The 69,055-nt window shown below is 41.1% G+C and overlaps 4 protein-coding genes across 12 annotated transcripts in view; 3 read left to right on the top strand and 1 right to left on the bottom strand.

Annotated features, from left to right (window-relative positions):
* Positions 1–13,997, top strand: part of DNA2 (DNA replication helicase/nuclease 2) — an 18,834-nt gene extending 4,837 nt beyond the window's left edge. The window contains exons 6-21 of the mRNA XM_041427241.1: positions 539–758; positions 1,870–1,987; positions 2,266–2,431; positions 3,642–3,836; positions 4,021–4,251; positions 5,216–5,332; positions 5,436–5,545; positions 6,598–6,707; positions 7,661–7,885; positions 8,978–9,171; positions 9,275–9,364; positions 9,472–9,664; positions 12,199–12,288; positions 12,891–13,073; positions 13,193–13,339; positions 13,941–13,997. Coding sequence (XP_041283175.1) covers positions 539–758; positions 1,870–1,987; positions 2,266–2,431; positions 3,642–3,836; positions 4,021–4,251; positions 5,216–5,332; positions 5,436–5,545; positions 6,598–6,707; positions 7,661–7,885; positions 8,978–9,171; positions 9,275–9,364; positions 9,472–9,664; positions 12,199–12,288; positions 12,891–13,073; positions 13,193–13,339; positions 13,941–13,997 — 2,446 coding nt within the window. The remainder of the gene's footprint in view (positions 1–538; positions 759–1,869; positions 1,988–2,265; positions 2,432–3,641; positions 3,837–4,020; positions 4,252–5,215; positions 5,333–5,435; positions 5,546–6,597; positions 6,708–7,660; positions 7,886–8,977; positions 9,172–9,274; positions 9,365–9,471; positions 9,665–12,198; positions 12,289–12,890; positions 13,074–13,192; positions 13,340–13,940) is intronic.
* Positions 13,998–17,034: 3,037 nt separating this feature from the next.
* RUFY2 (RUN and FYVE domain containing 2) lies at positions 17,035–42,119 on the top strand. Of its 3 annotated transcripts, none has more exons than XM_041427271.1 (18): positions 17,035–17,093; positions 19,476–19,649; positions 20,129–20,246; positions 21,409–21,510; positions 22,617–22,740; positions 24,267–24,328; positions 24,860–24,925; positions 26,638–26,707; positions 27,896–27,997; positions 28,724–28,840; positions 29,377–29,544; positions 30,711–30,808; positions 34,648–34,767; positions 36,529–36,658; positions 37,242–37,336; positions 38,679–38,727; positions 39,656–39,733; positions 40,537–42,119. In XM_041427271.1, the coding sequence occupies exons 1-18, from the start codon at positions 17,090–17,092 to the stop codon at positions 40,678–40,680; spliced, it is 1,821 nt and encodes a 606-aa protein (XP_041283205.1). In that variant the 5' UTR covers positions 17,035–17,089; the 3' UTR covers positions 40,681–42,119. The 3 variants fall into 3 exon arrangements, with proteins under 3 accessions (XP_041283205.1, XP_041283207.1, XP_041283206.1); XM_041427272.1 differs by lacking the exon at positions 17,035–17,093 and adding an exon at positions 18,703–19,377; XM_041427273.1 differs by lacking the exons at positions 36,529–36,658; positions 37,242–37,336; positions 38,679–38,727; positions 39,656–39,733; positions 40,537–42,119 and having other exon boundaries at positions 34,605–34,761.
* A 2,514-nt stretch (positions 42,120–44,633) lies between these two features.
* Positions 44,634–50,544, bottom strand: HNRNPH3 (heterogeneous nuclear ribonucleoprotein H3). 7 transcript variants are annotated; one of them, XM_041427195.1, is made up of 10 exons: positions 50,332–50,544; positions 49,292–49,427; positions 48,618–48,756; positions 47,884–48,071; positions 47,405–47,491; positions 46,985–47,112; positions 45,680–45,815; positions 45,387–45,467; positions 45,216–45,302; positions 44,634–44,934 (listed from the first exon to the last, which is right to left on the bottom strand). In XM_041427195.1, exons 2-10 carry the CDS (start codon positions 49,407–49,409, stop codon positions 44,858–44,860), a joined length of 1,041 nt encoding a protein of 346 aa, XP_041283129.1. In that variant the 5' UTR covers positions 49,410–49,427; positions 50,332–50,544; the 3' UTR covers positions 44,634–44,857. The 7 variants fall into 7 exon arrangements, with proteins under 7 accessions (XP_041283129.1, XP_041283135.1, XP_041283133.1 ...); XM_041427201.1 differs by having other exon boundaries at positions 47,929–48,071; XM_041427199.1 differs by having other exon boundaries at positions 50,350–50,544.
* Positions 50,545–51,161: 617 nt separating this feature from the next.
* On the top strand, positions 51,162–63,818 carry PBLD (phenazine biosynthesis like protein domain containing). The gene is made up of 9 exons (XM_041427204.1): positions 51,162–51,367; positions 53,257–53,356; positions 55,054–55,152; positions 55,689–55,798; positions 55,946–55,975; positions 56,569–56,657; positions 57,853–58,025; positions 58,840–58,902; positions 63,187–63,818. The coding sequence occupies exons 1-9, from the start codon at positions 51,284–51,286 to the stop codon at positions 63,297–63,299; spliced, it is 861 nt and encodes a 286-aa protein (XP_041283138.1). The 5' UTR covers positions 51,162–51,283; the 3' UTR covers positions 63,300–63,818.
* The last annotated feature ends 5,237 nt before the right edge of the window (positions 63,819–69,055 follow it).

The raw sequence follows: 69,055 nt of genomic DNA, 5'->3' as shown, positions 1-69,055 counted from the left end.
AGCTGCTGACTAAAGTAGGAGTTACTGTAGTTCTGAGCAAGACTACATATCAGAATGTGAAACTATTAATCAAATGGAGTTCTTGACTAATAAAAGATTTCTTTGGTGAAGTGGTGATTTTACTCAAAAGCTGCTGAACTCTTCTTGTCTGTGGCTTCTTGCTCTTAATTTTAACCAGAGAATGTTAAAGTTTTAGTGAAATGGCAGGTCCAAGTAAAACCTGTAGGCTACTGTCAAATGTATGACAGTGTGGTTATTCAGATAAGACCAAAAACTAGTAAAAATAGTTTAAAGTCTTGTTTTAACTTTGAAATTTAGGTGAATACCAAAACTAACTGATGTTACTTTCCGATGTGTTTCTTCCTCTGTTAATGGGAAGATTACTTTGAGTGAGACTTGAGGCATTTTATTTCTAAAGTTAGTGCCTAAAGGGCACTGGTAATGCAGAAATATTATATATTGAGTTGCAACACATTTTAATGTTTAAATATTAATAATTAAGGGAAATTGTTAACTTTTGGCTTAATTTTCTTCCTAGGTCAAATGATGGAAAAACAGAAGATGTATCTTCTAAGATAGAGGTTGTAGATGTCCTGGACATTGAAGAGAATATCTGGTCTCCCAGGTTTGGGTTGAAGGGAAAGATTGATGTTACAGCCAGGGTGAAAATCCATTGCCAGTCAGGAGTACAGTCTCGGATAATGCCTTTAGAGCTCAAGTCTGGCAAGGAATCAAACTCCATAGAGCACAGAAGTCAGGTACAAGCACCAAATGTCTAATTCCACTCTCAGTGGCTGTGTGTGCTTTTTTGTTAGGTGACCTATTTTGTCTTACGAGTATGAAACACTTTGTATGTGGTATAATCTAAATTCATGGGTGGCTCATCCTGGCATGCCCAAAGCTGCTGGTATAAAATTAAAGTGAACTTAGTAGTAAGAAGTATATACATTTACCACCTTCAAGCACGCTTATGGGTTTTGTCCTGAAATGTCTGTTCTTTAGTCTCTTCTTACTACATTCAAATATTAGGTTGAAGCAGACTGTTTCAGTAACTAGGGTTATACATATTTCTATATAGCTGGCCTGACTTAGAGAGGTAGTAGCCTTGAGAAAAGGTTTTAAAGATGCCTTTTAATTTAAATCCTTGGTCAAGTTCTTACTACTTACAGCTTCTAGATGACTTGTGATAATAATGGCTGTTTAGCCATATAAATTGTGGAAAAACTAAATACAGTTAAGAATGTGTTTTGGTTTTAATGCTGTGCTGGTTTTGACTGGGGTTAGCAATGGTTTTCCTCACAGTAGATAAATGTGGACTGTGTTTTGGGTTTGTGCTGAGCACAGGCTGATAACACAGGCATGTTTTGCTGTTGTTGCTGAGCAGGGCTCACTCAGAGCCAAGGCCTTTCCTGCTCCCCCCAGGGCCAGGCTGGGAGGAGCCTGAGGCTGATGGGAAGTGAGGGCACAGCCAGGACAGGGGACCCCAGGGATCAAAGGGATGTCCCACACCAGGTAGCTGATCATCATACTCACTAAGGTCGGGGAAAGAAGGAGGAAGAGTGGGGGGCACTCCAAGGTTTGGAGTGATGGATATTTGCCTTCCCAAAGCACCATTCCGTGTGATGGGGCCCTGCTCTCCTGGGTTGAACATTTGCCCAGCCATGGAAAGCCATGAATGAATTCTTGTTTTGCTTTGCTTGCGTGTGTTGCTTTTCTTTTCCATCTTAAACTGTCTTTATCTCAACCATCAGCAAGGGTGGGGAGGTGAGTGAGCAGCTGTGGTTGCTGCTTGGGCTTAAACCACAACAACTGTACAGGAATAAGATGTATTTCAGTGTGTATATATGTATTTATGTATAATGTTTGCAGGTTATTCTCTACACTTTGCTGAATTTAGAGCGGAGAATGGATCCTGAAGCTGGATTTCTTCTTTATCTAAAAACTGGTACAATGTATCCTGTTTCTGGAGCTCGCATGGACCGAAGAGGTAAAGGTCTTCCCCTTCTCTGGAAACCATAATTCTCTTAAATATTACTGAAATCTTTCTTTATAACTGTAAAGTTTACTCTTATGAAAATAGCTGTTCTTGGGGATACTTCACTTGTTACTAAGCTTATGTTAAAAATTCAGTTGTTTTATTAACACGGTGCGAGGACTTGGTGAATAATCAGTGCTTAGTTGACTAAAAAGTTGATTGCTAATTACTTTTGAAGTATAAATTGTTACAAGCAAAATCATCAGCTTAGTTTATCCTTTTCTTGACAGAATTAATGAAGTTAAGAAATCATGTGGCCTTCTACTTGACACACAGTACCTATAAATCCGATGTGGGAAGGCAGAATTCACAGCTTGCTGCTTTGCCTCCTGTGATTGATGACAGTCAAACATGTAAATATTGCTCCCAAATGCACAACTGCTTTCTATACAGCAGGTAAAAAAAAAAAAAAAAAGTCTGACTAATGTTTTTAAATGAGATTAAATAATTATATCTTTTGATATAATAATTTCATTTTTGTGGTTGACAGTTTTGTATATATTGAAGACTTTTCCACCCCAAAAGAATCTTTCACAGATTTCTCTACAACTTGTATGATTCAGCTCGTGATCTCACAGAGACTTAATATGTTTGCTCAGTTACACTTTTTGCAAGACAAAATCTGAGATGAGTCTCAACAAAATACTTGATAACAATAACAGATCTGTTTTAAAAGCTGTATTACCTGCAGCTCTCTGAAAAAGGCCATCTCTGGGCCTGAGTTCTGGCTGGAGAACCACTTTTTCAGGTTCACTCTGCAGAAGATTGTTTCCCTGTAGGGTATGACACAAGAAATACATTGATACTACTCTGCTGAAGTGTTACTGCATCTCCTGGTCAACAGAAGTAGTGAGCAAATATTCCATAAAATTTCACACAAAGTTATTGAACTGTTTTAACAACTGTTATGAGTTTTAGTCTCTATGCTGCACAAAAAACAACCAAAATTGTATGTGGAAGAGATCAAATGAGGTTTGTTAGAAAAGGAGAACCTTTGGGGTGGTCTTGTGGAATTAGAATGCCTGATTGTTTTTAAAATTATAGGGGTCAAAGTGTATGTTGAGGGAGCTTTGTAGGGATACCTGACATGTTTCTGTGAAATCCTGCTTCTAATACTCACTTGTTGCAGCAGCAGGATATAGCTGGATAGCTATTTACTTCTGCATAAGCTTTTCTCTCTCTGGATGTATACATTATTTGGTATAATGTCTATTGATATTTAGTTTTGAAATAAGTTGGCTTGAAGTTTGCTTGTGTATTAACTATTAAATCCCCATTGCTTAGCTAGATATCAAAATAACACTCCTATGTTACAATAAAATGAGTAAAAGGTAGACTCTGTAAATATATGTGTTACTATCTTTGAAATGCCTTTATTTGGTCTTTGATTAACTTAGTGCCTTTCAAAATCATAGAGATGATGTGAAGTTACTCATACAAGATTATGCATCTGAGCAAAGGATACAGGTTCTACTTTATTCAAGTAATGATAAATTAATCTGTCTGGTATGTTACAGTAGGTATTTGGATTGTTGTTATGAACATATGGACTTGCAGGTGAAAAAGGATGCAGGCTGAGCCTTTCTGTGGCTGCTTCTGTCCCTAGAGCTGTGGAGCAGAAGATGGCCAGTGTGGCCTTTCCTCCTGCTTTGGTGCCTGTCGTTGACAGAGAGACACAGCACCTGAAACCCTCCCACTTGGAGTATTTCAGCCTCTGGTATCTGATGTTAACCTTGGAGCTACAAAGTGGAGAGCATAAAAAGGGAAATAAAAATATATGGATGACACCTTCTTTGGAAAGGTAAGGTTTCATTTCTAAACTCATGCCAATGATGATTCCTTTTATCCTTTTGTTTGATTTCTATTTTGGTTTTGATGGTTGGTTGTGGGTGGTTTGGTTTTTTAACTTGTGGGGTTTTATTCTTAATAGTTCTCTTAAAGAGAGGATGTTAATATTAAAATATTTCTCTTTTTAATACCTTCAGAGAGAAGGCTGGAGATTGTGTTGGAAACATGGTCAGAATTGATGAAGTCCATGAAGTTTCTGAGGGACAGTTTCTACATTTTTTTCAGCGTAGAAATGGTGCCTTATCTGGGACAAACCTGTTGGTTGGTGATCGAGTGGTTGTGAGTGGAGAGGAAAAGGGTTTACTTGGTTTGGCTGCTGGCTATGTTAGAGAAGTCAGTGGAACAAAAGTCTCCTGTTTGTTGGGCAGGTAATAGGATAAAAAGAAAAGTATCTGTTTGCAAACTCTCTGGCACTGGCTTGAGGAAGGGTGCTGCTAGGTGTCCAAAAAGCTGTGACATGTCCTGACCCTTCCTACTGGTGATGCCTCAGGTTTTAGCTTTTCTATTTTTCATATTCTGTGCTGCTTTAGTGTGTGGGTCTGGGCTTCATATTAGGGGATGGTGAGCTCTCTGCACAGAGCAGGGAGACAAAACAATTCCTGCTCTAGCTGGGCACCAAGGACAGCCACCCAAATTTCAGGCCTGAGAGCACAAACAACATGGACTGAAGAGAGAAAAACAAGCAGGATGGGACTGCATGGGCTGGAGCTGTAATTGGACAATGAACTCCAATATACAAATGGCCCAGAACTCATAAAAGTGAGAGACTGTGACTGGGTGTCCATTTTGTGACCATTTTGGTTCATCTTGGGTGTAGCCCTGGCTGGGCTCTTGTGCTGCCCAAGGTGGATCCACTGAGGCCTCCTAATAAATCCCTACTTTATTCTTTAGCTCCATCTAGCCTCTGTTCTAGGCCAGCCTTCCCAAGGCATCACTGCCTTTGGAGTAGTACCCTTCAGGAATTCTCCTGTTTTGGCTGAAACTGTCAGTACCTGATCAGTATATATGCCTGTCTGTTTAACCAGGTTGTTTGAATAAAAGCACATTTTAACTCTTTACTTACATCTCTAGCATGAATCTATATAGACACAGTGATTACTGTGTTAATAGTAACTTTCATTGTTCAGTCTTTATTGTCTTTAAATTGGGCCTATGTTTTGTTATCCCTCATTGGGATCATGCTTTCTTTAGATCAGTTAACAGTGTATTTCAATTAGTGTTGCTTCACTCTGGGATCTCTGGAATATATCATTTAACATGTAGTAATAAGTCTCTAATCAACATACAACTGGTAAACAAAATTATTTTATCCATGTTCTTGTCATCCTTCAGGAATTTGTCAAACCTCCCCAAGAACACTGTATTTAGGTTGGATCATGATGAAGGAGATGTTGGTACAGGAGTCCCTTTTAAAAATCTTTCTAAATTGATGAAAGATTGCCCAGTCAGGTATGAAAAATCAACTTAATTCCACGCTTTCAATATTTTCAGATGAAGTTTCTCAACTGGCAACTCTTATTTGAATTCAGTTTTGTCTTGTTTTTATCCACAGTGAAAGGCTCCGCAACTTGATAATTGACTTCCAGAAACCACGTTTCATTCAGCATTTGAGCTCTGTCCTTCCTCCTGAAGCAAAGGAAACTGTTGCAAATATTTTAAAGGGTACAAAGTGACTTTCCCCAAAATACTCTGTTTACTAGTATGGCTCTCTAGCCAAAGTATTTATCATGCTATTAATATAAGGAGTTTTTCCTACTTTGGGATCCTGTGATAGTTCTCAGCTTAAAAATTAAAGCCAAGTTCTTGCCTTGCATATCTTCCAGCTAGCTGAAGACTCATTTAATCACAGGAAGGCTTGATCAGCCCCTTGCTCACAACTTTATTTTACTTTTGCTAGGGGCTGCAGTGTGCAGTGCAGACAGAGGGCCATGTGATTCCCTCTGTAACCTTTCCAGAAGGAATGGACAGAGACAGCTCTGGAGGAAGCTGACTTGAGGGAGAGGAAGGAGATGGGCTTTGGTGGGAACATTCACTTGTATAATCAATCACTCTTGCTGACTTGTTGACAAGTGTCAACATAGTGTCATGCTTTGTGGCATTTATTTATAAACAAGACTTGTTTGGGTATGAGGCAGCATCTTGTATTTGGTACAAATATTTCCTTGTGCTCTGACAGAGTTGCCTGTGAAAACATAAATTTAACTGAGTTGTCTTAAAGCAAACTGAATTTTTTATAAAAACTCAGTTTGAAATCTTTTGCTTGAGATTTACTTAGTCCAAATAGCTGAAATGTGCTGCTTGTTTGCATCAGGCTGGGGCAAACCAGCTCTGCTGTAATGTTTGTTCTAAACAACATGCTGCTGTTTATGTGCAACTCATCAGCCCTTGCTGTGAGCTGTGGGTTTGGGTGTGAAATGTCCAGACACAATACATGAAGGGGGTCAATTAAGATACTAGAAAAAAAAGTCACAAAAGGTCTAAAAATAAAAATGTCTTCAGTGACTTATTTCTAGGACCATAGTGCAGACCTTTTACTACTTATCTTGTGTATTATGTTTATTGTCATATCTTCATTAGAACCTACAGACTTTGCTCAGTTCTTGCCTCTATTAAGGGCTTTAGTGAAGGAGGAAATTACAGTTTTGCTGTGACTTTAGTAATTATTACAATTATGATGAAGTGTAGTAATTTAATTTTGCTTTTTCTTCTGAAAGGTCTAAATAAGCCCCAAAAACAGGCAATGAAGCAAGTGCTGCTTTCAAAAGACTACACACTTATTGTGGGTATGCCTGGAACAGGAAAAACGACTACAATATGTGCTCTAGTAAGATCATGTACCTTGGAGGTTTTAATTTTTTTGGTGAGGTTTAGAGGATAGAATTAAACCAATTGTGTAGTGTCATGACTTAGTGTAACAATATCTGTATAATTTCAAGGAAGAAAACACACTTCTTTTTGCTTAACCTATATTTGGTAGAACTAAAATTGGATTTTGTGGAGTAGGATGGTCAATTGCTTGTGTAGGAATGTATGTGGGAGGGAGGAGATTGAAGTGTGATATTTAATCATTTCTGTGATGCTTTAGTGTTAAAATTCTTTGGCTCCAAATATCAGCAAGTCTTCAGATCCTGAGTTATAGCTCAAAAGAGGGACTCTTGAGCAGCCAGTAACCTGTCCACTGTAAATTGTATGAACCTGTGGGCTGAATCCATGTGCAGTCTGCATCCATCTCCTCTAGCTGGTGCTTCTCTTTTCCCCAGGAAAGGACTGTAGGAGCACACTGCATTCAGGCTGTGGGCTGAGCGAGGCTTTCATGAAAGAGCAGTGTTACCCTGCTTCCATTTGTCATCAGCTCGTGCAAAGAGGAGGCTGGAGAGCAGACAGCTGCTGCTATCTTCAGATCAGCCCATTGCCCTGAATCTCCAGTGGCTGAACTGCCTGGAGAGCAGTCCTATGGGAACAGGCTGCCTGGCTTCTTCTTACAGTGGGGATCTTCGAGTGCAGTTCCTTGGGAGTGCACATCCAGGTTCTTGGCTCTGTGTGAGCAGTGTTGTGAGCCTGCTGGCCATGGGAACCCTCAGGACTGTTGCCCACATTGTCAGTGGCCAGTCTGGCCAGAGGGACTGATACAGACCAAGTCATGCTTATTCCTGACTCCCTCCAAAACCTCCTGTGCTTTTCACCTTAGCAAACCTGGGGTTGTTGATTCTTGCAGATGAATCCTTTTTAGCTTCTCCTTAACAGCTTCTCCTTTTCCTTTCCTTTGCCACTCATTAGGTGAGAATTCTTTCTGCCTGTGGCTTTAGTGTCCTTTTGACCAGTTTTACACACACGGCTGTGGACAATGTCCTGCTGAAGTTGGCCAAATTCAAAGTTGGCTTCTTGCGCTTGGGGCAAGCTCAGAAGGTTCATCCAGATATTCAGAAATATACAGAAGAAGAAATCTGCAGGTCCAGATCAATTAAGTCTGTAACAGATTTGGAAGAGGTCTATAATAGTCAGGTGAGAAATTTTTTTTTTGCTAGCTCTTCAAATTATTAAAGATAATTACATTAGTATTTTGTTTGGATGCTGCAGAGAAGGAACCCATCCCAAGGGTGTGTACTGCTGTAAGAAATCTGAGCTGAAAGAGATACTCAACCTCTGCATTGTTTCAATTTCTTTATAGCCAGTAATGACCTACATAAAGTCTGCAAGCTGAGAAGCTTTGTTTATGGCCACTCAAAGTAACTCATCATTGTAAGTAATAAGCCCCAAAGACTCCAGTGCTTTTATCTGAGGCCTTGTGAATGGGCTGCTGCAGCCTCCTTTAGCATTATTTACATTCTGCTGCTGTTTGTCCCTTCTCTCTCCCACTGGTGCTCCTTGTGCCATTAGTGCAATCAGCAGATGGGGAAGAGGAAGTGGAATGCTGTGGAGCTGACCTGGCCAAACCCTTATTTTTGATTGAAAGATTAGTGCTGTCTTTGTGAATGTTAATGCAAACCATAATGGGAGCTGGGTCATGTGAGTCAGTGGCAGCTTTAAATTAAATTCACTGAAAGAATAAGGTTTGATGGTAGTTGGAGTAAATGCCAACTTCACAAAAGCTGCCATTTACTTTTTATTGATAAGTATTGCTGGGGAATGCCTGAAGTCATAAGGGGAATGACTTGGCATTTCTTATTTTGGTCATTTTGGATTGCAGTGGAAGCACAGCAGCGGGAAGAACTGTGCTGCTGTTGTTTTATCTTTTCTTCAGTATTGAGAAAAACCACCAAACCACCTGATTTTTCACTGCAGTCATTTCAGCACACTCCATGAATTGTCCATGAATAGAACCTGGCATCACTCTGAACACATGACAGGAACAAGTTTTTTGCTACAGTCTGCTCTAAAGCTGGTTTTGTTTGTCACTTGCAATTGATACAAGAATATGTCAGGCCAATATATATTTAAGTGATGCTGGTCTGATTTCAAGGATAAATAATTTGATTTCTGTAATTTTACAGTGTAATTCAGTTTAATGGGAAATATTTTTTCTTACAATATGGAGAATATAGTGCTAAAGGATATAAAATGTACCTTATCCTTGAAGTGTGTCTCAATTTTCAGCCAGTGGTAGCAACGTCTTGCATGGGAGTAAATCACCCCATCTTTGCTCAGAAGCAATTTGACTTCTGTATTGTTGATGAAGCTTCCCAAATCAGCCAGCTTGTCTGCCTGGGCCCACTGTTCTGCTCCAAAAGGTTTGTGCTGGTGGGGGATCATCAACAGCTGCCTCCACTTGTGCTGAATGCAGAAGCAAGGTAAGATAAAATGCTGCTGGACAATTACTAATCACAGATTCTGGGAAGGGTCTTGCAGTGTTCTGATTGACACATTTTGATTTTTGTCTTTGTCTTGTAACAGAGATCTTGGCATGAGTGAAAGCTTATTTAAAAGGCTGGAACAAAACCAAAATGCTGTTGTCCAATTAACTGTGCAATACAGAATGAATAGGTACTTTCAATGTTTATTTATTTTAAAAAATTATTTGTCATGTGTTCTTGATGTGGGATTGAAATGATGAGATTTTTATGCCTTTTCTTGTTTTCTTAAATCTTTAGTAAGATTATGTCATTGAGTAACATGCTGGTATATGAAGGCAAACTGGAATGTGGCTCAGAGAAGGTGTCAAATGCCACTGTTAACTTGCCCAACCTAAAGAAATTGAAACTGGACCTTGGGGATGCTTCAAAAACGTGGCTGAAAGAAGTCCTTGATCCAGACACACCTGTGTGTTTTCTGAACACAGAAAAGGTAAAATTCATTATGTTCTTTCAACATGTAAAACTTCATTCAGGGTAGGGTAAAACAGGCAACTTCAGAAAGTGTTTTTCCAGCATCATGTGAAATGTGCAGCACACAAAAGCATCCTTGGTATTGTTGGCAGAGCTGAGCAGGGTGGTACAACTGCTGCTGGAAACATCACATCTGAGAAAGCTGAAAACTTAAATTTAAATACTATTTCAGATAATATTGAATGGACTTTAAACTTTGCTTTTCCTGTAAAGTGTAGCTCAAAGTGTGTAGCTGTACTGGATGTCCTTGCAACCAAGGAATGGCCTTGTTTCCATTGGCTGAGGGTCACTGGTGGCAAAGCTGTGTGCCAGTGGCAGCAATAACTGCAATTCTCCATGGAATTTTGCAGACATTCTATACATTGAAGTGCAAAGGATGAATAAGTTGTTTTAGGTGTGTCCTTTCATGGAGACCCAGAATTCTGCAAAGAAACTGACTTGCAGGAAAAATGAGGAAGAGTTTAAATGCATGAGGAAAAAGATGAATAAATTAATACCTGTTTGTGGTCTCTAATAATTGTCACTGTAATTGGTGATTGGATTATGATTTGAGGTTTTTCTTCCTCCTTAACAGGTTTTGTGTTGATTCCTATTAATGCTGTATTGTGCCAATAATTATATCAACTGATGACCCTGGTTAGAACTCACCAGTGTTTGTGCTCTTTTGACATTGTACAGGATTCATGGTTATTTTCCAACAGTTCTGATAGAATCTTTTTAATGACCTGAAAACAAGCAGTGTTTACTTTGATGCCTTAGAGAAATTTCTAAAAATGTCTAAACTAAACAGAGACATTTTCCAGGAATGCCTCGACAGCTGCAGTTCCTTTCCCAGGAAAGCAGACAGTTGGTCCCAGGGAAGAGGCCTGTTAATAGGAATATGGCTGAACCACTGTTTATCTAGTAATCATAGCAAAATTACCAATGAAAAAAGTAGAGTTTCTGTTCCATTTTTTCTCTCTTAGAAAGCCCATCTCAAGTGTAAGACAGCTGTCCTCTTCACAGAGCCAGGAGGAAAGTTTTTATTTCCAAAATATCCTAGATTTGTTGAGACATGAGGCTATAATGTCATTTTGCCTTTGGACTTCCTGTCAGAACTCCATGTGTGGTGGCAATCATGAAGGGAGAAAGTAAAAAAAGCCCCACTGAACATGACAACAAACAAAACCAGCTTTTATTTCCTTTCACTTCATAGTAGGTTTTCCCCCCCCCTGTATTGTTTATAGTGTAACCAAGAAATGCTTATGAAGAAGTAGACTTGGGGGGGGAGGGATACAAACAGAGGGAGAAGGAAAAGGAAAAAATACCATAACACCACCAGGAATCTTACATTTATTGTGCTGGCTTTAAAAAAAAAAACAAGAAAAAGCCTCTATTGTTTTCTGCTTAACAATGCAACAAGTTTGTGACAGCAATGGGAAATCTATTTGTTTCTTTTCTGTCAGCCCCTGTGTCAGTCTGCACTTCTCTGACAGCTTGGGGCTGGTGGTTTGAAAAATGACATCCTTGATTTAGGGCAAGTCTCCTGAGAATTTCTAGGCCCAAGTTGTTTTTGTTGGTGGTTCTGCTGGTGTCCTGTGGGAACAGGAGAAATATAAATGTAAGCATGTGTCACCATAAGCATGACACAGCTTTTAGAACTTCTTTCCTGAAATTATTTTTGTGCAGTTTTTAGCTACACTAAGGCCAGTGTGGTCAGAAATTAACTGTGCAGTAAAACAGTGCTCTTCTGCTTTAAGAGAACTTGAGCACATGGAATTAGGAGGCTTCCAAACACACTTTCATTGCTATTGGTGCTACTTCAACTTTAGAGAAGGCAGGAGTCAAGCAAAGAGAAAAAAATTACAAAACTGTGACACTACAATGACAAGAGTTTACATCCTGAGCTTGTTGGCCTCATTTATGTATGATGTAGAGAATGGCAGGTAATAGTTAAGAAATGGTAAATCCAGTGAATACTTTATTTAAAGGTTGGGAGTTTATATCACAATTTAATACCACCATTTTGGATAGTTCGTGCTATAGCTTTAGTTGTAGGCTTTCAAACATTAAACAGATTATCCCTTCTGTCATGGAATGAAGAAAGCTCACTGAAAATAATGTTGTATGGAGAGTGTTAAAGCAGAAGTCCCAATAAATTATAATTTGCTCTCTTACCTTATCAGCAGGAAAATGTCCATTTTTGGGTTTTTTGATTTATGATGTATAATGCTGAACTGTAAACTCAGATGATTAAGTTTGGCAGTTTCTTAAGGTGACAAGCTAGTGCTAGAGACTTATTTTGGGGATTGTTCCAATTTGTTTTGCAAATGCAGTATTCTCAAGTTAACTCACAGTACAGGCTCTTCTGTTTAGTAAAACTTAGCATTTAACTTTATTTCTTTAATTAATACCATCAGTATAAATCTACATATGACTCAGTGAGTTAGGGACAGAACATAGTACCCTGTTACAGACAGCAAAAGTAATTGTTTTCTGTTTGTATTTTTAAAGGTCCCAGCACCAGAACATGCAGAAAAAGGTGGCATAAGCAATGTGACAGAAGCTAAAATAGTGCTTTTCCTCACATCCTTATTTATTAAGGTATCTTTTACTTTATTACATGGTTTGGAGGGATGCCTTTAATATTTTCACATTGCTTTAGTAGTCGTGACTGTATGTGTTGGTAGCTCTCTTGGGGATAATCTTAAGGATAAATTTAAGGATAAATTGAAGATTGGCTTCATGTCAGCGTAGTGGGGAGCCTGAGGTCTGCATTCTCTTCCCTGTCCTTGCCTGCTTGGATCTGAGATGCAAAAAACAAAAGCTGGATGCCAAATTCTTTTAAGAGATGAGGGCTTTCTTGGGAGGGGGGGCAGAGGATTTGCCTTTGTTCCTTATTTCATCCAGAAACACAGACCAGGAGCTCTAAGTGTTCATCTTGCAGTTTAAAGAAGAAAGAAAAATGAGGATTTCAAGGATATCTGTCTTTGTGCCAAGTTAAGACAAAGCTTGGGAGCTTGCAGGAACTGATGTTTTCTATCTCCTTTAGTTAATACTAGTTACACCTACAGTTCCATTAGTTTAGATACAATATCTTGCAGCACTGTTTATAAAACAAATTAATTAGAAGAATCTTTCTGACCATACTGAGTTTTCCCAAGCCAACTGCAGTGACAGATTTTTTCTCTGGTTTCTTCATTCAGGCTGGCTGTAAGCCCTCAGACATTGGCATTATATCACCCTACAGACATCAGTTAAAAACAATCACTGACTTGATGGCAAAATGGAGGGAGAACAGAGTGGAAGTTAACACAGTTGACAAATACCAAGGAAGAGACAAAAGTATCATAATTGTGTCTTTTGTTAGGAGCAGTATTGATGAAAATGTAAGTTGGTCATTTGAACTTTGTTCCAATCAATTCCAGTAGTTTAGATGCATTTTGAGGATGAGTGGTTTATGTCCATTAAGTAGGACAAATAAAAGCAAGTGACATTTGCTTCCCAGCTTGGCACCCTGCTGCAGGACTGGCGCCGCCTGAACGTTGCCATCACCAGAGCCAAGCACAAGCTGGTCATGGTGGGCTGTGTTCCATCCCTGTGCTGCTATCCTCCCCTGGAGAAGCTCCTCTGCCATTTGCAGTCCCAGGCAATGATATCCTTTTTCTCCGTGCTGGTTTGGGAAAGGGGAAAGGTAGGATTGACTCACTGAGATTTGAGGTAAGAATGGGAAGATTTTAATTGTTTAGGTTATACTTTTAACAGTGATTGGCAGCATAGCACAAAATGTGCTGATTGGATTTGCCAGAAGTGTACTTGAGATCAAGCAAGTGGATGGGTTTAGAACCTTCTCTGTCTTCAACAGCAGAAAAAGTCAGTGCTGACTTGCAAGTCAATTTGGACAATTTTTTGATTTCGATGCCTGAATTTTTAATTTTTAATGCTTTTGCATTTTTTCTTGTGATCATTTCAAGTTTCTTGGCATCTTAACATCAGTATGATTGCTTTCTTCCACTGAACACATCTGCTTCATAAATAATCTTGGTGGAAAGGAAAATAGTGTAACTTTCAGATGACTTGGTAATTTTTTTCTTTCTCTCTGGCATTGTACTGAATAAGCTTTAGCTATTGCTGTTTCCATCTCCTATTTAAACAGGAAAGAACCTTGTTAGCTGCTTTCTTTGCAAACACCAATGCATATTCTAACAGATTTTGTGAAAGCCAAGTGTTGTTAAAATGCTTTCTTAACTTGCTACATCTTGAATCTTCCAGCCGGGGCTCATGAAAGTATCCACAAGTGTAACATCTTGTGAGTGTGAAGATGGAAAGTTTTGCAGACCTTTGTATCTTCTCTTCTGCTGTTGTTTAATGAAAATAGCTGGTAATTGGGGTATCTGTGCTGATGTGCACTGTTCAGTCTGCAGGCAGCCAAAACAGGAAGCATTCAATTATTTGGAAGTTTCCTTTCAGTGGAATAACAGACATTTCTTAAAAAAGCTGATGGTTACAGTACTAAAGCACCCAGCTTACTTGTGACAAACCAGAAATATGAAGCACTCTGTTCCTTCCACTGCTGGATATTGCTATATTCTCTTTTACCTTGATGAACAGTTACCTGCAGAAGTGAGTGGGGAAACACGAAGAGGAAGGGAGCGTAAACTAGTACTGTATTGAGCCACAGTTTTCTGGGCTCAGTTTGGTTTTAAAAACTTGAAAATGTAGTTTACATACAATAACTTCACTTGTTAGAATTCCTAATTAAGGTGCTGTGCTGTTTGAAAAAAAAAAAATAGAAAAAACCTCTTCCTCTTCTTCAAAACCTCACAAGTCTACTCCTGCTTTTAAAAGTGCTGAAGTCTTTTATATTTATATACATAATGTAATTAATCTCTCATGTAAAGATCCCGTGATGACATTTCTAATCTCTTGATTTTGCATACCTCAGGGAGAAATGTGATGCTGGTTTCACTTAATCCCCTGTTATTAACTTATGTGTTCAGCAGATCAATCTGAAGTGAAAAGCTTCGTAGTAGAACTCTTGTTTGCAGTTTATCTGATCTGTAGTGTTCAAATCAGAAAGGAAACAAAACTAGATATGCAGCTTGCTGACTAAGAAGCTTCCATGCTCAGGTTCTATTTTTTAAAGAGGATGGCATATAAACAACAGAAAAAACCTTTTACTTGAAGGATCTCTGTTAGTTTCTTTATGCTACCTCATATTCTAGACCAAAGAGGCTGAGAAGTTTCTTTCCAAGGCTGCTGGTGGAAACATCAATTTTTTTGATTCTTCAGAATCATTAGCATTTGTTTTCTCTTGGATCAATGTCAGTTAGCTGTGTGCATACAGTTGCAGACAAACTTGTTAAATGTGGGCATTTTCACTCTTTTAAACTGCTCCCTAACTTTTTGTGATGTTTGAACTAATAAAAGTTTGCTGTTGTTTTCCTTAAAGTTGTTTATACTTTGTTAATACTTTGCTCTATACAAGGCAAATATTTAGAACAGTACAGCAATAATTTGAAAAGTTGACAGGATCTCCTCCTTTTTCAGGTGAAAATACATGCTTCATCAACTGTGCCTGTGCTCTGGGTGTTTCAAAAGGTGAAAAAAATAGGGTAGAATATGTTCTTTATTCTCAGGATCTCTTTTGGTCACGATGACCCTGAGATGTATTAAAAGTCTCTTTTCCCCAACCCAGCTGTCGAAGAAGGAGTCAGAAGTCCTCGGCTGTCGTTCTCAAGGTTGTTTATTATTTCTTATCTTAAACATTTTTTGCCTGGCCTGCCGAGGTCTGTTCAGCAGGTCAGTCTGAGGCACACTGCCCTCCCATGGGGCCAGTGTTGTCTTTTATACTCTAAACTTCACCCCTGGCTGGGGCTTGGATCATCCAGGACTGTCAGAGACATCCTGGGCTCTGACACTTTATTATAATAGTGACATCAGAGTACTTTTTTAGAAGAGATTTTCTTTCTGTGGTTAGAGTCTGTGTGTAGAAAGCTCTTAAGGTTTCGCTAATCTGTTTTCTTACACTGAGTAATGCTTAATCAGGAAACGGTTTGCGTGCTATTAAAAACTTAAATAAAGGGTGTTGCCATCCCATCATGAAGTTGCATGAAAAACAAACAGGAGAACATTTCCTTATCCACTTAGAAAATGCATTCTTCCTTGTCATGTGGTAAAAATTAGACTGAGCAGCAAATCCTGAGGCTACAGATGAAACCATGTTTTGCTCTGGTAGTCTCAAACAAAATTGAGATGTTGATTCTCTAAAACACTCTGTGTTTCAGTGAATATACAGAGAAGTGAGTATCTTCTTGCAGTGAAGGATCACTTTTTCTGTGTGCTGCCTTTGAAACAGCTTCCTCATGCAGAAGCAGCCACGGGTGCTGCTGGAAAACATGCAGATGCGTGCTTGCTGTGTTGTGTGTTGCTGGGATTCCCAAAAATAAAAAAAAAAGGAAGCTGTTTCATGCCAGACTAGCAGGATCAGAGTGTGACTGTTTCAGAGTTGTTTAATGTTTAAATGTATAGGTTCCTTTTTCCTGGTAAGGGGTGGGAATGGTGGCTATAAGAAGTGTCCCTGTCACCATGGGCTGTGTTCTGTCCCTGTGTTGCCCTTGTGCCTTGCAGGCCCAGGCAGTGACACCCTCTGTGCTGTTTTGTGCAGTCTCTGAAGCTGGGCAAGGTAAAGAACACCTTTTTATTTTACAGGTTGCTGGTTAGCCTTGCCCAAGAAGGTGAGAGGAAAGAATAATTATTAAACAAAGCATATTGTAGTGCTTAGGGTGCAGTAAGCATCAGCTGAGATCCCATCTGGATGTGACAAACGTGCTTGGTGATAAACAGCTCTGTGAGTTTTGGCTCTTTTCTAGCCAGATTCACATTCATGGGCTTTTTAAAATTAAACCCCAAAAATTTACATTTTTTTAAACGTAAAAGTTAATTTTTTAAATTAAATACTGGTTTTGGTTCCCCAGCACGTTACCTTTGAAGGTACTAAACTCAGATTTTTCTAGAATAACATTATTTATTCTGATACATGCTATCCAATGCTACAGCATTATTATTTGCAATAAATGCTAGGGATTGAAGCTTCATGTCACAACAGAAGGGTAGAGCAGCCTCGAGTTCGTGCTGCCTGATTGTGCCCAAGGCTGCGCTGGCCCTCTTGCCCATCCCTGTGGCTGATGCTGCTTTCCGGGCGGGCAGCTGGGGCCGGGGGGGCTATCGCGATAGGGAGGAGGAGCTGTCGCGATAGGGGCGGGGCCGGAGCCCGGGGCGGGGCTGTCGCGATAGGGGCGGGTCCTCCCGCCGCCGGGGGCGCCGCGCGGCGCGGGCTGAGGGCGGGAGGAGCGGCGGGCCCTGAGGGAGCGGCCGCGGCTTCGGCGGCTCCTCCTCTCCAGCCATGGGTGAGCGGGGCTGCGGGGCCGGGCTGGGCGGGGGCCGCGGGGCTGCGGGCGGGGAGCGTCCCCGGGGCAGCGGGCGGTGTGGGGCCGCAGTGCGGGCGGTGCCCCGGGTGCGGGAGGGCTGCGGCCGGGGAGAGGCCGGCGCTGGCGCAGGGACGGCGCCCGCAGCCCCCGGGCCCAGCGGCTGTGCTCGGGGTCCGGCCGCGGAGCCGTGCCGCCTCAGGGGCCGAGGCTCGCCGCTCGGAGCCGGTGATGCCGGCGATGCTGTTCGCCGGTGTTAGCTGCGAGCAGCCCTGTGGGGGGCTGCTGCTTCTTCGGGGAGGAGAGCCCTGCAGAGCTTGTTCTGTGATACCCCTCGTTCTGCTCTCTGTGATACCCCATACCCGAACGGCAGCTGGGATTTAGGATTTCACGCGCGATGTTAAATTCTAAGTCTTGATTTTAAATGTAAAAAAAAAAAAAAAAATTTGTTCGCCATTTATATTTTTAAGAAGCGGGTGAAGAAAAACATGCAGGTAGATCACACTTTAAAACAGACCTAAGATGCATTTCGCTTCAGAAAGAACAGACGAGGGCTGGTAATTAAAAGGACAGCAGACATACAAGTCTGTCGGAGGAGGATGAGCTCCAGAAGTCAGAATGAGGTCACCTGACAAAGGAATTTTCATGATGCCTTTGGGGAAATAGACGGGATATGTAGCAAGGGAGAGCTACCCACCTGCAGTCTGCATTGAGCAAGGCGTTTCCTCCTCTAACACTTGTGTTTCATACTGTCAGTAGCAAAGCTAATGGAGAAGCAGGATGTGTGCTCTGCCTGCAGAAAGGCTGCTGCTGTTGCCAGCCTCCACCTGTCCCGGCGATGCTGTGCTGGTGCTGCTCCTGGTAGAGCTGGTCAGTCCCCAGCAGCTGAGCAGGAAGGAGCAGACAAAGCAGCGAGCTGTGGTGCAGTTTTGCCAGATCCCTATCTCTCATTATCTTACTGTTTCTAATGTCTCCTGGGGTTTTCTGTTGAAGTTCTGGGCACCTATAAAAGCCGATTTTAAGGCTGTTTCATGTACATAATCTCAGTCATTATTTTTCCTGGAAAGCAGAGATAGCTTATGTTTCAGGGTAGCTGGGTATTTGGCAGGCAACTAGGGAAACAGAATATTAGAAAGTAGTTTTCTGGGTTTCTAATATCCAATCCCTAAATACCTGAAGTCTGCAGGAAGTGAGATAAGTCATTTCATTGCTGTTGAGGAACTGAGAAAATGCCCATCTGTTAGGATGATTTGGGTTCTTTGTGTTTTCTGATGTGCAGACAGATACAGTCTGTGTCGGATACCAATACTCAGATTTGCAAAGGAGCAGGCTCACTTTTTTTAACTCAGTTGCAAGTTTTTCTAGATATTTTGACATCTGTGTCTCAATGTCTTTAAAAAAGTTTGGTTTTTTGCTTCACTTGTTGGATTTAATTAAGCAGTAAATCATCAACTCTTTTGTTTTTTTCCAGGTTACTTTGATGATAATGAATAAACAGAGGCTTGTTTTGTCTCTGAGAAAATAGGCTCTGGTCTGAATGTTTGAATTGCTTCATTATAAATGAAAATAAGCTTAAGAATTTCCTGAGCACTCTGTTCTCAGTAGCAGAATTTCTAAGAAGAGGAACCTTGTCCGTTCTATGAGACTAAGATGATTGTAAAAAGCTATGGATGTTTTACTGATGAGATTTAATCCTCAAATGTATTTTTGCAGTATATTCTTTGTAATGTTTACCAAAAGCTTCAAGTTAAAGCAAAACCTTTAATTCTTAAGATTTTCTGTTTAGAAAATACTTTGTGGCTAAGTGAGAAACTGAATTTTCAGTCTGTAGTATTTTCCAGAAAATGCTCCTGGTTTAGTGGCAGAGACTCTGAACAGCCTGAGAAGGAAGGCATGTGTTTGTGTCACTGAGCAATTAAAGCTACAGTGGAAAGTGATTATATATAAAAAGTATGATGTCTGCTTCTGTAGGTAGGCTGTAACACACCAAATAAATCCATAAATTAGTAGGAAGGCTGCTTTGAAACCATGGCAGGGGCAGTGGTTGCAGCCCTGCAGCAGAGGTGCTGTGTTAACTGCAGTGCCTTGGCTGCTTCTGAGACCTGCTGGGACAATATGGTGCCTGAGAACTGACATTGCCAGCCTGGGGTTTGTTCACCTGTTGGAACACTGAGAACGTGCTCTGGATTGGATGCTTCTCTGGCATGGTGGTTTACAGCACCTACTGAGTTTGTTCTGCTGGGTTTATTAGGTTTATTAGGTTAAGGTAAGTTTTCCTTTTAACAAGATGGACATGAAGCGCTTTATTTCTTTGTGTCACTCTTAAAACTTGAACCATAACATTTTTTTTCTCTGTTGTCTTAGCTGTAAAGGATCCTACAGCTGTAGAAAGAGCAAATTTATTAAACATGGCTAAACTGAGTATCAAAGGACTCATTGAATCTGCCTTGAGCTTTGGGCGCACTCTGGATTCTGACTACCCACCTTTGCAGCAGTTCTTTGTTGTCATGGAGCACTGCCTGAAGCATGGCCTGAAAGGTGTGGAAATTGGTCTAGCTGCATATTTCTCATCCCAAACATGCCATTTTTCTTCCTTTCTTTCTGGAAGTAGATAAAAAAATGTGTAACATTGCATAAGGAATTGAAAAAAATATGTAAATGGGCACCTTTTATAATGAATAGTGTAATTATTAATTCTTCACGACATGTATTTCCACATTTACCAACTTGTCCTTTTGTACAGCATTTGTTGTAAGAGGTCCAGGGTTTACCAACTGCATGTATGTAGTGTATATTTTTAGCTGGACATCCTTTCTATGTTATTTTTCCTAGCATATCAATTTTATATTGACAGTAAAGGAAGTTGGCTTTGGATACTGGTGAGCTGGCCAGAGTCTCAGTTAAGAGTTATCTGGAACTCTGGACTCAACAGTTAACCCTTTCACACTCCAGATATGATGAAGGAAGCTACTGCAGTGATTTAAATTAATTCATTTACTTGCTTTTTCTTTTCATAGTAAGAAAATCCTTTCTCAGTTACAATAAAACCATCTGGGGTCCTCTGGAACTTGTGGAAAAATTATATCCAGAAGCTGAGGAAATAGCAGCAAGTGTCAGAGATTTGCCTGGCCTTAAGTAAGTGGTATTGTTAAAGTGCAGCAGGAAAATAAAAGACCTGATTGAGAATCTGCAGGTGTCTCATGATTTCATTTGACATTAATCAAGCCTTTGAACAGCTAACACCTGATGTTGGGGGAGTGCACAGGTGAACGGGAGGTGGATAACAATGCAAAAAGGAGCAGGTTGTGTCAGTCACTCTGCAGTCTAGAACTGCAGCAAACATTGGTGAGTGCAGTCAGCAAAGGCTGTATCAAACCACAAGGTGACATGCCAAAGAGGAAAGAATTAGGCAGGTTTTGAGATTCTTGCCTGCACAGTCCTGCTCAGTTGTAAATTTATTCTCTTCCCATTCCAGTGCACTCTGCTCTTGTATTTAGCTTTATACTTGGCCATCCATGAAATTCCAGAAGGGCTTGGTTGCACTGACTGCTGTATGGCAGCACAAGGGTTCTAATTTATGGCTTTAGACCTTATCTAAAGCACATAGGCATGTAAATTATTATTTACTCTTGTGGCAGTCCCGAGGAAGTAACACACTTTGCCAGGTGTGTTACTCTCTTCCTATCCTAGCACAACTTGTGAGGGGGTTTTCTTTTTCATTGATGTGCTTGCCATTTGTAAGTATGCAAGCTCTAGAAGAGGAAGGTGTAATTTGCTGGATATTAGTGTTTGCCAGTTACATAGGTAATTTTTCATCTTTTTTAGCATTGTCTTCCTAAGATAGCACTGAAGTTGTACACAACTAAAGGCAGAGACAGAGTAGTGTTGGGAAGGGAAGCTGCCGTGGTGGCTTGTGATGGGAATTTGGTTCATTTTCTTGCAATTCCCCTCAACTCCTGACAACCAAATTGCAGAAAGGAGTCTCTACTGTTGCAAGCATTTTACTTCAGCACAAAACAAGGCTTTCAAGATTATCAGGCTCTAGTGCAGTCTATACTCTTGTTTATCCTGGGTCTGCTCCCGAGCTCAGCCAAGTAGTTGAAAATCTTTCTGTTATCCTGAAGCTTGGAGTCAGAGCTTAAACATTATGGCTTTCCACATGGTGATGCTCAACTAATAAAGTACCCCTTCAGAAACACCAGTTGCTCCACCAGTAGACTGATAAGGTGTTAAAGAGCGTGATGTAATCAGTATGTTGTTAATTTGGGGCTGTTTGTCCTCATGACCTTTGTTTCAGGACGCCACTGGGCCGTGCCCGGGCCTGGCTGCGGTTGGCATTGATGCAGAAGAAAATGGCCGATTATCTTCGCTGTTTAATCATTCAGAGAGACCTCCTCAGGTAAACAATTCACTGGATTTTGTTTGCAACCTAACCTTTCAGAGGGTTAGTCTCCTAAAAAATAATCCTGCATTCCCCCACTGTGCTCTGGGGAGGAGGTGACTTAATTCCTACCATGTGTGTGGTTTCCACTGAGCTGCCATTGGAAGGAGGGCTCTTGCTTTGAGCTTTGCTTTCACAGTTCTAACACTGGCATTGTTGTCTTCTGGTATAACTTCTTCTGTCTGATGGAGTCATTAAAGCACAATGGAGAAGGATGCTTCTTCCTTTCAGTTCTATAAACTATACATATTTTTAAGACTGACTTTGTGCCTAGATAACACTGGTATGTCAGGATGTCGTTGGTGTTCAGCAGCTATGGACTTTTCCAGTGAAAAGACAGTTTGTTACATAGAATCTAAAATTTTATTTAAAAAGTACAAGAAGACAAAGTGCTTGTATTCTCTTGTTCAGTGAAGTATTTATATTTGTAGTGGTTTTGGTGCAAAACTATGACAATATTTTAAGAACCTTTTTAGCTTTTCAGCCCTTTAAGTTACTCTTTTATCAATTTAATCTCTTCCTTGGGTCCTTGAATTTCAAGCATGTATGCACTAAATTCCAGGTTGGGTTTTTTTTGGTTTTTTCTTTTTTTTTCCACAGAAGGTAATTCTTTTGCCATTCTTCCTTTGCATTGCTTGCAGTGCTTCTTAACAACTTAAGAGTTGTCTGACTCAGTGTGGCCAAACATCCATTTGTTGCAATATCCTCTTCAACACTGGCTAATAGAAGGTGTAGGGAAGAGCCTTTTCTGGCTTTTTTTGTTTGTTTGTTTTGTTTTGCTTTGTTTGAAAGTCAAAGTATGTCTTGTTACCCTCCCCACAGTGTCCCAGCCATCAGGAGCCTAAGGCAGCATCCTTGTTTTTAATAACCTCTGAGACTAACCATGCACTTTGAATTTTTAAATATTTATGGGGTGAAAGTATGGGCAGGGCCAGTTCTTCTTTACAGATGCTGTAGTAAGGCTACAATAAGACAAAATTTAGATGTGTATGTCACTTCTGATTAATTTATTGGATGTATATAGAATGAATGTACCAGTGAGATGCAATTTCTCCTTCACACAGTGAGTTTTATGAGTATCACGCACTCATGATGGAGGAGGAAGGAGCAGTGATTGTTGGGCTGTTAGTTGGGCTGAATGTGATCGATGCCAACCTGTGTGTGAAGGGAGAAGACCTGGATTCACAAGTAAGTCCATCCAGGTAAAGGAATGTACATGCAATCCATGAGAGTTTTCTGTACTTTTGTTTGTGGATTTTGTTACTTTGGAGTGGTGGCTTGTTGGAAATCCTACCTGAGACTGTTCAGGGTGTGATGATCCAGCTCCTGGGTCTGTGGGGCTGTTGCCTTAACCTCACTATCAGCAGGGTCAGACTTTTGAATGGAGATAATGGTCAGAGTGCAAGGGTGAAATTTTGTGCTTTGTCCTCAAATGGAGTTCTTTTCATCTGACTTGTGTGACCCATCCTTTTCTTCTGTGAGACAAATATAGTTCCTTGATCAGTTTACCCTGCTTTTGTTTGTTTATTGCTGTTCTGGAACATCATAGGAGTGATACAGAGACCTGAAATAAACACTCCCTTATGACCTCTTAAGAGGGTGACTACTTTGATTCTGCAAAGCAAGACCTGGAATTCTTCCTGCTTTGAATGGGCTTTGACTTTTAACCCTGATCTTTTCCAATAAAATATTAACAGATTCTGTTTAATGGAAGATGCACAGGTATTTGGAAATAAATGTAGACTGTGTTCAGCCATGATTGGTTTTTTTCAGCTTCTTTGTGGAAAGAAATCATAGTAGCTTAAGTGGTTGTTACTATATTAATATATTTGATGAAAAAATAGCTCCTCTGGGAAAGAGAATTTACAGCTAACTGTGTGCTTTTGAATCCTGTGGTTAACTTGTTGTTTGTTCTAGTTACTGTGTAATATTAGTTTCAGGCACTAATCTTGTGTAAAAGAAGATATAACATTGACAGGCCTGTCAGTGAAAAACTTATCAACTTGCTCGTAGTGTTGAGAATTAAATATGTGTATTATAGGCCACAAAATCTGTTGCTAGCTACAGCTCTGTTATCACTGGGTGGCCTTGCTGCATGAGAGAGAACTCAATTTGAGAAGGTGGTAGTGGCTGTGCAGATGAGATTCTGATTGCAGTGTGTCCCAGTTTGGCATTTGTACCGTGTCCAGAATAATTCTGTTTATGAAGAGTAGTATAAAGAAGGCACCTTTTCAGAGAAGCCAGAAGCAGCAAGTTTTATTAAGCAGAAAGGCAAACTTCTGAACCTTTAGGGAAGCCACAGCCAGGAGCATGGTTTTGGTATGTTGACAAAATGCTACTCAGTGATGAAATAGCAATAGTGAATTGAAATAAAGTAACTTTTATAGATAGAGCATTTTACCTTGTTTATTAGAGATGGTATTTTGCTTTAATCAGAAAAACATGTTTTTAGAAAGTTTTTTGAGAAGAGAATTTTAAAAAAAGACATGGAAAGAACAAACAGGGTCCTGAGAGGAGAGCACTGTATAAACCAAGTAAATATTAAACTTAGTAAAATCTTGTTTAAAGTGTTCAGATTTTTCAGCTGCTGGCTGAAACTGGATGAACCTTAAAAATGCTGTAACTGAGGTTTTATCAATTGCATAAATACAAGGCTGTAAATATCAGCAGCACTTATTTGTATGAGATGAAATTGTACCTTTGCTCTCCCCTAGGTTGGGGTGATCGATTTCTCTGTGTATTTGAAGAGTGATGATGACATTGGGGGTAAAGAAAGGTATGTCCTCACAAAATACCTCCACTATTCTCTGTTAACAGATGATTTCTTGGCTGGGACCTAAGTGAGGGTCTCTAAAAATGAAATGTTCTCATCCTGAGAAGAATGCCCCAGTGTGTTGTTCTGTGTTATTAGTTAGCTGTGGGAATATTTGCAGTCTGAAGCAAACCTCAGCAGCATCACCTCCTGCCTCCAAGTAGGGGAGGCTTGTGAAAAGGAGCCTGCACACCTTTAAGACCTTGGGATTTAGTCAGAGTTTCAAAGAGCCAGTTATGGCAGAGTAAATAAACATCCTTATCCTTCTCAGACTGTTATGTTTCACGTAGAGAAATTGTTTGAAGTAAAAGCGTTGAATTTTTGTGTCTCACTGATAGAACATGTGTGTTTTTACCTTCATGAGTATGAGATGAAGTTGCTTCCTTTCTTTTTAAAAACACAGTTGAGATGGACATTTGCATATGGTAAACATGTATATTTTCAGTTCATGGTTTAGTACATAATTTTCTTAATTTTATTTTGTGCTTGCTTTAGAGATGTACAGATTGCTGCAATATTGGACCAAAAGAATTATGTTGAGGAACTAAACAGGCAACTGAAGTAAGTATTACTTTGAAGTATGGGTGTCAGGCCAGGCTTACAGGTAAGTGCCTTTTGTACCACAGCTTTGTGAGAGAACTTTAGAGAAAAAACTGCAAATTCTCCATGTTTAGACTGAGGATTTAGTGAAGTAGGAAAAGACACTCTCCTGGAGAGCTCAGTATCAGTTTTCATGCTTTTGGACAGTTATTCTTCAAAGAAATACAAAACCAACAGGCCAGAGCTGTGAAGGTCCTCATGGTTCATAAATTCACTAGAATGAAAAGTTTGGTCAGGATTCTAACTTTGTTCCATTTAACAGTTTGCCAGAAGTGGTTTTGAGTGTTCTGGTGAATCCATATATTTTTATTTCTTTGCCTTGCAGAATATTTTAGTTTGTGGCTTTAATGGCTAGTAATGAAATGAAATAAACTCACTGCTTGCTAGAAGCTACTCATATGTGGTAGGTTGAGGTTCCCATTGAAGTAATTTTCAGGAAAGCAGCATTTTCCGCTTTGCTGGATGGAACAAATCTAGTCCACCACTGTGTTTGTTACTGAAGAACAGATTTAAATTATCTGAAGACTATTGTACAAAAGTAAAGTTTGAAGGGCTAAAATGCTAAAAAACCCCAACAAACCAAACCAAACAACAAAGCCAGAAAGAGCTTCTGTAGAATCTGTAGAACAGCTGATCTAGCTCCTTTTTGAAATGTAATCATCTTTTTAAATTTTTAATGCTGGTAATCTGGATCATTGGTTACTCTAAAGCTCCTGTTGGAGTAAGGATATTCTGCTTTGGAATGGTGTCACTGAGCAGAAACCTTCAACAGTGCAGAAAAGCTGAGCACATCAAATATGAGCAAAATGAAAGTCAAGGAGGAGAAAGGAACTATCACACTTAAGGGCAGTGGTGTTTGTGCCATGTCATTATCCAGGTGAGCTTCTGTGTGTTCTTGTACTCTGGTTTATGCACAGAATTTCCTGTCAGATCAGTGATTCAGCAACTCTCCTATTTTATTTCAGTTCAGCTGTTTGTGTTTAGACATCTAAAATGCATTAATCTCTCTGCCCTGCTGTTACTGATGAACTGGCAACTTCTGAGGACACCACAGAGAAACATGTGGAAAAGTAAATGGTGTTACAGAATAGGTTTTCTGTTTCCCTGTGTGTGAAGTGCAGCCTGAAAAAAGGTGCTTCCTGCAGAAACAGGCAATCAGGTTATGGAAAAGGCCTGGATGTAGTTTGATACTATAAAAAGCAACAGAGTAATAAAAGGGAATACAACTCTGGTGAGACTCCTAAATGATGTCAAGAAACATCAAGAAAGAGATAGTGTGAGGACAAATCTCAAAAAATGCAGATAAACAAATGACTTTATAAAAGAAATGTATTTTGGACAAAGAGAATCTGGAGAATCCTTTTGTTCTATAGAGGGAGCTCATTTATCTTTTGGATGCAATATGGTTGTGAGGCTAAAGGAAAGGGAGAGTGCATGGGAAGTTCTGGTCAAGCAGGAGTTTAAGTGACAGGGGTGACATTGGGAATTGGAAAGAAGCATATAAATGTTCAACAAAGGAGAGTAATTTTCTTATATTTAGGAAAACTTTCAATAATGGGAACCGACCTCACAGCTCTTAACCATTAATCACTGTACCTTGCATTAAAGATTTGAGCTTGGTTGAAGGAATTTTGATGTCATCTTGAATACCATTGTTTCTTTTTCCCTTTCAGTAGCACAGTTAGCAGTCTACATGCAAGAGTTGACTCACTGGAGAAATCAAACACAAAGCTGATTGAAGAGGTACTTTTTATTTTAGTAATGTGTAGCATACTGTTTTCTCTGAAAGACTGTTTTTCTAAATAGACTTACATTATTTTAAGATATGGGAGCTCAGTATAATATATTCAGATACCTTTATTTTGGCTTAAAGAAGAGGGGCAGCAGCTGCAGGGACTTGAAGTCCACTTGCCAGGTAGCCTCTAGCATCAGTATGTCAATTCTGTAGAACATTGCAATTTCCAGCTTTGGGCAAAATTAGGAGAGAATCCTTTCTCAGTGCCAGCTGTCAGTCTGATTTGTGCAGATGACTAGTCTAGAATGGATGACACCAGTTGCTACAAAGAGACAAAAAGTAGTTCACCAAGCAATTTCTGTTCCAGTTCTCAGCTTTAGCCAAAGGATTGTTTCTTGCTTCTTTATTGGATGCTTATACACTTTTCTGGTTCTGGGTTTGTGTTTATAGCCTGTATTTCTGGTTGTCTTTGATCCTTGACTCGTTTCCAATATCTTTAGCTTTATCAGAGAGAGTGCACCTTTTTTAGTTAATGAAGGGGAAAACTGAAAACTGTAAATTGAGCTGCTGAAGGGACAGCTAGCTCACTCTGGGAGTAATGTATCCAGACAGAGTGAGAGCATCTTTTCTGAGTGTTAATTCTCAGAGTATTGTTGTTCCTTTATAAGCTTTCAGCCCAACTCTACACCTATTTTGATCCTTTGGTTTATAATTCTGACATTAAGCTGTATGCTGTAGGGCCCAGTTATGAAATGTCATCTTTTGTAAATATGTTTGTTGTTCATATATGGGAGGCTTTCTTATGTAAGCTGCTCCATATGACATATTAAGATGCCCAAAAAAGAAAATGAAAACTGGATGAACTTGAAGCCAAGTGGAAAGCAGTAGCTGGGGACGAGGAAAGAGAATTGAGGGTCTTTAAGTCATAATGGAGCAATGAAAAGAAAGCATGTTCTTCACCAGATGTGAAACAGTGAAGTATCCTGGACACACTGCTGCTGTGTAATGACTCATTATAAAACCAGGAGCTTTATGGTTTCTTTAAAAACAGTTAATCCTCTGTTTGGCAGGCAGGGAGAATAGAGCAGAGAATGTCTTGGTCTTGCATTAATCAGAACATTTTTCCCTTTATTTCTACTCTCAAAAATGGTCACAGTGCTTTTCTTTTTTTTTTTTTTAAACTTGTTTCTTTTCAGTTAGCAATAGCAAAAAACAATATAATTAAACTTCAGGAAGAAAACCATCAATTAAGGAGTGAAAATACTCTGATTTTAATGAAAACACAGCATCATCTAGAGGTATGTTAGTTTTACCACTTTTAATATTGTAACAAAATGTGGTTATTTTTTGTTCAAAAGTTTGTACATCTCAGCTTCAAGTAAGCTTAACTTGTCCAAATCTGAAACAACTTTTATGAGTGAAAGAGCTTATTAAATCTGTGGAGCTTTCTAAATGGCATAAGTACATTAAAATTCTAGGACACAAGATTGTTTTACACCATATACATGTGTAGTGTATTCAAGTGACACCAAAGGAGGACAGTACTGAAGGATAGATGTTTTGCTAAGCCAATGGCCACAGACCAGAAACAGCTCTTTCCATGTTTGTCCTGTGCTTGGGGGATGTGTTTGTAAGTTTTTCTTCATATTCCCCACAAGCGTTGAATTGTGGCAGCGCCTGTGGCAGATGAGGCAGACACAATACACAGAGCATTACCATACACTTCCAGAGGGCTGCAAGTGCCTGCCCTTCTTGTTCTTTAGCCCAACCTTTAACACCCCTCATGTTGATGCACTGCACCTGTGTGCCCTCTGTTCCCTTTCCTGGCTGGTCAGCACACCTGGGCACTCCATGGCTCATTGCTGTCCGTGCTGCTCGCCTGCTTTTCACAGCTGTCCCCACTGGGCTGAGGCTCGGCCCCAGCCCCACTCCCACTTACCACCAACCGTATGCCTACATTAAATTCATGCCATCAAGCTGCAGAACTTAGGAAGAGGGAAGACAGAACCTCTGTATGTTTGCAGGCAGCCAAGGTGGATGTGGAGGCAGAGCTGCAGACCTACAAGCACTCGAGGCAGGGCTTGGATGAGATGTACACCGAGGCGCGCAGGCAGCTCCGCGAGGAGGCACAGCTGCGGCAGGTGGGTGCTCCTGGCACTGCCCTCTGCACAGCACTCACTGTCTGAGCACTTCTGCTTCTCCTGGCTTTAGCTGCTGCCTTTCGTTTGTATCAGCAGCCTTTTCTCTAACTGCCTAGAATAAAAAGAGTTTTCACAGGGCATCAATATTTCTGTAGTAATGTTGCTGAAGAATGGTAGGAAAACAGCCACATTTTTCGTGGATAAATTTTTAGGTAAGCTTTTAGCAATACTGTATGCTCTCTATCTGTGCTAAATCTTTCCTGTGAAAATACAAATACATTGGTTCTATTTTTGTAATTAATACTTAGGCAATTCTGTACAACATTGGCAGGGTAATCTCTTGTCATGTGAGTTGTTTTCTCCCAAAGTTATTGTATGAGTGTCACATTTATGGATAATTTGCAAAGGTAAAGAGGGGCAGAATTTCTGAAGTGGTAAAATAGGTGGTGCTGCAGCTCTGTTAGAGTTTCAAAACAGAAATAAATAATTCCATAGTTATCTAAATCCTTTATGTTGCACTGTGTTGTGTTTTATAGGATATGGAGAATGAGCTAGTGGTTCAAGTTAGCATGAAGCATGAGATAGAGCTTGCCATGAAGCTGCTGGAGAAGGATATCCATGAGAAGCAGGACACCCTCATCGGCCTGCGGCAGCAGCTTGATGAAGTTAAAGCAATTAATGTGGAAATGTACCAAAAGCTGCAGGTAAAGGGGCAATCTGCTGCTAAACTGCTGATGGATCACAGACAGAGAAATGCATTATTACCATTCTAGTCAGCTGGGTGCTGCTGCTCCCTGGAGTTTTGATTTCCTTGTGCTTTTTAGGTCAGCTTGACATTTTGGAGCATTACTTTTGGAGCATTACCTATGTAAACATGGTTTCATACAAAGAAGCTCTTAAGATAGTCACTTACTGGGTTTAGGGAAGAAAAGAGCATGAGGATAAGATCATGGCCTAATAATATCCTTGGTGAAATAGAGAGTAATAGTGTCCTGTAACAAGGACATTTTTTTTCGCCTGTGTTGTATAAAAAAACCAGAAGAATGTAGGCACATAGTGAGGAGAAGCCCTGACCTTCCAAAGTACGGAAAGGAAGACAAGGATATGTTAAATGGAAAAAGCTAATTCCAGTTTTGGGTTTATTTTAAAATTTGTTAACAAATTAAGAAAATCTCTTAACAACGAAATGCCTTTTGTGGGAGAATATGGATCTCAGGGACCCCAAATGCAGTTAACAAATTACCATATACCAGTGAATTACTTATGCAAAACATGACTTTGACTTAGGGAATAAATTATGAAAACCAGCACAAGAAACCAGTCAAATCTGTGGCAGAATGAGGGGAAAAAATTAGGATGCTGTGGAGAGATAATTGAAGTGATTGACAGAGGGTTCTACTTTTCCCATCTGCAAATGTGAGGAAACTGGACCAGAGGATGAGAAATATAAAAAGAGCTGGAGAGAAAAAAAAGAGAATGTTCTCCAGTGTTAGGATCTGGGGGGAGTTGATTTGCAGGAGAACCTTGGTGTTTTTCTGGACTAAGCTCTTTGCTCTTCACTGGTAAGGTTCTAATGGGCTACTTGGTCAGTGAATTTAACTTTGACTTCTACAGTGATTAACTAAAGAAGGAAATCAAAGGGGAACACTTACTGAACATTAAATAGCATCTACACTTGCAGAGTATAAAACTAAAAATTTTCTGGGCATAAGATTTTACATACTGTCCTCAAGGGTTTTTGGAAGGCAATCCTTAAAGAGAATCAAAACTTGATTTTTACCATGTGCCCCTTTAGATACTGAAAATAAAGCTCCCACAAGGTAGTGGTGCAATTGTACCAATTTCAGTTTTTAACTCTTTTGTAACACAGGTTTCTGAAGAAGCTATGAAAGAAAAGAATGAAATAATTAGTCGATTAGAGGATAAGACGAATCAAATTAATGCAACTATGAAACAACTAGAACAAAGGTACAGCCCCATCTTTGTTTCTCTTTATTCACAGCTCCACTCCCTTACATCTTACTGCATTCTCACAGTTGCCACTGAAATGTAATTTTCAGCTAGAACATTTAAACCAAACCTTCCTGAAACTTCTAATTAGTGCTTTGCTGTTGGACTGTTTTTTTTTTTTTTTCTGTTTGACAAACACACTCACTTTAAATACAAACTTAATCTTTCAGTTTTCTTCCTCTACCGTCCTTCTTCTGGTCCTAGGTTTTTATGCTGACATCAAAAGTCATTCTTTCAGTTGTTTCAAAATTCTGATTCTTTATTGCCTACTTTTTTTCCCCCCTGAATGAAATGCAGTAGAAATGGAAGCATTAACCTTGCTTACAAGCATATGCTTAATATAAACATTAACCTTGCTTATACTTAAGCATATGCTTAATGTAGACATTAATGCCTTCAAGGATCACTGGTTGTTTGCTGAAGCTGTTATAATTGTTGTCCATTGCTTTGGAAGTGCCATTATTTTCAATGACTTAACGAGTTTTCACACTGAAAGGTTGAAAAGTGAAAGCCTAAAATTCCAGAATGTAAATTTACATTATGGTTAGACTGCATGTACTGCATAATACTAAGATGTGATTCACATGTTTTGATTTAGTAGCCTTATATGCAACGTTGATCTTGATCTTTCTAATTGTAAAATATAACATATCCATGAGCCCTGTCATGTTGGTGTTTGACATGTCTTTTTTTTCATTTAAATCTGATTATGAAAAACATGCTTATGTATTAAAAAAATTAGTGACATGAATATTCTTTTATTGACATCCTTTTTTCCTCTTTTTTCTTTTTCTTTTTATCCTTTTATCCCAATTTTTGTTTTTACTGTTTTGCTGCCTTCATCTGTCTTTGATTTTTGTCCACTGCATTCATGAAGTGACAAAGATCTGTTAACTCAAACTAGGACTATTGCAATGTCATTCGTCAAATGTGCCAGCAATGAGGCTCAGCACCAATATAAACTTGTCAAGGATATATCATTCTGACAGCTCCTTCAGATCTCTTGTGTTGAGTAATTGCTGGTGAAATAGGACTTCAGAATTTTCCAATTCAAACTTGAAAGTGGTATTAGAAATCCTGCACTGTAACTGATTGTAGCTGGGTCCTGGTTTGTTTTCTGAAAGAATATCACCACCAATCTCACTTTACCCCTCCTAAAAAAAAAAACCAAAAAAAAACAAAAGAAAAAAAAAAAAGTAAATTACTGCACTATTATTAAGTAAATGTAAGCTAGTTTTCTAATGCTATTGAATCACTTCTTTGTCAAATTTTATTTTAAGAGGTTAGATATCTTTACTTTGCACAGTTTTTATGACACTTGTTTCTAATTAGTGATTTTTCTGGTTCTTTGGTACTAAGAGATTTAAAAAGTAGCCCTTCTGGCTAAAACTTTCCTTCTCCCCTGCTTATTCCTTTCACTTCTAGGCTGTGTTTACCCCAAAAGCACACTCTCTGTTGGGTTCTGTGGTTGTAACTAGCAGTGTTTCCTTGAGCAGAGTGGCAGGAGCTGGAGGGAGGGAGCTGAGCTCCCTCAGGATGGGTGTAAGGAAAGAGGGTGGTGCCACCATCTGTGTTGTGTGTGTGCAGTGAAGGGATGCCAGCAGCTAAAGTTCCACCTCCCTGATGTCCTGAGGTGAAACATTCTCATTAATTGAAAAAGTCTTTGGAGCCTGCTTCCTGAGGGGCTCCAGACAGAGACAGAGTGCTCCAGCAAACTGTGTAGCTGTGACTCCTGCCTAGCACAGCTGCCCTGGAGGTGGAGCAGTGAGAAGGATTTACAGTTAGGGCCCAGATCCTGAACCTGCCTAACCTGTTTGTCAGCTGAGGATCTCGCCTGGCTCTGTCTGCACTGAGAACAACACCTGTGCTTGTGCCCAAAGCCTTTTCCCTCCCTCCACCCATCATTAGGCAGCTCTTGCAGCTCCTGTTCCTGCTGTGAGCTGCTGCTTGCCTGCACTGCAGGAAGAGTTCAGGCTGCTGACTGCCCTCAATACACTCCCTGATGTTTGCTCTGAAGTCTGTAGTGGATGTTGACTGGGAAAATGATCATAGAGTTTTGCAGCACAAGAGGATGTGTTTGTGAAAGTGGGGACAGGATGTAGTAATACAGAAAGGGTTTCTACTGCATGGTTCTGTACTAGCTTATTCCTTGGTTTGGAGACAGAAACAGCCTTTAACATGAGGTGGCTACTGAAAAATAACTGTCTTCCATCTTCAAAGAAAACCCAAACCAGAAACACTGAATGAACAACAGGAAGACCGTGGGAGAAATGGGAGCCTTTTCCACCTCAATGTTATCTACACAAACAAGTGTGTGCCACAGAATCATCTGCATGCCAAATCCAGCTGCAGGCTGCAGCCAGCTCAGCATCTGCCTGAATCTCAGCAGTGCAGCTGGCCCTGGTGCCGGGCTGGAGATGATGCTGCAGCTTTTGGGTAGCAAGCTCCCTTTCTGCCTTGCTTGTGGAAACAGCTCTGCAGTTGATTTTGTGATTTAGGGAAAGGTTTAACGTGCTTTTGGTGTTGGTGTCTTGTGTAGCTTCAGTCAGCTTCTGCACTGTGGAGGGACATGCTCTTTCCTAATATTCTCCTTCCCAAGGCTTGGCCTCTGTGCACTACCATTGCAGATGTGACTGGGAGCATTCTTCAGGCCCTGGGGTAGCTGAGTGAGATAGTGCACCCTTGATAAGGTGGTTTAATTCCAGCCTTGTTCACTTGTTTACCATCAGCTTTTGGAAACTCCCTCTGGTGCAACTTCATCAGCAGAAGCACAAATGCAGACGTATTGCTGACACATCTTCTTTTTAGCTGACACTGGGAGCTGGGAGTCACTCTGTGCTCAGGGAGCTGCTGGGAGGTGACAAGTCAACCATCTCACTGATTTCTCCCGCCACTTACCTGAGAGGCCCTTGGGGCAGTTTTGCAGAACACAGAGCATCAGGTGGGGACATTCACTGGGATTTTGCAGGCTCCTGTATGCTCCAGGCAGGTGTAACCATGATATAGCACAAGTCCCCTTTTAGTACATTTACTTTTGTTACAATACAACCACCAGAGAGGAACCACAGTGAACCAGTGCATTCCAAGGGGAATGTCAGCTGAACAAACCTGGGATTCAGAAAGAAAAGATTAAATCAAATAACAATCCCTTGTTTCTTGATTAATCATTTTGATTTGTCTATAGTATGGAGCTATTTTCACCGGTGTAAGAATGCATTATTTTTAATACAGACTATTTAAATTAAAGATGATGTAGTTGAGGTAGTTCTAGAAATGTAGTGGGACCTGTCAGGGTGTATTTTGTTGTATTAGGCTAGTCAAGTTTTTTTGCTGTCTGATTGCAGTGCTCTGTATGCAACCTTATGCCTCAGTTGTTTTGAGCTGCTTTTGCACAAGACATGCTCTGCCCTGTCTTAATGGGTGATTAGTGCAAGCCAAGTACTTTCACAGAATTTACTTGGGGGACAAAGCTTCGGAAATAACACATGAACGTGTGCTAAAGGAAAAAGAAAAGCTTTGATTCCAAAATATGTATCATGCTTTGGCACCTGTTATTCATGAGCATAAAATAAAACAATTATTACTTACAGTGATTACTCTCTTACTGTATGCAAACCCAGGAGCTAAGTTCTCTAGGCATTGTATGGGTTTCTCGTTTGAGTTTGTGAGTTTCCCCCAAACTTTGTTTTTATTTAGAAATGTTTCTATTTCCCCATTTTTCTTTTATTTGTCTTCTTCACCCTCTACACCCTAGTTCTAGCTTCAGTTTTACCCAAAGTTGATTTGAATTACACCAGATTGCAGCAAGCAGAGAAGGCTCAAATGGAGGCAGAGGCTGAGGATGAGAAACTTAAGCAGGAATATGTGAATAAATCTGAAAGCCTGCAGAACGAATTCTCCCAGAAGGAGAAACAGCTGTGAGTATTTCTTTTCTGTTTGGAAAAATGCATGGCAGTAAACGTTCTACATTTGCAATATGTCCTCTGCCCTAATGCAGGCTGCTTGTTGTTAAATGGTTTTGAACAGAATGCAAATACTGAAGATCTTTGTGTCAGGTACTGGCAAGGCAGAAGAAAATATGTCATTGCAAGGAAGCCAAGCTGGCTTTGGGTGCTTCTGAAATGACATACAGCTTGAAAAGAAGGGGAGAAAGAGCATTATTTCTTGGCTAAAAATGCCAACTTAATTCAGGAGGAAGTTATCCTAAGTGGGGGAAAATATGTAGTGGAGTAGTGGTAAAACACACTTTGAACAAAGCCCACAAGTATGGAGTAGTGTAGACTTAACCAGAAATGGCACAGTAACTGTTTGATTGATGCAGCTTAAGGATGAGGTAGAAGTGGTTTAACTAGCACTGCACAGGAAATAAAAAGTGAAAATTCAGTGGAGTCATAAAAGTTAAAAGCTAATTTAAAAGCCACCCCTCTGTCTTTCTTCTGTTACATCCTTCAGTACTAATTTAAATCAGTACATAATGTTAGAAGCTCCCTGTAAGGACAGGTGCTTTCTCTCTTTGGGAAGATAAAACATCAATTATTGAAGTAAATCTTTGGCAGAAAGATTAGGGCTTAAAAATTAGTGATTTCCAATCCAGTTATTAGCCCTCCTGCCTCTCTCAGAACTCTGACTTTCAATCCACTTGTTCAACTGTCATGACAAATGTTCACTTTACTACCACAGTCACCTCTGCAGATTTGGGCAAAAGAACAGTTCAGACCCCAGCCTTAGAATTCTGCAATTCTGAAACCTCCAGGTCATGTTCACTTCTTTTCCAGCCAGATGCTGAGGTAGTGTTCCAAAATGTAAGTCTTTCCTTTAAAAGTGGGTTTGGTTTTAAAACAGGAAAATTAATGTGGATGTAGGTTTCCCATTAAAAGATCTTGCATGAATACTCTCAGATTTTTTCCTCTTTTCCTGTGTTGGCACAGTTTAGATGTAGAAGGTTGAGCAGTGTGCTTCCACCCCCATAACATTCTAAACACCAAGTCTTCCATGAAACCAGTAGTAAAATTCCAGCTAGAAGGGGTCTTCTGTCAGAGTAGCCCTAATTCCTTTAGCTGAAGTTCAGTTAAGGCAGTAGAATCTGTATCCCTCTTTATGCTGAACCTCAGCTGTGTAGAAAGCTCAATAAAAATAGTAATTTAAAGTCCTTCCTCCTTTATTTTCAGTTCTGTTCAAAATGCCATAAACCTTAGTCTAAAATAGAAGATTCACATCTAAGGGTGTAAAATTAAATAACTTTTATGGTGTCAGGAATACCTGCAATGATTGTCTGCATCACCAATGACACTGTGGCTGGTTGGTTTGGTTTATTTTAGAAACAAGCTCTATAAAGTTAAGGGGCTTTGCCTTATGCTTGTTTTAAAAATACTTCAGAATTTTGTGGTTTTAGTCTTCTCTTATTCATTTATTTCAAAGGTCAGCTCTTCAAAATTGTGCCATACTCCTGGTCCTTTAAATAAACTTACTTTGAAAAGCATTTTCTAAATACAGTGCTTTGTTTATTACACTGATACCTAAAATATCATTATATTGACACATGATTTCTGTTTTAGAAAACATGTAAGTTAATAGTTTGTTATGGTAATTGTCCATTGCACCCCGAAATAAACTCAGTTTTGTTTTCAGAAGTGATACTGTTGTGCACAGTGATTTTTGTTTTGTTTTCCCTGTTCTAGGCTTCAGCTGGAAACAGATTTGAAGATAGAAAAAGAGTGGCGGCAGACCCTGGAGGATGATCTTCAGAAGGAAAAGGAAACTGTATCCCATCTGAGAACAGAGACCCAAGAAATAGTTACCCTTAAGAAAGTAAATCTGCAGCAAATTTTGACTAGTAATTTAGAAATGGACTGCAATGTTATTTATGGACTTAGACATGGTATTTTAAAGAATTTCTGCAAATATATGAGAAAGATTACGTCAATGTGTTCTCACAAATAGAATGAGGGAAAAAATGGGCTTTTTACTCCAATTTAGTCCTCAGATCAGAACTCAGTACCTTGGATAAGGAGAAATTAAATCTTTGCTTTCCCTTCTCAGTTGTGTTGCCTGACCTCACTGTAGGCTGGACCTGTGGCTCTCTGTGCTCCTGGCCTCTCCTGTCACTCAGGTTTATTTTCCAGGTTTTATCTCCAGTCACTCAGGTTTAATTTCTCCCTGCAATGGGCTACAGAAGCCCATACAGAAATGTTTCTTTATCTCTTGGGGTCCGAGGGAATTTACTCCTGAGCAGTTGCTGTTCAGGCTGGATTTGGAGGGAGTGTGAGGGATCACTCATGCACTTGGCTTTCTCAGCAAGATCTGCTTCAGTAGGAGCAGCTTCCTAGGCAGTAGGGCAAGCACAATTTGAGAATAATTTGGCTTCATTTTATTTTGTTTGTTTTGTTTTAAGGAGTTCCTTAAACTTCAGGAGAAGAACAAGCAGCTGAAAAGCACATGTGAGGACCAAGAAGCTGCTCTCCAAGAACTGGCATCCAAGCTGAGCGAGTAATTTTATTATTCATAAAAATTATTCATTCATATTATTCATTATTATTTGTGATGACTTATACATATTATTTTTGTCATATACACTTGAATTAAGGAAAGTAGTGGGACAGTGGTAATGCATATTAGACGGTAGATGACAATATTATTATTATTATTATTATTATTATTATTATTATTATTATTATTATTTTGGTAACTAACCAGTTGTGAGAAGTCAATGTGTCTAGTTAGGTCAGGCCTGGTAATTTTTACTTTTGGCTGGTGGTGTGGCTGTGAGCTCCTGGGTAATGACAGTGCTTTAACAGGAAATCCAAAACAAAACAGTTTGAACAAAAACAGTTTGAAGGGCATGAGGCTTTGTTCTGCAGGAGGACAGTTGCCTAGTTTGCCAGCTGTGGCATTCCCAAGGAGAAGGTAACAGCTCTGGCTGCAGCAGGGCAGTGCTGCTCTTCTTGAGCCCCAGCCAGACACCAAGCCCCACACAGCTGCTCACTCACCTCCCCACCACTGGGATCAGGGAGAGAACTGGAAAAGCAGAAGCTGGAAAACTCATTAAGGATTGAGATAAAGGGACTTTACTCGAGAAAAGAAAAGCCACACATGCAAGCAAAGCAAAACAAGGAATTAATTCACAGCTTCCCGTGGTTGGGCAGGTGTTCAACAACCCTCAGGAGAGCAGGGCCTGTCACATGGAATGGTGCCTGGGGAAGGCAAAATTCCATCACTCCAAATGTCCTCCTTCCTTCTTTCCCCCACTTTATATGCTGAGTGTCATGCCACTGGTGTGGAATATCCTTGGACTCCCCTGTCCTGGCTGTGCCCTCACTTCCCATCAGCCTCAGGCTCCTCCCAGCCTGGCCCTGGGGGGAGCAGGAAAGGCCTTGGCTCTGAGTGAGCCCTGCTCAGCAACAACAGCAAAACATGCCTGTGTTATCAGCCTGTGCTCAGCACAAACCCAGAGCACAGCCCCTGGGAGGGAGAGGAACCCACCCAGGCAGAACCAGCCCAGCTGCCCAGGCTCAGAGGGTGGAAGGGGACACGTGGCAAACAACACCCTCCTTTCTGCTGTGTGGTGCTGAAGCTTCATTTGATGATCTCTGTCTTCTCAGTAGTCTGCTGTGATTGCTGTGGCCTTTGATGCCCTGTAGAATAACTCCTGTGACCCAGTTGGCACTGCATGGTTGTGGGGAGGGTGCTTCCTCCAAAATGACATAATGTGGTCTTGTACTCTTCTTCAGAGAACTTGGCTTAAAATTTAAGTACCTAAACCAGCTTTTTAAGTTGTTAGAGCATAACTGAACCATATAGAAGTTTGAAGTAGCATTATCTTATTTCTTAGATCAAAGCTGAAAATAGAAGATATAAAAGAAGCAAACAAGGCATTGCAGGTCAGTAGCATTTTGAGAAAAGAAACTTTTTGAAACTGTTCATTTTGAAATCTTCCATAAGCATGAGAAGACTTCTCTCCAACAGCAACTGCTCCAGAGAGACTCACTGTATGATTTCCTCCAGTGGGAGAGAACCACACTCCCTTGTAACTTCCTGGAAAAAATGCATCTGCTTTTCATTTTCCTTGTTTGATGCACAGCTGTGCATTTTGGCCCTTTTGCAATGGCACACACCCTTCTATCATTTACAGAGTGAATCTGGGAAAGAATGTGAAGCCAGCTGAGCTTAAACTGCATAGTACTTCTCAGTGATCAATAAATATTTGATCATCCTAGGAAACAAGGGAACTTGTAGCATCAAAGCTGATAAAATATGATGTGTAATGTCAGCAGGTTTGGGACTTTCTTAAAGACAGCAGAGTGCACTTGAGAGCAGAGATTCTGTCTGCGCACCTTTGATTATCTGGTGTGTCACCTGGCATATTGCTGCAGTCCAGGTAAAAGTGACTGGAATAGTTGAGCAGACTTCTGGGTTTATTGAGTGGTTTAAACAGAAGGAAATTGACAGCTCTTGACTCTGTCCTGGTTTTTTTTTTGTGCTTTGCTGAATCTTGAGGACTGTTCCTCTGTGATGAGCAGGGACATTGGCTTCACTTGGAGGCCTGGATGCCTTTCTGCTCTCCCAGCTGAGCCACTGCCCAGCTTTGGCACCTCAGGCATGTTCTCTGTGCACCTCTGCTCTGTCTTGTCCCCTGAGGTTTTGCAGTATTTTGGAACAGTCCTGTGCTGCTCTAGAGTGTCTTTGTGACATTACGCTGGTCCCAGGGCACCGAGCATTCAGGCAGTTCTGCTCTTGATTTGTCTTGTCCCCTGGAGCCCACAGTTTAACTTCATCAGATACATATAATTATGATAATTTTTTCTCCAGGGCCAGGTTTGGTTGAAGGACAAAGAAGCCACTCATTGCAAGCTGTGTGAAAAGGAATTTTCGCTTTCCAAAAGGAAGGTAAAACTTTAACAAAATTTCTTTCAATGTGTTTACAAGTATTATGTAATTATTATTACAAGTATGATGTAAATAATAATTATCTTTGAGATGTGGCACGAAATGTCAATGATCAGGTGAAAGCAGAGGTATTTTTGAGATATTTTTCTAATTCTTTGACACATACAATGCAGCTGGGACCTGATTTCAAAAGAAACAGTGTCATAGTGAAGTTTCACAGAGCAGCTCAGTTAAAAATTATTGAACTACTTTGTGGAATTGTTATCTCAAACTCTTATCAGCTCTGGCACACTTAGAATTTGACATATGTAGAAGTCTTTTTATGGCATTTTTTATATACTAGAGTAAGAAACTATGAGTTTGTAATTTTAAGGTGAAATGTGACATTAATTTCCATGCTTTATTAATGTGTGCAGGAAGTTTCCTTTACGTTTTTATGTTAAATCTCAATTAGCTACCAGAGGCATCCACTGCTTCAGATACCATTGCTCATGCTGCATTTTTCTACAGCAGAATACATCCTTAATCCAGAGTTTGAGTGAAATCTTCAGCACATACATGTATATATATATGAAAGTTAGAAAGACCACGTGTCTGTCTGTGGTGCAATCCTAGACAAACACCATTTGTGTAGGATTGCATCACAGTTTGGGATGCAGATCAATTATCTTTTGCAGACTGACTCCAAGAAGGAGTCAGGAATTATGTTTTGGATTGTGCTGTGTGTCTTGTTTGTAGGTATCCAATTATCAAGTACATTTCTGTTGTAAATTTATATTTTTAATCTTCTGCCTGTGATTTAGCATCACTGTAGAAACTGTGGGGAGATCTTCTGCAATGCCTGTTCTGACAATGAGCTGCCTCTGCCCTCTTCACCAAAGCCTGTCCGGGTCTGTGATTCCTGCCATGCAATACTGATACAGAGGTGCTCTTCTAACGTGCCATAAGATATTTATTCATTCTGCTGTTTAGCTCATCCTGTAAAAACCACCACACCAACTAAAGAATGTGCTACAGTATTTGCAGGCTTTGAGGTAAGCAGAGTGGAGTTGGAATTTCAAGGTACTGTGGATGAGTTACTTCTCTGCTTCCTCTTGAAACAAATGGAGACAATGGGACAAATGTAGAAAATGTAGAAAATGCACGTCTAAACAGAAAAGAACCCCAGAAGGTATGTTGGTCTACCAAATGGCTCAGCAGTTTTTTGGGAGGAAGCAGAGCAGTTTATACAGGACACTCAGTGTTAATGTGGATTGGATGAATATTTCAGTTGTTAAGATGATCTGGAGGAAGGTGATACTCTTACATGCTGATGTGCCACAAGTCCAGCCTAACCCAGTGCCTGTGGTAGGCTGTTGTGAAGCAAAACTGGTTTTAAATTGTCCTGGAAGAAAGTATGGCAATTAGCGCAGTGGTCTGAGAGGTCGTTGCCAGATGCCGTGCGTCCGTTGAGTTCTGTGCGTTAGCAGGGTTTGGTACAGCCCAGAGCACTGCCCTGGCAGCTCCTCTGTGCAGGGTTTGGTACAGCCCAGAGCACTGCCCTGGCAGCTCCTCTGTGCAGTGCCAGCTGTGAGGGCAGCTGTGCTCAGCCAGGGAACAAACAGTGCCTCGGGGCACTTCCTGAAGGAAGGTGTGTTCTGCTGAATGATTTTTTCACGTGAACTATTAATTTGATGTATCTGTGTTTCACTGAAAGAGAGCTGTTCAGCACAGGCCTCTTCTCTGACATTGTCTGTAACCTTGAACAAGCCTCTGTATCATTTTCATGCAAGTCATGCTCTCAAGCTTGGACGTGTAGTCACTGCACAGCTCTAGAAACCACCTGGAAAGACTGGGACTAAGCTCTGGAGATCACATCCTTGCTGTACTGCACAGGGAGGTTCTTCCTTGTTCTGTCACCATCTTTCTCAAACCTTCAGAGCTCGTTCCTAAACTTCATTTTTTTGCAGAGCACTTTTGAGCCCTTGTGAGTCTACCCACTCTTGTCACTGACGGTAATTGGAACATAAGATCCTTGTTCTTTCCATAGGCAAATAGAAATAATATCCTTTGATAAGCTGCCCTCACTTCCAGCTCACTGCACTGCACCCTCCTCCCCTTTAGCCACTCCTGGCCTGGGCTGCAGCCCTGGGCCCTCCACACTCCAGGATTACCAGCCCTGTAGTTCCTTCAGCCGTGGGCTTGGAGTAGCACTGCTGGCAGCAAAAGGGAGGCTGCAAACAGGTCTTTCAGCTGTCCTTGCACTTTGTTTAGCTTGGCTTTGTCTCTGAGGATAAGGATTTAGTGATATCCTAAAAGATAACATAGCTATTCTTTTTAACACCTCAATGTAGTTGCTTATGTAGCTTTTGTAAAGAAAAATGTTTTTTAAATGACCTGATGTAACTTTTTGTAAAATACAACACAAATACTTGTAAATCTGTAAATAACTTTTGGAAAAAAATAAATTTAAGTTATCTGAGAATAATGTCACTTAATTTAAATTTGCAATTCAGAGTATTTTACTTTATTGTGTTCAAGTTGCTCAGAAAGCCATTGCCTGTGCTGGGGAGTGGGTACCCTGCCAAAGGCACAATCAGGTGCTGCTCATGTGCTTCCTGAGAGTGTTTCCAGGTGGGCTTTTGTGGGGCAGGCACGGAGGCAGCAGGGTCTGATGTAGGATTGGTAGGATAAAGCTAATATGTATTGCTTTAATAAATAACTTGTGAAAAGGGATGCAGCTAAACAGAAAAAAAACTTAAAATAGGCAGCCTTTTAAAACAAGATTACAGTGCTTTTCCATAACGTGCAATGAATTAATTTGTTACTTAACTGCCATCTTTTCCTCCCCCTGTGCTGTCCTGTTTGCATAGGAAAAGTGTGTAACATTCAGATTGCTGTTACTGACTGCAGGTAAGACTTCTGCCTTGAACAAAATGAATGCTGGATGTTCCATATGGTTTCATTTCCCTTGGCATCAAACTATATACCTGGCCTGCTTTTAAGGTTTTTGGACACTGCTGTGACTAATGCTGCATTTCTGTCTTTCTGTAAAACCCTGCTCAATTCTAAATCCTTCTCACACAAAGAAGAGCCCAGGAAGAGCCGTGGGGTACCCACAAGAACCTGGAAGTGGAACAGGATCAGAGCAACATTTTATTCCTTTTGGGAAATGAAGCCACTTCTGCCTTGCTACTCTGGGGGCGTTGCTCGTGCTCCTCCCCGCGCAGGGCTCCGGCAGGGTCAGCGCCCGTGTTTGCTCCGCCTGCCCGGGGGCCAGGGGCGCCCCGGCCGCTCCCGGCGGTGCAGGGCCAGGGAACTGCCCCGGCCTGTGCGGGAGCGGGCACGGCTCTGCTCACGGCTCTGCCGTTCGAGGCTGCTGCTGGGAGCCGAGGCTCAGAGCTGAGCGCGCTCCCGCTGCGGGTGAAGGGACAGCAGGCACGAGGGACTCGTGTCCCGCACGGTGCAGTTGTGCCCCTGGGCTGAAGCGGGCAGACTGCAGATTGCCCAAAGCACAGCCAGGCCCGGGCGGTGTCGGCTCCTCCTCCCAGGATGGAGCCGCAGCTGTTCCCGCTGCCGAGCCGCAGCATTTTGCCCTCTGCTGTGGCCACGCTAACAGACTGCTGCAAGCGCACCTCTCCTCCACCTCACTCTAAGGTACTTGTCCTGCAAGTGAATTAACTCCGCTGCTACCACTGCCACTTGGGAAACACCTCAGCTTTGCTGGCAACAGCCCAAGAACGCCCTGATTCTGCAGAGCACAATGGTTCAAAGGGTTAAGAACTCATTTTCCCTCCCCTTCCTAGCCAACACTACTCTGGTGCTGGGAAAGCTTCCTGTGCCAGTTACCCTTTCCAGCTCTTCCACGCCCTTTGACACCCAGACAGTCTCTGGTGAAATAAACTCCATTCTCCTCTCTCCCACAAGAAGACATTTATTACAGATATAACACAGTACTAGCAAAACAGGTGACAGACTTGCAATACCCAAGATCACATTTGACATTTTAAGGGAGGCATTGAGGACAAAGCAGTTAATTTGGGAGATCACACTGGCTCAGAATAAATACCTTTTTCCATTACACATCAGGTATGTTAAGTGTCTTCAAACAATAAGTTTCTTACATATCTTACATGTCACAAATGCACAAAGTTTTATCAGCACGTTTGGGTTGTGTGTTCCTGAAAAAGTATTGGGCCTATAGATATTTTAGAGATCTTGGCTTCTAATGAGCTCCTATGTAGAATGGCTTGGCAAACTTTGAACAAATACAGACAAATCAGCTCTGTGCAGTGGAAAAAAAGCTGAACCATGTTTAAATACAGTAAATTCAAGAAAGAAAAGAAGTAACTTGCTTCCAAATCCCCCACTCTTCCTAAAAGCATGTTTGTGAAAGAAATACCAAGTAAAAAGCATCAAATGAACTCGTATTTGACTGTGGTAGCTAAAAGCTGTGCTAGTTTCAGTTAAACTTGCAGGTCACACGTGTGAAATGCAGGCTCTAAGCACTACAGGCAGGTGGAATAGCGTGGCTGCAGGGTAGTGTGGAGGCAGGAAGGGGGTGCTGCTCCTTTACAGCTGTGCATGTGCTGGGGGCGCTGGCAGCAGGTGAAGGCAGAGCAATGACTGAGCCTCCGCAGCTTTCTGCTGTGGTGCAGTTATTACACACAACTTACCAAAAGGGTTTAGGAAAGTAATTACCAAATAAACTAATCTATTCATCTACCCTTCTCCCCTTAAACAAGTGAATGTTTAAATTTGTTCACTAGACCAAGATTACATAGAACTGAAGCAGTGTTCATAGGAGTTACAGTACAACCACCTTTATGGAACCATAGTACAACATTTTAAACCGACTGTAGTCTCGAATATGTAATACATCCTTAGGAGTAACTAGTATAAAAAGTATCAACATCAGTGGTTTGAATATAAAAATTTATTTAAAGTCAGAGTATGCAACAAATAAAACCTACAGAAAACAGATTTTCCCATCACAATCTGTTGCTTACCAAATAATATTGTGAAAACACATTCCTTCAGTCATTATAAAGTTCTTAAAATACAAAAGAAATTAAATTTTGTAAGAAAGTCTAGTAGACCAGAGACTGTTTCTTCCAAGATGTTCTGCAGAAGCAAGGCTATCCTTCAATACATCCCACGCCATCCTCCTCCACCCATGCTGCCTTGCCCATAGTATCCTCCACTATTTCCACTGCCACGACCTGCAAACAATTGACACAAGGTCACGCACACATACCTTAAAAAAAGAAAAAAATGGGATGGGTAATACAGAACAACAGGTTGAAGGTGACAGCTTACACTAACAGCACTACTGCTCTTAAGCAGTGTGTGCTGCAGTAGCACAACGTGCCAAGCCCCCAGAGAGGGAGTTTCAGAAACCCAGAGTTCTCCCAGCCCGAAGGCCACCGCTCTTGCCCCCCGTGCGAATGAATGGCAGCCATTGACACACGCCCCGGACATGGCAAAGAGAACTGGTACTTACTGTATCCACCCAAGCCATCAGGAGTTCCGTATCCACCGCTGTAATTGCTACCCATTCCCATTCTACCGACAGAGCCGTAACCTTGATCTGCAAAGCCAAAAGTGCAACGTTACAAGCTTGGAACTCGTTAGACTTGGCAAGGCATCAACTAAATGTGCAATTGATGCGTACCCATTCCATCTCTGCCGTAGCCTCCCATTCCAGAGCCACCTCCAGCAGTAGAGTTCAGGAACAGTTCAATATACCGATGCTCTGAAGAAGCAAAAAGCCACAGTTTGTATTTTGTTTTCCAGAGCAGAAGCAGAAGCACAAAGCAACCCCCCACACCCCTTACAGGCAGCAGACAGAAGGCCACAAACAAGGGAGTTTGCAACGTGGAGAACTGTGAACACTTTAGGATGGAGCTGCTGCTCCCAGCCCTGCCAGAGCCTGGCCAAGTGGCAGGCAGGGAACACGACACTCACGCATGTGGTTCTTATCCTTGGACATGGCAGCTACTGCATCCTCATGTGTTACAAACTCCACATCTGCCTCTCCTGTAGCTCTTCCATCTGCTCCAATATCAATGTGAACTCTTATAGGGTTCAATGGTGAGAAAAACTAGGGAAAAAAAAACAAATTAAAAAAGCAATCATGTTACCGCAGAATTCAAGCCAGGTACTTTTTTCCATTTCCATGGTTAGTGTTGCACTACTTTAATTCAACATCATCCTACCACACAGATTTAACTACTCATTTCCCAAGCAGTACTTAGTGGTTGCAGGACATCCAACATCAGGTCAACCTATTGTTACTACAGAGCTCGGAGAGCTGCAGTTACAGAGCCTGAGGAGCTTTCTTTGAATGCAAAGATACAAACAACTCCTGCCCACACACACTGCTCTGAGCAACAGTTAAATGCAATGGCATCCTGGACAAGAAAATCATCAGTTGGTTTTCATTTGGCTCTGCTTTTCCAGATTCCTCAAAGCAAGGATGCATTCACAGAATTCAAGAGAAGCAGCCTGTCAACACACTGCTCTCCCTCACCGCCCCAGATCTAAGCCCGACTTTTGGCCCCTCTTGTCAGTCTTTACTCTAAATGGAACAATCAAACTGGCATAAGAAAATACACTGCACTTAAGTAAACAAGCAGAAGATAAAGAATGGAGCTCTGCATATATAATACATAGGTGCCACTGGCAAGACAGCCTCTCTCCAGTGATGTGCTACGTTTGAACCAGGCCTTGTATTCCAAGAAAACCTTTTTCCCAACAACACCACATCTGCACTGACACAAGAATGCATTCCCAAGATCCTGCAGATGCACCTGGACCTGCCACCCTGATCTCTTACGAGAGGGATGCAGCCCTCTCCAAGCCAACACAGCCTGCTCACCCTGGCCCCTCCTGAAGTGAAGTCTCAGGACAACAAACAAATATGCAAACTAAGCAATTTAAGTTTCTGTCACCTTCTGTCATTTTCATAAAATCAGGTAAGCTTAAAAAAATCCTAAAGGCCTTAAAATGAAGACACTGATTACAGCAACTGTCGGCTCTGCAATACACCTTTTGTGGAAACAAAAGAGCAGAGAGTGCAGGGATTAACGTTAAATATAGCTTTGCTGACTTCTCTGGTAATCCCACCTCAGACAGCAGCTTTACAAAAGCTCGTTAACTTTGTGCAGACGTAGCAGTGACTTGTTTGAGAAGGCTCCCCGAGTTTGGCCTGGGACAGAGAGGGACATGCACACTGCTGGCATGAGGAAGCCCTTTCCCCGTGGTACTTACGTTAGCAATATCGTTTTCCGTGGCTCGGAAAGGCAGCCCTCTCATGTGAACAAAATGACCGCCACCATGGAACCCCGACCCCGCATCTCCAGCTCCATAGCCATGTCCTCCCATGCCTATTGGAAAACCCAAACCAAAAAAACCCACACACCTCTAAGATCATGAAAAGCCAAAAGTCATCACTACTCTTTTTCTGAAAGCACTTAATTATACCAGTGAATGCACGGTGTTTACACTTCCCATGTATCAACCCAGACTAGAAGCCCTGCTAAGCAATCTGTTTACCTTTTCTTAGGATTCCCCAATCCCCTCCCCTTTTTAATCAGCCTTCTTTACCAAACAGCAGAACGAAGCTGTTATCTCTGTCTTGGAAACTCAAGTATCAGGAAAACCTTTTTAGACAAACTGAATTTCTTTTACCTCTCCCATCCCTCATCCTGTCGTCATAGCCGTCGTTTCCGTAGCCATAGTTATTATAGCCACCATAATCATCAAAGCCACCATATCCTGCGCAGCGGAGAGAAGGAAAGAGCCGTTACACTTCTGCTCACAGCTCGCACAGCAATCACACCCAACGCTCAGTTCTGCAGTCTCTGGGCACCCGGCTCTTTGCAAGCAGCCTCTGCAGACTGCCAAACCTGGATGTCTGAACACGGTGCCAAAGTCCATTTCTTTTTACATAACACAGACTGAAACATGCAAACGGACAAGATCAGATTCTAATGAAAAGTGTTCATCTTAAACACTCAGCCACGTGTTTTGATATATTACGAGGTTTTTTTTCAGATAAACACACCCAACCTAAGGGGCATTACAGCTACTACCATTTCTTATTTCTTGACAAGTATGTCAGAAACACGAAACTGCCAAGAGAACCTGTGTTCATTAGATGAACATACCACCGTCATATCCACCACCTCCTCGACGCATTCTGTCATACATACTTCCACGCCCAGCTCCATAATAACCCCCTCTTCCTCCTAATGGTCTATCATATGGTCCAGGTCGCTGTTGTCCCATCATTCTTCTTGGCATGTCAGAGAATCCTCTGATTTCGCTCTTACTACTTTTGAAGATTTCAATGTATCTAACAAAAGAGGATTTTCAAGGTACCAGTAAGAACACAGGCAGAAGCAGTCTGAATTGTACAAAAGGCCACACTACATTTTCTAGAGCTAAACGTACAAGCCAATAGCAGTGACTAGAAATACCATACAACTTAAGTTTCTCCTCAAAACTGTAAGAATCTTAAGTGTATTAAAAAACCCCCATTTAGAGTGGCAAAAATTACTATGTGAAAATTCTAGCTGTACAAATTAAAACATGTCTTAAAACATGTCTTTCCAGTATGAGAAACATACTGTTGAAAAACAATGGCTGTAGCAGCATTTATCACAAATTACCCTACACGAGCATGATTGAAACAGTTTTCTGAGTTTAGCAAACTACCCAGTGCAATTCTGTCTCCCCCACCCCCCAAATCTACTGTATTTGCCAAGTTAACTTAGGATCAGTTATAAAAATTCTTAAAAACAGCCAAATCCCCAATGGTCCCCAACCCCCCCAAAGCATTACTGACCCACAACCCCCAAAAAATAAAGATTTAACACCATCCCAAACTCTCCATCCCCACCTGTGCCCTATTCTTTCCTTGTGTTTCCCCAGAGCATTTTCTGCTATCTCCTTTGAAGCAAACTGCACGAAGGCCTCCCCTGTGCTTCTCCCCTGGTAGTCCAGCGTCAATGTTATCCCATTTGGCACGATTTCCAACCCTTTAACCCAAGGACAAATAACCCCGTCAAGGGGAAAAGTGTTAAAGGCTGAAACATTCCCATCTGTAGCAAATACTTAAAGCATATCTAAACAACAACAACGAAAAAGAAAACCACCTCGTTTCCCCCATCACCCAACAATACAAGCCCATGATCTTTTCATTAAACATTTATGGATTTAGCCGTAATTCTTTTCTGTTTAGACTATATAAAAATGCAACCACCTAAGTTACACGAAGAAAATATAGCTACCAATCAAGCAATTTAACTGATCCAAATGCTAACATTCAGGTTACCCCCATATGCAAGGTATGTTTCCCACCTCGACCAAATCAGGTACATTTTGTGTTCTACTATATCTATAGTTATCCGTGCTTCATTTACAGGGCACAAATTTTAATTAAGATAAACTAATTTATCACAATCCCTCCCCACCCACCCCATTAACATCTATTAAACACGTACAAAACATTGTGTAAAAGATACAAAAAAGCCTCTAAAGAAACCCACTGCACTTCGACTATACTGGAGGTACCTTGGAAAAACTGAACAATCTCTTCTTTGCTGCAACCAAACGGCAGGCCTCGGAGTCGTACCACTGTTCCGTCATTGGTTGTATCATTGGGCCCATTGTGCTTTCCGCTCCAGTCCATTTTTGTTTAATTTAAATCCTAAAAAAAAAACCCCAACAAAACAGAAATAAAACCCCCCCTGAGTTTCTGCCCATGCCTAAGTCCCGTCCCAAAAAAGAAATCTGTTAAGGTTTTGTTCATTGAGGTAACACGATGGATCATGAGCTTTATTTCTGTTCCGGATTTGAAGCCGGGCATCGAAGCACATGCCAGTGGGATCTTAACCCGCACCGAGGGGATTTAACCCCGCCGCTGGGGCTGCTGCTGGGAGCGCCGCGTGGACGGCGGGCAGCACGTGGGCAGGCTCGGCACAAAAAGCTCAGCCTTTACTCCGAGAACACTTCACATCCGCTCCGTAAAGCTTTGCGGCTTTGGTTTTTTTACGGCTGTTCTTTCCCTCGAAGCGTAGCAGTTGAGGAAGGGGCTGGTGCCACAAGGCCTTCCTTTGTCTGCCCTCAGCCGAGGGCGGCGGGGGCGTGTGCGGGGGGCACCGCCACCGTCCCACAGAGCGAGCCGCCATCGCCGCCGCCTCCCCAGGCGCGGAGCCATCGCGATCCCGCCTCCCGCCGTCCTCCCCAGACCGCGGCCCTGACCCCCCGCCTGCTCCCCGCCGCCATTTACCGCGCCTCCCCGGGGCGCCCGCCACTCGCCTGCCCCGCTCCCGCCGCGCCCCCCGCCGCGCCCCGCCGCCCACCTCTAGCCTCGGAGGTGCGGTGCTGCGCTGCGCCGCCCGGCCCGCGTCCCCTCACCGCCCCAGGACCCCCCGCCCGCCGCTCTCCCGGGGCCGCTGCCGCCGCCGCCCTCGACTCCACCGCTCAAAATGGCGGCCGCGATCGGGAACGAGGCTCCGCACCGCCTCCCCGCCGTCCGCACCCTTCGCCCGCCGAACCCCCCGGGCGGGCCCCGCCGCCGCTCGCCCGGCCCGCTCGCCCTCTCCGCTCACCGCGAGTCTCTCGCGCACCCCTGGCCGTGCCCCGGCAGCCGCTCGCGCCGGGCTGGACGCGCCTCCTCGCTCACTGCCGAGCCGTCCGGCGGGCCCACACCTGCGCAGCGCCCACGGGCAGCGGAGCGTCCGGGCCGCGCGACTATCGCGATACCCGCCCCGCGCGCCGCCTCACACCCGCCTGGGCGGCTCCCGCGCACGCGCGACTCACGCGGGGAGAGCGGGGGGGAGGGGAAGGGAGCGACGGCGCATGCGGGGTAGGGGAGGGGGCGTTCCGCCTTTGCCTCTCGCCGCCTCCTCTGCTGAGGGGCCGCCCGGGCGCGTGCGCGCTCCTCCCTCGGTCACGCGGCCCTCGCCGCTCGTTTTGGCGCCAAGCGGGAGCGCGCGCGGCCCGGCGCGGGCAGGGCTGCGCTCGTGCCCGGGCATCGCCTCACGGCGCCCTCGCCTCACGGCCGCGCTGCTGGCGGCGGCTCCGGCCGGTCGTGCTCCGGAGCTTGCGTCTCGCTCAGCGTGTCCCTCTCCCTCGGCGCAGCTTTGGGAGGGAGCGAGGATGAGGATGGTTGCCCGGTGTGGGCGCACGCCATGGCTGCTGCCCGCGTCTCCTCAGCAAAGCCGCCGAGCCGGGCAGGATCCCGCTTCCTTAAGCGCGGGGCACACCCGGCCGGGCGCTGTGGTGAAAGGGCGAGCTGAGGCGTTCGGGGGCTGGTGGCGAGGGAGGTTAAAATGCGTGTTTTAATTTAAAAAAAAAAAAAAAAAAAAAAATCCCTGCGGAACGCCAGGGGCGTAGGAAGGAGTCTCAATCGCTGTCGGCGCTGGGAAGTGACGGGATGGGGCCGCTGGCTCCGCCTGCCGCCGCAGAGCGATAACTTGGAGCTGTGCTGCCGGCCTGCGTGAGGCGGGCCGGGGAGTGCCTGGCAGGGCGCAGCTTGCGGCTGCACGGGCGCACACCACAATGCAGGTTCCAGTCTTTACGGTTGATGCGTTTACAAACCGGCCGTTTTCTGGAAATCCTGCCGCAGTTTGTCTGCTTGAAAATGTAAGTTAAAACCCAGCTGGTTTTTGAGGTACTGCAATGACTTTTGCCGTTCTGTGCTTGGCCTGAGCGCTCAGCACTGCATTAGACTTTACTTTCTTTACTCGAGACTTCTGTTTTCCAGACTTGTTTGCTGTGGCATAAGAATACAGAGAAATTAGAACAGGGGTGCTCTTTTTTTTTTTTTTTCATCAAAATGATGTCATGCAAGACAACATTAGAATTTTTTGTGGGCTGTTAAAAATATTTTATTAAGGAACAGACTGGATTTATTTTGAGTTAAGAAAAATGGCTTAATTTCTTCAAGAATAATTCAGAATAACAGTTTTGAAGAATGAAGAAGGATTCAGAATGAACTCTGAAAAGTAATGCTGTAAAACTGAATCAGTGGTCAGTAGAAGGATTAAACAGTGGGGTTTGATTTTGGTGTGGGTTTTCTCCCTTTTTTTCTTGAATTTTTGCTCTTTCTTGGGACAGAAGAAGAGTAGGTACAGACCTCAGTGTGAATCTTTCACCATTAGTGTGTTGGGTTCAGCTTTAGCCAATTCAATGCTGCATGGTAGTTTTGGTGCAGTTGACAGTACTGGCCTTGTATTTTTTGTATACTAACTCCTGGTAAAAATTGTAAATATGAACATATATGTAGGGTAGCCAGTGGCAACAGCTTGTAATGCCAGTATGAATCCTTTCTAGAGTTTCCTAAATCTGTCTAAATCTCATAGCATTGCCTACTTACCAGGTCAGCCAAAGGTATGACTGGGAACATCTCCCTTCAGACTTATTTTTGGCCACATAAAATATACTCTCAAAGTGATATCTGCATTAAAATTATGAGCTTCCAATTGCATTTTTTAATATTAATTTTACTTTATTACATCAAGATACTGTGAAGCCACCTTACTTGCATGATGACTTTGGGGAATGCAAACATTTAAATTTTTTCTACAGTTCCTGGGAGTAAAGGCTTTAGTGTGACAGCTAAAGCCGAGCTCCTAATTCAGCATTTTATGCTAAGATTGAAGAAAGTGTGATGCAGCCATGCCAAACAGCTGCTCTCTGCTCCCTCCAGAGTCTCAGCAGATGCTTTACAGAAAAAATCAGAGAAATGCAAGAATGGCAAAACCAGTCCTCTCTGTTTCAGAGGTGCCACAGGATGGCAGTATTTCAATAAAGTTCCAAGTTATTTAAAAAAAAAAAAAGTTATTTTAATAACGTTTTTACTGGTCTTTGTTCTGGTCTAGGATCTTTACAGAGATTGACAGAACTCTTTCTGGGATAAAGGGAGTGTAACTGCCCTGTAAAATGTTAGAAAGTTGTTTAACTGTACAGAATTCAGTCTGCAAGTGCAGCTCTGGTGTTATCAGTTATTGGCTTGTAGCTGTAGTATGGGATCATTGGCTGAAAAGGGTTAGTTATTGAAGGAAGTAACTCAAGTTTAAAGGGCACATTTTTATCTCTCAGAGGCTGAACCTGAGCAGGTCCCTTTGGTGCTTTGTTTCGCTTGGGTTTCAGCATTTTAAAGATTAGATTCTCAAACCCGGCCAGTCAGCGTAAGGGCGGGGAAAGAGCAGGGGAACGTGTGCCGAGGAGAATGTTATGGAATCCCTGGGGCCTGGCTACCCTGGGCTCAGTGTCCACTGCCTTGAATCACAGGCACTTACTCAGCTCCAGCATTTCCTTTTTTTTTTTTTTTTGCCAGTTTGTCTCTTCTCAGCTCCTGCCAAGGGAGTGTATTGTCCCACTTAAAGGTTTTTTTACTCTCAGAGATTATTTTGAATTAAAACCGAGTCTATGTTTTATTATAATAGAAAATTAAATGTCTGTATTTGACAGAAAGTTTGATTCTGCATTTTTTGGTCTGTTCTTGACTGGATTTGTTATGTCATCCCTAGGACCTGGATGAAGATTTGCACCAAAAAATTGCAACAGAAATGAATCTTTCAGAAACAGCTTTCATCAGAAAACTGAAACCTGGAGACGACTTCACCAAAAGTTAGTGGTTCTGCTTAAAAGAAAACATCAGACAAATGCAGAATTCATTCAGACTCACTCTGTGGATTAATTTTCAGCTGAATCAGTTTGCTGAATCTGCTCACTTGGCAGTTGTGTGCTGGTGCGAGCCAAGGGGCTCGTCCTGTACTCTGGACTTGGATTCCAGGTTAAGGAGTCACCTTTATCATCTTTGCTGTTTGATGGATTGTTCAGGGAGCAGGATTTTATACAGTCTCTGTAATTAAAAATATTAAGGATAGTAGTAATTATAATTACTTGCTCCTGTTAATAAATTGGAATTTATTTTAGGGTTAGACTAATTGCTTGGAGCAAGAAGTTACAGTACTTTTCATTTTTCATGTTAGCACTTTGCCAATACATTGAACACGCTTATTTTCAAGTCATCCATATCTAGCAGCATACAAAATGCCAGCTTCTTTATCACTGTAGTGCTTTTGGTGCTAATGAGCTGGTTTGTGGCCTCAGACCCACACATCTGCTCAAGAGGTGCACAGCTCTTCCAAAGGAATTTGGTCACTCAGCTACTCCTGAGACTGTGTGTGCTGAGGGGTGGTGGGAGTGAGGCAGGAACATCGCAATGTCATTTATCATCTGCTTCTGGAACATGAATTGGTCTGCTGAGGGCTTCTGAACACAGCGTATGTTTCTGCAGGACTTCATGCTCACTATGCTTAATTTAATGTTAATTAAAGAAAACCAAACCAATCAACTAGGGTATTTTAGGGACATGTGAATTTATAGAAGTGCTTAATGTCGTCTCAGTCCAAGTCCACAGCTGTGTGTCTGGAGTGTCCAGGCAGCTGTTCTGGGTCACGTTTGTCTCCACTCTGGCCTGTGCATGACTCCTCCGTGTCCTGCTCCCACTTGGTGCAGTTCCCACTTGGAGCAGTGCATGAGCAGCATGGAGCAGGCTCACAGCTGGGCTGGGCCAGCTCTCACAGCACTCCACTGCTGGGACCATTGGGCTCCACCACAGGGTTTTATCTGGGTTCTGTTTGTTTTTATTGGAGGGGACTGACATTACTGCACGAACTTTCCATAGTAGCGATGACAAGACTGGTTTGGATTTTAAAAACATTACTTTTATTTTCCACTTCTAGTTGTGTTTGTATGGTAATTATTCACTTGAAATGCATGTGCAAAAGTTAAAGGAAACCAAGTATCATACATGTATGTTCCAAATTTTTTAAACAGCAAATAGAAATATGATTTCTAGTGAAATGGTTAGTAGACATTAGAGGCTTTTACCAGACTTAACTGCTGGTTTAAGCAAAATTATTCATAACTGAGCTAACTCTGGTACAGGTTCTGTTCTACCAACAAAACCAACTATGGCCTCTAAACGGTAGCCTGGCCTGCAGGTGATACAGACCATGGCTATGCCTCTGCAGGATTTCATAATACACAGGGACATGGAGGCTTTATCTTCTAGATAACACCTGTTTGGGACAAAGGAAAATCTGTGCAGCATGCCAAGGTTGTTGATCTGGTTCAAAAGGGATAGCTGTTTTGAAAAATCAGCGTGAAATGGGTACCTAGAAGTGTGTTAAGGACCACAACAGATTGTAACATGCATTTTGATTAACTGAAACATCATCACTCCATATATATTGAGATAAAATGAAGATATAGACTTCTTCCACTTAATAGCACTAAATAAAGTTTATTTTTTCAAGGTTCCTGCTTTGGGCTCAGATGGTTCACCCCAGCCAGTGAAGTTCCTCTCTGTGGTCATGCTACCCTTGCATCAGCTGCTGTGTTATTTCATGTACAAAGTAGGTTTACAACCTCTGTATTACTATAGTTTTTTAGAACATTTACTTCTAATTAACATCTCTGTTTTTTAAAGACAAAGGCAATTAAACATTCAGAACATCTGTAGAACACAAATGGAGATTACCCTGGGTATTGCCTTTTACTTGTGCTCTGTAGTTACAAGGCTGTAGTCTGATGTCTACCCTCTGATTCCCATGTCCTGCTATTACTCTGGTTTAAGAAAAGTGCTAAATATGCAAATGTCATCTGGGAGAGGTATAGCAGGATTTGATGCATAGGGAATATTGCTCTTTCTGTTAAAAGGACATTCCCATTCATTCTAGGCAAATGCAGGAATGATTCCCTGACAATTGCTGTGTTTATTAGCCTCAGCAGATTTATTGAGTTAATTGGGAATTTTGCCTGCAAAATATTTTTGCAGATCTATTTGAGCTGTATAACTAACTTTTTCTGAATATACTGAGCTACTCCCAGGGCTATGATAATTTAGATTAAAATTCTAATGTTTGATAATGTTGCAATGTTCTCTCTCTAGAAAATACAAACTCAGTTCTCACGTTTGTGACACTGAGTGGGGAATTAAAGGCCAGACAAGTGAAAGATCATATTGTCCTGGACTTGCCACTTTACACAGCCTACCCCCAGGTTAGTCAAAATTTTATTCACAATAGGCTTTCAAGGAAAGTATGTGTTTGTATGTGTATGTCAGTATATGTGTCTGTCTGTAGTTATGTAGATACATACATATATATATTGCATTATTTACAATGTGTGTATTTTTTTTTTCTTCAGGACCTTAAGGAAGTAGAAGAATTAATAAAGGTAAAAGAAGAATCCATCAGTTGTCTTAGAAAAACATTTATAATAGCTTTGCTTATTTTTATGTACTAAAATGGCTAAAAAATGATGACAAGGCACTGCTCAATGTACTAAATAGCTTTGCTTATTTTTATGTACTAAAATGGCTAAAAAATGGTGACAAGGCTCAATGTACTCCTGAACTGGAAAGACCAAACTTCAAAGCTCTCAGTAATGAGTCAGTAGATCAGGGAGTGGAATTCTCAGAAGTGCTGCAGCTGAACCTGTGTCTCCCATTTCCATTGACTGAAGTGTCAGTATTTATTTCAATGGCACTTTCAGCCTTTTGTGTGCATAAGAGGGCAGTCTGTGTCCTTGCTGTCCTCTAGGCCCTGGATTTCTTCCCAAATTGACATGTGTGGGGCTTGTAACTCACCCATATCCATTCAAGCACTTGGTGCGTTTGCTTATCTTCCTTGCACGTGCTTGAGGGTTGCATGGAAGACCTTGCACAAAGCCTCTTCTAGCAGGGAATGGGCTCTACAGAAATGCTAAGGGAATCATATTTTATATTCAAGTGGTGATGAGTTCTTTTCTGTCTCTACATTTCCCACCAGGCAGCTGTTGGTGACATGGTTGTTCAAGATGTTCGTTTTTCTCCCGACACAGAGAATCTCTTGGTCCGCCTCGGTGATACTTATGAGAGGTATATTGCACTCTTTTGATTGTTTTAGTCAAGAATGCAGACATTGAGTTGGCCTGTTTGTTCCTTACATGCTAGCTCCTTTATCTAGTTTTAAATCAGGTGGAGATGAGAAACCTCTGATTTAAATTTCTGTGGAGAGTGATTATTTTATCTTTTAATGTGAGCTTATTGAAGTTGCAAAGCTGAGTAAGATCATTCTGAAATCTGTCTTCAAGACAAGGAGGTGTAGGAAACAGTTCTAATGGTGGTGTATTTTCCCCATCCATCTGAGCCTAAAGATGATCCAGTAACCTGGCTGGAAGTTGGGAGTCCTGCTTCACTTCAGGGTGCATTGGCAGAATGCCAGGGATTCTTACTTCCATTGGACTGTAATCCACTTAACATGCTTAACAGCACCTTAAGTAGCTTTAGAGAGAAAATTCCAATTCAAATTATTCCAAGGCATTTGTCAATCTCATCTGAATGTCATTGTTAATTCAAGTATGATGTAGTTATATACTGCTGCTGAAACATAACTTCTTTAATCAGGCCAAATTACTATTATTACAAACTTGAAGTTTGTAATGATGCTATTATACTGTATATTATTCTATTACTATTATACTATTATACTGTATATTATACTATATTACAAATAATAATAGTATTACAAACTTGAAGTTTGGCCTAAGTAATGGTTAAAGTCTGGGGTAATGGGGAAAAAGAAATATTCTCAGCTGAGTACTTATTATTTTACTCTTTCAGACTGTTTTGTAGGGAGGTATCAGCCACTTGTAGACTGCTTTAGAATGCCTTGTAGACCTGAGTGACCTTAGTTATTTGCTTGCCCTGAAACGAGGTGGAGCACTTGGTACATTCTGTAGGGAGACAATAATTCTTTCAATGATTAAAATGTTGAAACAAGGTGATTTTGATTTTTGTGTCTAATATTTCAGGATGCTCTGTTTTCAGAGATAAATAGGAAATGCATGGCTTGCTGTTTTTCTCTGCTCATTCAGAGTGTATTAGGTTCAAGGTGATTTTTCTGTCAAATACCATTGTGAGGACCATGCTAAGGATCTTGTCTCCTCTAATACTTTAGGGCTGGTTTTGAATTGTAGAGAAGATGATTCTATAGCTTTATTTTTCTTTTCAAGACTTACGTTCATGTAAAATGAAGAATATGGGCTATTAAAATTTCATAATTATATTCAAGGTCTGTGTTGGAAAACTTGAAAGTGAATGCACAGTCCTTTTTGTCAGCTGAAAAGACAGGCAAAGTGAAAGGACTCATACTCACTGTTAAAGGAAATTCCAGTGGAAAAGGCCATGATTTTTACTCCAGATATTTTTCACCTTGGTATGGAGTTCTGGAAGACCCTGTTACAGGTATGTGTTTGTATGACAAGCAGCTCATACTTTTGTTTCAATTCAATTTAAAGGTTCTTATTCAAATTTGTTAATCTGTTATTATACTTTGGAGTCTCTTATAAATTACTGGTTTATGTGGATAGCAGGAGTGCTCATTAAACTAAAAATTTTTGTGACTGAGGCCAACTCATTCAGAAAAAACCAAATCACGTTCTTACTGTCATTAGGCCAGATAGTCCTGTGTCTTTTTCAGATATTTTCCCTCAAGTATTACAATTAGTTAAAAGTGAGAGACCAGTTCAATACTGGATGAGTTTTGCAGTGGAAATTTATATCCTCTTCCGTTGGTGTTCTTTTTTTGTGGTGCTTTGGATTTTTGTTTGGGTTTTTTCCCAGTGCATTTCAGCTGAGATCTTCCCTAGTTTCATGACCCTGCTGCTGCTCTGAGGCCTGTGGGAGCACAGCTGGCTGCTGCTCAGGGCAGCAGGGCGTGCTCCTGCCTCTTCTGGCATTGCACTCAGAGTCTTGATTGCTGCAGGATGGTGTTCTTTGCTTAGCTACCATGTAACTATTAGTCAGATGAGAATTGTAGCTAATGATGATGCCCTCACCTAGCAAGATTTCCTTTGAAGCTAGAGGATGTGGAAGTAATACTGCTTTATCATAAATTGAAATTATAAAGCCTTAAGTTCTGTCTGCTGTGTACTCTTAGGTTTTTTTACCCTAAACACACATGGCACTTGGTTTATGATATTTACATTTTGACTATGCTTACTCTGTAAAGTAGTGATTATAATTTAATTATTTACTTTGTTTTCCAATTTCTTTGAAGGATCTACTCATGCTGTTTTAAGCAGCTACTGGTCAGAGCATCTGGGGAAGAAAGAAATGCTTGGTAAGAGAAATTTTTATTGCAAATAAAATTTGTAAACCTACTCACTAGAAAAGAAAAGGTTGTATTACTGCTGCAGTCCAAACTGTAGCAATAACTCCTTTTCCATTTCCTCAAGATGAATAGAATATTATGTAATATTTTGTGTGTGAGGTAATCTTTGAGAAATTGCTTTCTTTCCTATCCACCACCATGACACATCATGCCCCAGGGAGTTTGAAGTGTTGGTTTCTGGATCATAACTCTCTGCTCTCAGTTTTTGATCTTGGCTTTTGGATTTTAGTTGTCATGACCTTTCAGCATACCTGAAGCCTGGGGAACCTCAGGGAATGTTTATGTGTTTTGATTCAATCTATGAGATTTGCTTATTAGATCACATTTTTGTTAAACAAGAAACTTAAGAACGTGGTGGAAAGAAACCAAGTGAAACTGTCAACATATGACAGTGCTATGTGAAGAGGTGTTGGGTGACTCCTTGCTTCTCCTGTTTCTAGTGCTTTGCCAGAGCACAGAAGAACAAGAGAAGCAGTACAAAATACCCTCATCCCCTGCCTGGTTCCCCAAGAGGGGACAGGGGCAATTCTGCACACAAGCCTTTGGTTGCATTTGTTTAGAGCAGAGGTTGGATACTTCATCTGATAAGGTTCTTTGTCCATAAAAGTAAACGCTTTTCCAAACAAACAGCTAGCCTGAATAAAAGCCTTTCTGTATTGGATCAAATGAATCTCAGACTGGATTTTCTTGAGGATGGTAAGTCTTTAAAGGATCCACCATGAACAGAACCTTCTCCATCACAGACCAAAGGAAAGATTTAACATTCTGTCCAGAAGATCTTGTATTTGCATTTACACCACACAATCTCTGAGATAGCTTAAATAATGTTGGGGGGAGGTGGGGGGGAAATCTCAACATATTTTCTGAAGATGAGAAACGGTCTTTGGTAACGTGTCCTTATGGGCTGGCTGTTTCTCAGAAGATTTTGACATTTTTGGATGTTAATGTGGAACTGAAACTCCCCATAGCATCTATAGACACTGCTTCTTTAAGTACTCAAATAGGCTGGAATCCTGTCTGTACTTAGAAGTGACACTTTCTACCTGTTTTTCATTTTCATGTATTTTGTATGTACTGTCCCTATTCTGCTTTTAGAGAAACTTGCTCAAGCAGCCAGGGCAATTGATACTGTAATCAGCTTCTCTAATGTGTTTAGCACAAAAAAAAGTCCTATCTCTAGTCCACAAGATAGGTTTGTGTTGTTTGGGGTTTTTTTTTCATTCATGTTTCATGCATATATGTCCTCAAACATCTTCTGTGGTAGAAATCATCAAAAACTGTTTTAAACAGGACAAGTTAATTTGATGTATGTTTATGAGAAATAACTTCTCCTTACATGTGTCTGTCTGAGAGGTATCAGGGAGTACTGGGCAAATTCTTCTACTAATGAGATTATTTGGAAAAGATAGCTGGCATTCAGGGACATTCCATATCAGCAAGTATTAATAAATAAGAGCATCTTTGGACTTTTTAGAAACCTCTGTGGTGTCTTCTGTAATATCCAATACCTTTTATTGCAAGAATAAAGGAAGAATTTCTTCCGTAGAATGAAGGATCTGTTAGTTCCCAAACAGATTACATATAAAGTAATATAAAAATGTGGAACATGAAATCTGTTGTCAGATCTCTCTGGCTGTTGAGGCCTTTAGGAGATCAGCTGCAGCTCTTCTGAAGCATCAGACTTAATTTCCTGTGTTTGGGTTCTCTTCCTACTTTTTTTAAACTAAATTCTCAAGCAACAACCACTCCCACCAGCTACAAAGAGAATTTTCCAGTACTTTTAAAAGGTGAAATACTTCATGATCTTTTCTTGAAGCTGGGTCCATGTCCTTGAATTTAAGCTGCTTGTTCAATCAGGGTTTTGTATCAGTCCTTGCCTTTCTTTCATTTGAGGAGTGTCTGCAATGTATACAAATCATAGTCTCTCAGATGTACAGACTTCCCCAGCTGCTAGTGAATGCAGTGTATAACAACTGTCTGGGTATGCAGCCCTTCACACTTGTCACATTTATAAACCTGCATAAGGAATTCCATACAACCAAACAAACTGGAGAGGACTTCCCAAGTTATTGTGATGAGAAAGGGCTGATCCACGACAGTTTTATCTCAGTTGAAGCTAGGGGAATCTTGCTATACCAGTTCACTTGGGACAACTGTATTTATTTGTGGGGAAATCTGCCTTTAACTTCTCTGATTCCTTCTGGTACAGAACAGGTTTATAGAATTTTAGGGTTATTTTTTGGGGGACAGAAATGAAACGAAAATTACCACCATTACCAACAACAACAAAACACATAAAAAGACAGGAGATGTTGCTTTGTTAAGGTACAATGAATCTACCTGTATTTAAGCTTTTGCTAGTTTGAATTCTCATGAAGTTAAGAATTTTCATTGCAGTTTTCATCTTTTACGTAAAAGCATAGATTGACAACATCAGATTCATGCACAAGTGTTACATTTCTTCAAAGGAGAGGTGCTTCTCTCCATCAGTCACCGGATTTGTCCAGCTTTTTTCATAGGATAACAAAAAGTCTTGGAGATCTTTGCTTGACTTAAGGAACAAATGCTTCTTTCAGCATTCCTCTATAGAGTTGAGAAATTAAAACAAAATACTAGTGATTTCTTAAGTATTATTACAACAGTGTAATTTCTTCCTGAGCTGATGTCATTTTGATGACATTATGAAGAAAATCCATTATTCCTCAAATTGGTTAAGCAGCAGGGGTCATTGAGCTCCATCTAGGCTGGTAAGGAGCTCCAGAACAAGAGGATAATGTTTGTACAAGGCCACCAGCTGATGTGTGAATGCAGTAAAAGTAAAGTAAAATAAAGTGGACCAATATCAAAACAATCTCAGTAATCCTGACATGAAAGAGCTACAGTTGGGACATTTAAAGAATAAAAAGCCAAACCCAACCAACCTTTGAAGAGTTGAAATAATTGATCTCTTTTATTTCAATCTGCTGTCATGTGTGAGTAGAAGACCTTAGGTGTGTTTCCACACCTGGCAATAATAATTGATCAATTTTAGCTGGCCTGGCTCTTTTAAGAGTCTAAAATATTCACTTCATTTACTACTTGAAGCATTACTCCATACATAGATGGTGTTCTGACAAGATAAAAACAACCCATGGTTCTATAAATGGAAAAGAACAGGAAGTGTCAATCTCTAAATAGCTCCTGTTTCCACTCTTTTGGGGTACTTGCTTTGTCTGAGAATCTAATCTCCTGATCAAAGAAGAGCTTTCTTAGCAGCAGTGCCTTAGAAATAGTTTTAAAGCATACAGCATATATGGCATCAGAGAGCCTGTGCTCTGTTGGGACCTGAATACAATCTCTACCCAAGATTTTTGGTTTTGGACAACTTCTGGAGTAGTTGGAAGTTCACTGAGTAAGGAGACTGAACATTATTGCCTCTTCATCCACGTAGAGCCTTTCAAAAGCTCGAAACTCAAACCTTTTCTAAATGCCATTTCAACCAGACCCTTTTCTGGTCAAGTCATGCAACTAAAATGAGACTGCTGAAATGAGTTGGAGACTCCACATGCTCGGTGAACATCATCCCACCTGTGTACGGCTCAACCGTTCAGACAAAAGCTTAATTCTCTAAGCAACTACAAGCAGAAGGCTGTTTCTACCTCAGGTTTATCTAGTTGTATTAAATTGTATCTTCAAGATTCTAGAAATCAATATCTGTTGCATCCTGTGTAAGAATTCGGTGTCAGTTTCTGACAGCTGAAGCAGCATCTATGTTTCTTTGTAGACTTTTCCCACTACCTTTTTGAGCTTATTATCCTTTAGTCAGGCATGTTCTTGGAATGTAGTATGAACTTCTGGTGTTCAGTGCCAGTAAAATGGTCACTCATTCTCATGCAGATAACACTTGGTGTTCTTCCTTCTTCCCTCCAAAAACTGTCTCCCACCAAGGGAGAATTCAATACTTCTGATACATGGAAGAAACTTAATTTGCTACAACAAAGCAAACTACCCCTCTCTGCTTGTATTAAGTAACACTTTTGTCAGACTCAATAGGCGAGGTCTGGTTGGAAATACACTCTCAGCTGACCTTCATCCGTGGAGGCAATTCATCCAGGGTGTCCCTGGTGCTCTCTTTGCCTTGTTGCTGCTTGCTTTCAGGAGCCAGAAGCCTCCTTTGTCTGAGTTCTCATGGATTTCTAAATAATTTGTGATACACAGTAGTTTTTTTAACTCTGGGTTCTTGTTTCTCTTTAGCTTTTCAATGTTCCCGCCGTGGAGGAGAGTTGAAGATTTCCGTGCGCAATGACGGAAGAGTTGACATTGCGGGGCAAACTGCTGTTGTATTAAAAGGAAACCTGACTTTCTGAAGGAACTGGCACTAATCTCCCTCTTCTCTCACTAATTACTAATTTTTATGCTGATTTTATCTCAGCTCTAGGCAGTGAATTACTACTGTTCTCAAAAGTCTTTGATTGCTCATTGGCCATTTAAAAATTTTTTTTGAAAGTACTCACTTCTGATCTTTAAGATCCTTGGTATTCTTCACTTCCATCTTGCCACTTCCTATATGCATTGACCCATGAAAATGTTTGAGTACAGCTATCTTGTTTTTGTGCTTTTAAATAATCCTTCTCTTTATTTCCAAATTCCATGTTAAAATCCCTTACTGCTTCATGGATTAAACTGTAAGCATCTGTTTGATAATCAAACTTTTCCCATGTAGATAATTTTTCATGAAATTTAAATTAATTTTTAAAAAAAATATATTTTCTTGGGTATATATTGAAATGGCAGCCATGTTCACTAACTTACTTGAATTAAAATATGAAAAAATAGAAATTATTTAGAAATGTGCCTTGTGGTTCTCTTTAATGAACAGTATTTTTCAAATGGTATTGCCTTTGATCATAGCACTGCTGCTTAGTCAGTACTTTTAATTAAAGGTTTAGTAGATTTAACAGATTGACCTTGTGATGCAAATGAAGCTGATTGAGATCCGAGGGGAAACTTTATTTGTTACAGCAATGTCAATTATTTTTCAAAACCTGAAGATTTTCTCCTAAACTGAAAGTTTCTTCTATAATCTTCATGGGGTGTACTGCTTCAGATTTTGTCACCATGATGAGGTCTTTCACTGGATTTATTAGGAATATGGAACTTTCAGTTACTCTAGCTAAAACTTTTCCCTTTCAAGTCACCTCTGTCTTAAGCTTTGCTTTAATTCTTTGCAATATTTCAGGGTGACGTGTTTTGAATTCAGAAGACAGCCTAATACTATGGGAACATTTGGATGTCATCCCCTTATAAATCATCAGGAGCTTAGTTGTGCCAAGTTCCCTTCTTTCCATTTATTTTGAATTTTATCAGAACTTGTTAGTTACATCTTACTTAAGTCCAAGTAGCTGGACAAGTAACAGTGTGAGAATCTTAGTTTAAATAGAAAATTCTATCTCCTGCAGCTACAAAGAACATACCAAACGTGATTTAAATGTGCTGCTCAGCTCAGAGGCTAGGTGGCAAGCAAAAGGAGTGTCCAAATGGAAATGCACATTCTTCTCCTGTATTCAGTCTTGCTGGAGTTGGTGGAGCTGCAGTATGATTTATAACCCTGGACTCATGATCAGGTGCAAATCACAGCTGTGGCAGCTCAGCTGCTGTGGCAGCTTTGGCCCTGGCCTCCTGTCCCCACAGCTCAGATTGTTCCCTGGATTGTTCCCTGGATTCTTCCTGGCTGCAGGGGCCGTGCACCTTCTGGAGCAGCAGTGCTGCTGCATTTCATTCTTCCTGCTGGCTTAGGCAAAGACTGAATCTGGCCCATAATCAGAAAGGCTTGTGGAAAAAAAGCCTTCCTTAGGAGTATGAGTGAACTAAAGAACCAGTTACTGTTCACCCGTCCACATTTAACAAATAAACAGTACAATAATTTCTTTTACTCAAGAGGACTAATAATGAACACGGCCCATACATTTCAGAGTCTTGTTATCTAAATTTCCTGACCAAATGAATATCTTTGCTGCTTAAAGCAATTTTTTTATAGTTTACTACTACTTTGTTTATATTTCTTTTCAGGATAGAAAAATCACCAGAGCTCAGGTGGGAGGCTATGCAGTAATGTGTTTGTAATCAACATATTAGTTAATCAGCCGTGATTTATTAATGATGAATTAATTATACCTGATTGTGCAGTTCTGCTGCCTAAATGGAGCTTTAAAGGAGTTATTTTATTAATCATCATTGTCTAATTGCAGACATTTACAGAAAGATTGCTAATTAAACATGCAACCATATGCAAAACAACTAAGGCTGCTGAGAGTGGCAAGAAAAAGCACTTATTTTCTGAGGAGCAACTTTATTCTCCTGAAATATTGTGTAGCTGACCAGGTGATCCTGATTATTCACTAAGACTTATTTTAATTGCACATTTCAGTTAACAGTAAAGGAAATCAGTTGTGACAAATTCTGTCTTCCCATATAAAAAAATAGGTTGTGCAAACTTAAAGTAATATTATTTAGAACTTGTGTGGCCTTGTTTCACATCTTTTTGCAGAGGATTTGTTTACTGTTTGTGGTGCAGAGGATTTGCAGAACTGTTTTGTGCTACTCTCTTAATTAAGACTGGTGGCATAGAGATGTGTTGAACCAAGAGCAAATTACATGAAGGGAAATACAATTCCAAAAATTCCTGTGCACTTGAGTGTTATTTATTGTGAGAGTGTCCAACAGAAGCTTCAGGCCACTGTAAGGCTGGAGTACATCCATGGCTAGATCCAGCAGCCCAGACATGAACATTTAAATGCCCTTTTGCTTATTTTGCTTCTTTGGCATGTGCCTCTGCAGGGGCACAGCTCACGTAGGGGCCAGGAGGAAAGCCATGAGGAAGGAGGCAAAACAGGAAACTTTAGTGAGGAACAGAAACCATACCAAAATTTATTGCTATAGAAATGAATGTAGAGCTTAAAGGGATGTAAAGAAAATGGGAATAGTTCAATAAGCCATTGAACAGGTTTGCTTAAAGGAGTCATGAAAATACTTTGCATTTCTTGTGCGTTATTTAGATGAGAATAGACAGAAAACATACATTAAAAGGTGTTATTAAATTTGGAAAGTTTTGCAAGAAGAGGAAATTATAAAGACTTCATGAATGTGCACACAGCAAGAGGTCATAGAAAGGAGCCATGTGTTCCATAAGGGATGGGAAGGGAAATTAGCAACAGATGAGGCAGTTATTTCTGGGAAAGGAAAGATTTCTTTGTCTCAGTAGTCATCAGAGTGACAGGGAAACATGCTGGGAACAGAGGGAACCTTCCCAGAAGCAAAAAAAAACAACAACCCAAAACCTAAATTAAAATAAAGGGTGATGCTTGATCAGGTAAAAATTAAATTAGTTCAGTTAAAAACTGAAAAATCTGCCAATTAGGCACATTTTATTCTCACATCTATTTTTTTCCCCCAAGGAGTAAATCTGTCTTGAAATTAATTAAGAGACTTAAACAAAAACACAGAACAAGGGATTTTTCTCAGTTGCTGAGTCACTGTCCTTTTATTTCCTGAAGTTTACTGCAAACCATAAATAAAAATTTCCAAAGAATAGGAAAGTGGAAGAATAATACCCAGGATATGACCAGATAGTCAATGGTGTGTGTGACTTTTTTCCCTAGGAAGTTGGTCTTAGACTAAGACATTTACATTTAATGTCTAAAGCAGAACATGAAAAAATAATATTTCTAACTCTCTTGTTTTTTTTTGTGTACTTTGACTTGGGTGTTTCCTCATTGATTGGGAAAGAAGGATATTCCTTGGGTTTTAATGCTGTGATTCATATAAGCCCAAGGTTTATTCACATTGCAGTGTTCTGTGACTCTTTTGGTGGTACACCCAAACCAGGACGCTGCTTCCCTGTATGTCATTTTTGTCCTGGTAAGAGTTACAGGTAGGTCAAGTACATGAGGCAAGCCCAGGGAAAACTCTGCAGAACACTTGTAGGATTGTGGAGAGGCAGAGGTTCAGGAGCTGAAGGAGGTGTGTGAGGAGCAGGAGGTGTGGTGCCTCAGTGGAGACTGGGCAATGTGGGCACCCTTCAAACCCCTGCAAAGCCACTTTGGGTGGTGGGGGAGTCAGGCTGGGAGATGCTAGGCCTGAGAAGAGATAATGTGGATTACAGCAGAGCTGGAGCAGGGTGTGAGGTGCAGCAAAGCCAGGAACCCGAGTTTGACTTCAAATGTGTTCTTTATTGACCTTTGCTGTGCTTTGGAGCCAAACCAAAGGGGACTGACCAGAGTGCTCATCCTACCAAGGTGGGAAATTCCAGCTGGAATTCTTGAACTTTTTTCTGTTTCAGACAGCTTCCTTTCTCCATAATTAATTATGGCTGTAAACAAAATAAATTAGAATCTTCACAACTAGAATAATTTCAGTCACCCTTATTTGGGAAGAAATGGCTCATTCCTGAACAATGCAATTCTATTTTAAGAACAGACTTTTGGGCTTTATTGTGTTTACACAATAGCAGCTTTCTAAAGATGTGTCTGGTTGACTTCCATACTTAACATCACAGCCTCTTTTCTTAGCTGTATTTTTAAGGATTATGGGCATTAAAACTTTCAGAAACCTTTCAGCAGTCAGTTAATAGCAAAAATGAACGAAGTACCCTCTTAATAATAAACTGCAGGCACTTTTTAATAAAGTTACAATTTCAGCAGAAAAAAAATGTAGATTAAAAGGAAACACCTGCTCCTGTAAATTACTGTGCTGCAGGTACCAACCCAGGAGACTCTGCAGATGGTTCTGTATTTGCAAACCTGACCTCCCCACCCCTTCATCAATCTCTCACCGATTGAATCTCTCCAGAGCAGAACACACCATATCCCAAGGTACTAGAAGACACCTTTGAATTAAATTAGTTCCAGACAGAATACCAGTTAATTGGTATTTCTGTTTCATTTTGGAAGTTCTTAACAAAGGATTTGATTGTCTTATTGAGCACTGGCACTGACTGAAGGACAGTACAGCCAGTTCCAGGAAGAGCTCCAAAGGGAACTGGATGTAGAGGGTGGTCTTTGCTGCATTCCTGGCTGATTGGGAGTGTGGATTAAGTTGTGCCATGCCCTAGGATTTTGAGATGGAGGAAAACAAAGTGGGATCTTGATCCTTAGAACAGTGCAATATGAATTCATTGCTTCTGTTAGGCTTTCCTGCCAGCCAAGGAAAAGTAGGAGATACCTTAAGTTCTGTGTGTTTGTTCCCTCTCCTCAGTTGTTTTTGGGCATCTTGTTCTTTTAGTGAGAGCTGACACTGATTATGGCAGTCTCTTCTTAACGAGGAGAAATTTTCTTACATGGTTCTAACTGGGCCTGTGCAAAGGCCTTGTGCAATTTATTGAAACTTTTTTGCTTGGGGAGAAAATGTTAAGACCCTGTCTGGAAAACAGCCTTGCTGAAAAAAGCAGAGACAAGCTCATGTCCCCTGTCCAGTCACACATACATGTTCCTGTTTTGTCACCCATATTCCTCAGAAGGTTTCCTAGTGTGTTTGACTTTAAAAGCATCCCTAAGTCTTCAAACCAATAGCACTTTCAGAGGAGGCACATTTTTCAGTGAGTCTGAATTACACAAGTGTAATTATTACTGTGCTCAGACTTTTTTTTCCCCTAAATTTTAAGAAAAAAAAAGTAATACATATCTTTTTGCTTCTCAATTATACGTGAATAAGGCCAGCTGCAACAGAAATAGAGCTGCCTTCCTGCATTTTTTACAGGAATTAAAATCCATGAGTAATTGATGACATAAATCATGATGTATGCAATTAAATAAGAATGATTGTGTAATTTATTTTGTGTGGAAAGAAGGAAACTTGTATAACAGCAGTGGCTGAAAATATTTCTGTAAAAATTATTAGAACTCTTAATTTAAAATTTCCACTGTGACAATAATTAAGTTCCACTAAGATAATAATTTACTTTCCCATTCTCAAGTTTGTAGAATTCAGAAGAAAACTTCATTGAAATCTGATAGAATGCTGACTTTCAAGACTCTTGAAATCCTGAAATAAGGAATTAAGAGAAACAATTAGCTTCATGGGAGAAACAAAGCCAATACCTAGCTTTTAGGTATCAAATGTTCAGTCC

Source organism: Onychostruthus taczanowskii, unplaced genomic scaffold, assembly GCF_017590055.1.
Source record: "Onychostruthus taczanowskii isolate IOZ18803 unplaced genomic scaffold, ASM1759005v1 scaffold98, whole genome shotgun sequence".
NCBI lineage: Eukaryota > Metazoa > Chordata > Aves > Passeriformes > Passeridae > Onychostruthus > Onychostruthus taczanowskii.
Note: the sequence above shows the minus strand (reverse complement) of the source record. Positions and strands in the feature narration are given on the sequence as shown.

Coding starts and splice junctions, on each gene's coding strand:
- HNRNPH3 (XM_041427195.1), bottom strand. CDS start 49,409: ATGGACTGGAGCGGAAAGCACAATGGGCCCAATGATACAACCAATGAC. Junction 47,113..47,404: donor CAGGATGAGGGATGGGAGAG/GTAAAAGAAATT, acceptor TTTTTGGTTTGG/GTTTTCCAATAGGCATGGGA. Junction 44,935..45,215: donor TGATGGCTTGGGTGGATACA/GTAAGTACCAGT, acceptor AATTGTTTGCAG/GTCGTGGCAGTGGAAATAGT.
- PBLD (XM_041427204.1), top strand. CDS start 51,284: ATGCAGGTTCCAGTCTTTACGGTTGATGCGTTTACAAACCGGCCGTTT. Junction 56,658..57,852: donor CTCGGTGATACTTATGAGAG/GTATATTGCACT, acceptor ATTATATTCAAG/GTCTGTGTTGGAAAACTTGA. Junction 58,903..63,186: donor GGGGAAGAAAGAAATGCTTG/GTAAGAGAAATT, acceptor GTTTCTCTTTAG/CTTTTCAATGTTCCCGCCGT.
- RUFY2 (XM_041427271.1), top strand. Junction 28,841..29,376: donor AGGAGGCACAGCTGCGGCAG/GTGGGTGCTCCT, acceptor TGTGTTTTATAG/GATATGGAGAATGAGCTAGT. Junction 39,734..40,536: donor TTTCGCTTTCCAAAAGGAAG/GTAAAACTTTAA, acceptor CCTGTGATTTAG/CATCACTGTAGAAACTGTGG.